Source organism: Carex rostrata, chromosome 8, assembly GCF_964058835.1.
Source record: "Carex rostrata chromosome 8, lpCarRost1.2, whole genome shotgun sequence".
NCBI lineage: Eukaryota > Viridiplantae > Streptophyta > Magnoliopsida > Poales > Cyperaceae > Carex > Carex rostrata.
In genome coordinates, this window is record NC_135925.1 from 5,309,876 (window position 1) to 5,381,964 (window position 72,089).

General features: G+C 33.7%; 2 protein-coding genes across 5 annotated transcripts; one reads left to right on the top strand and one right to left on the bottom strand.

Moving 5' to 3' along the window:
* Window positions 1-35,851: 35,851 nt before the first annotated feature.
* Window positions 35,852-41,068, bottom strand: LOC144558168 (protein SAWADEE HOMEODOMAIN HOMOLOG 2-like). 4 transcript variants are annotated; one of them, XM_078306933.1, is made up of 9 exons: window positions 40,904-41,068; window positions 38,602-38,687; window positions 38,473-38,518; window positions 38,216-38,390; window positions 37,328-37,391; window positions 37,198-37,249; window positions 36,822-37,085; window positions 36,003-36,313; window positions 35,852-35,893 (listed from the first exon to the last, which is right to left on the bottom strand). In XM_078306933.1, the coding sequence occupies exons 1-8, from the start codon at window positions 40,955-40,957 to the stop codon at window positions 36,032-36,034; spliced, it is 1,023 nt and encodes a 340-aa protein (XP_078163059.1). In that variant the 5' UTR covers window positions 40,958-41,068; the 3' UTR covers window positions 35,852-35,893; window positions 36,003-36,031. The 4 variants fall into 4 exon arrangements, with proteins under 4 accessions (XP_078163059.1, XP_078163057.1, XP_078163058.1 ...); XM_078306931.1 differs by having other exon boundaries at window positions 36,822-37,103; XM_078306932.1 differs by having other exon boundaries at window positions 35,852-36,313.
* Window positions 41,069-48,257: 7,189 nt separating this feature from the next.
* On the top strand, window positions 48,258-53,449 carry LOC144558041 (uncharacterized). The gene is made up of 3 exons (XM_078306749.1): window positions 48,258-51,009; window positions 52,338-52,635; window positions 53,299-53,449. Exons 1-3 carry the CDS (start codon window positions 48,258-48,260, stop codon window positions 53,447-53,449), a joined length of 3,201 nt encoding a protein of 1,066 aa, XP_078162875.1.
* Window positions 53,450-72,089: the final 18,640 nt, after the last annotated feature.

Genomic DNA, 72,089 nt, shown 5'->3' on the forward strand with positions numbered 1-72,089 from the left:
AATGATAGTGAGTGAAATAGTGTGAAATAGTATACAACTACTTTTTTTTTTGACAAAATAAGAGACAACTACTGAAACACGTATGACTACTATTATTTAATGCAACCAGACATTTTAATTACTTCCCAACAAAAATAATTTTTTTAAATCCAATCTTCAAAATGAGAAACTTAAATGCTTATGATGAGAAATTTTAATGGTTATGTTGAACCCCTTTTTGACCATGTATTATGCATTAACTTCTAAATTGTAATTCTGAATATATATATATAGAGATGGGCTACGGTGAGTTGCGAAGTAAAGCGACTATTTTACTTCACGCTCATATTTTACGATTTTAAAGTTCAAAACGTCAATCCAAACCGTTCATCTTGTTCTCTATATTGAAATGTGCTTGGAGACCAAATTTTACATTTTTTGAAATTTTTTACTATTTATTAAGCAATTTTGAAAGTCGCTGATCTGATGGTCCAGAAAATTTTACTGTTTTGTACTGTTCACAGCAAAACAGCAATTTTCAAAAATGCTTAATAAATAGTAAAAAAATTCAAAAAAAATGTAAAATTTGGTCTCCAAGCACATTTCAATATGGATTAAACATCTAATGGTTTGGATCGGTTGTTTGGACTTTCAAAATAAAAATACGGCGTGAAGTAGAAACGCGTTTTACTTCACAACTCACCGTAGCCCATCTCTCTCTCTCTCTCTATATATATATATATAGGCTGTGGCTAATTTGTTGCCGGCTTTTTTTTTTTATTTTGTGATGTCCAAACAACAAATCCAAACCGTTAGATGTTTAATCTATACTATAATCTACTTGGAGACCAAATTTTACATTTTTTGGAATTTTTTTACTATTTATTAAGCTGGTTTGAAAACCGCTGATTTCAATGCTGCAGAAATTTACTGAAATCAGCAGTTTTCAAACAAGCTTAATAAATAGTAAAAAAATTCCAAAAAATGTGAAATTTGGTCTCCAAGTTGATTATAATATAGATTAAACATCTAACGGTTTAGATTTGTTGTTTGGACATCACAAAATAAAAAAAATACAGCAGCACCTCTGGCTAAAATGCCGCCGGCAGCAAATTAGCTGGACCCTATATATATATATATATATATATATATGAGGAGGGTTCAAATGCACCCAAATTTTTGTGCACCCAAATGCACCCTATCTTTCAAATCCTTTTTCTCCATTTTCAAAATCCGAATAGTCAATCCGAACCGTTAGATGCGATCTATATATTAAGATGTGCTTGGAAACCAAATTTTACATTTTTTAAATTTTTTTTACTATTTATTAAACCACTTTGAAAATCGCTGATTTTACATTTTCTGGACCATTGAATCAACGATTTTCAAAGTGGCTTAATAAATAGGAAAAAAATTCCAAAAAATGTAAAATTTGGTCTCCAAGCACATCTTAATATATAGATCGCATCTAACGGTTCGGATTGACTATTCGGACTTTGAAAACGAAGAAAAATGATAGGTTGCATTTGAGTGCACAAAAAATTGGGTGCATTTGAACCCTCCTCTATATATATATATATATATGAGGAGGGTTCAAATGCACCCAAATTTTTGTGCACCCTATATTTTAAATTATTTTTCTTCGTTTTCAAAGTGCAAATAGTCAATCCGAACCGTTAGATACGATATATATATTAAGATGTGCTTGGAGATCAAATTTTACATTTTTTGGAATTTTTTTTAATATTTATTAAGCAACTTTGAAAATCGCTGATTTTGCATTTGCTGGACCATTGAATTAGTTATTTTTAAAGTGGCTTAATAAATAGTAAAAAAATTCCAAAAAATGTAAAATTTGGTCTCCAAGCACATCTTAATATAGATCGCATCTAACAGTTCGGATTGACTATTCGGACTTTGAAAACAGAGAAAAATGATAGGGTGCATTTGAACCCTCCTCTATATATATATATATATATAACTCTATATAGAGTTAGGCTGGGGTGCTATGGATAGCATAGTGGCCTCTATGCTACGGCTCAATATTCGAGTTTTCAAAATCCAAACGGTCGATCCGAACCGTTCATCTTATTCTCCATATTAATATCTGCTTGGAGACCAAATTTTACATTTTTCTGAATGTTTTTACTATTTATTAAGTATTTTACAAAATTGTTGATCCAACGGTGGCTGCACAAAACAGTAAAACCGTTGGATTAGCGATTTTCAAAGTGGCTTAATAAATAGTAAAAAAATTCAGAAAATTATAAAATTTGGTCTCCAAGCAGATATTAATATGGAGAATAAGATGAACGGTTCGGATCGACCGTTTGGATTTTGAAAACTCGAATATTGAGCCGTAGCATAGAGGCCACTATGCTATCCATAGCACCCCAGCCTAACTCTATATATATATATATATAGGAATATGCTAGCATGCTATGCATAGCATAGAGCTCCTCCGTGCAATGCCTTGAATTTTGACTTTTCAAAATCCTAACGGTCGATCCGAACCGTTCATCCTGTTCTCCATATTAATATGTATTTTGGGACCAAATTTTATATTTTTTGGAATATTTTTACTATTTCTTTAGATTTATTGAAAATCGCTGTTTTCAGCAAATCTGGACCATAAAAAAACAGCGATTTTCAATAAATCTAAAGAAATAGTAAAAAAATTCCAAAAAATGTAAAATTTGGTCTCCAAACACATATTAATATGGAGAACAAGATGAACGGTTCGGATCGACCGTTAGGATTTTGAAAAGTCAAAATCCAAGGCGTTGCATGGAGGGGCTCTATGCTATGCATAGCATGCTAGCATATTCCATATATATATATATATATAGAGTTAGGCTGGGGTGCTATGGATAACATAGTGGCCTCTATGCTACGACTCAATATTCGAGTTTTCAAAATTCAAACAGTCGATTCGAACCGTTCATCTTATTCTCCATATTAATATCTACTTGGAGACCAAATTTTACATTTTTCTGAATTTTTTTACTATTTATTAAGTATTTTACAAAATTGTTGATCCAACGGTGGCTGCACAAAACAGTAAAACCGTTGGATTAGTGATTTTCAAAGTGGCTTAATAAATAGTAAAAAAATTCAGAAAATTATAAAATTTGGTCTCCAAGCAGATATTAATATGGAGAATAAGATGAACGGTTCGGATCGACCGTTTGAATTTTGAAAACTCAAATATTGAGCCGTAGCATAGAGGCCACTATGCTATCCATAGCACCCCAGCCTAACTATATATATATATATATATATATATATATATATATAGGATTTGGCTAATATGCTATGGGTAGCTAAGAGGCCTCCCGTGCTACGGCTCAATATTTGATTGGTGCCTACAAATGAAGTAATTTTGTATTCTGAAATGGCCCATTCTTATCCAAGTCAAATACTCTGTTTCGTTCATTTATTCTAAAGCAAAACATTTCTTTCTCACAAATGTAGCATTGAAATTAGGATATATAGCAACAGATAGATATACTAAAACAATAAACAATATAAGTTATTACTATTAGGATTTGTTTATGGTTGCATAAATTGGCTGGCAAATTTCATGTCTCTCTCCGCCTCTTAGCTGACATGTCCATTTAAAATTAGAGTATATATTGGTCAATTTAATTTTTGAAATAATTAAATAAAATGTTAAATAATTAAAAGGGGATAAAAGAAATAATTATAAATTTGTATGGACATCTTGAATATTATGATCTTTTGATGGAGAAATTCACTATTTCAAAGATTTAGATGGGTACACTAGAAATTTTCTCTTTAATATATATATTATGAACAAATTATATTATTCATCATTCTAATTAGATGAATATTATAAAGTTAGTATTTTTTAATAATATTTTTTATATTCTTTTTAATAAATAATCAATTATATCCGTATATATATTCGTCTAATGTCCGACTCATATACAAAAAATTAAAAAGAGATATGGATATGGTTTTACCACTATCCGCTTCACCCCTACCCAATAATCCATACCAGCAGATGGGTGATAAACTTCTCATTATAATATTTTAGAACAGCAACTTCCGACCAGAACTAACCATTCTTTTAGAAACAATAGCTCACAATCATCACATGTTACATGGACCGGTGGGCACATAAGACCTAGAAAGTAAAAGCTATGCAATAGCCAATAGCTAAAGTTTTGCACGCTTCCCCTTTCTCTGAGTTATCTCTAAGTTTGAGTGTTTTTTGAAAAATACTACTAATATCTCAAACTTCCGTTTCTGGGAATTTCTTTTTAAGAGACTATGATTTTATATAATCAGCTGTAATGCAACCTTCGGTGTAACCTGACACTACAATCGGCTAATTACCACAAGTAACATTGTCAGTCGTACCTTTATATATAAATTATTTTCTGATGTCAGTACTGATAAAAGAATCCAAAATTAATTGGTAATATACGTACCAGCTGCCTATCGACCGGCCATTTTTATTAATAACCAAAAAAAAAAACGTTTTTATCAAAATAACCTCAAATGTTGAGTTTTTTCAAATCTAACCAGACCGCCAGGATCACTGGCGGTCCACTTCCATAGCAGACCGCCAGGGACCTGGGCGGTCCACTATGGACCAAACCGCCAGTATCCCTGGCGGTCCACTATACATTAATCCCCCCCCTGGCCCCCCCCCCCCCCCCCCCGAACCGGCCCCCCCTCTGTCCTCTGTCTTATACCTGTAGCAATCACCTCAAAATCGTCCAAAATTATCCAAAATTGAAACAGTCTGCTATTTTTTTTTTTGACAAATCAAATCAAATTAAATCAAAGTTATAAAGAGTTATGACATCACTTATAAATATAGTCTAACATAGTCTAACAAGTGAAGTTCACGAATACAAAATCAGCTGCTAGGGATCAGATTGCTGGTATCCCTGGCGGTCCACTAGCTGTCCTACAAAATCAACATTTTCTCTCTCCAGCACACACTGCAACATTTTCTCTCTCCAGCACACACTGCAAAGAAGGAGAAAGAGAGAGCGCAGGCGATTGTTTGGGCGATTTCAGACAATTTTCTAGGCTACTAAATCTACAGGTAATTTTTTTTTTCATTCCTTTGTAATTATTTTATAATTAGTCTATGTTTACTGTACAATTGCCAAGGTTTGTGGTTCTGTTGAACATGATGGACAATAGCGAAAGAGGTACTCATGCTGCCAAATGTCATTGTAATGCATTCAGCGATTACAACTGCAGCCACAGGCAACATCCGGCTCTCCTTGAATACTGCATTCAGCGATTCAGAACCGTTGGTGGTCATAATTCCCCAACGGTAACCTCCATCACGTGCTTGAAATATTTTCTCGTATGCTGGTGGCTCTTGGACATCTCTGGCATTATTTTTGCCCACCTTCATTAAGTAGAGATTTGCTTTTGGCATATACTACATATAAATAAGGAAATAAAATAATATAAGTAAACAATTAAAATAAAAATATGTTCACAAAGTACAATAAGACATGTAAACAATTAACAAACACATACCTTTGCAAATTCTCTACTCATCTCTTCCACCCTTCTCGGCTTCTTCTTTTTGCAATTACGTCTGAATGTTTCTAGGACCCATGTATCGTGTCCGGTTGCCTTGCTAAGGTTCTCCGCAACGTGTTGCATGCACAACCTGTGCACACACTCGCCAGTATGTGTTGACCAACCGTATTCTTCACGATCAAAAACATATTTTATTCCTTTGTGCTGATCTGATATTACAGAGAAAAACTTTGTTGGCCCAATTACCCGTCTTCTTAAAAATTGCATAAAGAATCCCCAGTTCTCACCATCCTCTTTCTGAACAATTGCAAACGCCAAAGGCAACAGCTGGTTCTCAGCATCATATGCACATGCTATCATTAGCCTCCCCTCGTAACGGCCAGACATGAAGCATGCATCAATGCTCATAACGGGTCTGATGAATGGCACAGCTTGGATACAAGGACCAAAAGCCCATGCTATGCCCTTGAATTGTTGAACTCCCTCTATTAGTACTCCATTCTTGTCATAAATGGGGCCATGCCACCGCTGAAATACAGTGCCGGGATTTGTACTTGCCATAGCCTGGAGCAATGGTGCCAGATAGTTGTATGAATCATTCCAACTACCGAATATTATGCAAATCGCAAGTTCCCGACCTCTCCACAACCTGTTATATTTTGGGATTACATGTATGTATTTGTGTCTGACGGCCATAGCCACCGCCTTGATGCTCATCGATAGGTCCAACTTAATGTCTGCCTCAATTGCATCGGCAATTAGTGATGCTGTCAGATTTGAATGGTCTGTCCTTGTGGACGCATACTTGCATGTATGAGGTGGTTCACACTTTTTAATTATCCATGCTTCCCCCGAACTCGCAGGGGTTGCATAAAGGCGAAACTGTTGGTATAGACTTGCCCTGGGGCAAGTTCACGATTGTATACAACAGGAGAACCAAAGAAACTAATGTCAGCCTCTTCAAAAGCTGTGGTATCGTTGAATGTAGCGACCGGATGCCTATTCACCCGATCTCTAATTAGGAATTTTTCTTCCCTGGACAAACCTGGTACATTTGCATCACCATCTGATAAGTTATCAGATTCCCAAATTCCTTGGTATTCATCTCCAGTTTTCATTTCTCTTTCCGGTATGGCATCAATAGCATCAACATCAATATTAGTATCATTTCGATTAACGGATAACTGTATCGGTACTGACTCTGGTATAGATGGAAATGTAGGGATTATGGGTGCCTGTCTGGGTGGTGGTGGTGGTACAACTTCAGTAAACTCACGGGAGTTATGGTACCCCGGGTTGTCATAACAGGGACTGTGGTACCCCTGGTTGTCATGAGGGGAGTGGTGGTACCCCTGGCTGTCATGAGGGGAGTGGTGGTACCCCTGGCTGTCATAAGCCGAATTGTCATAACCTGAAGGTCCAGCAGGGGGAGCCCTAGAAGGTCCAGCCCCAGCCGCACTAAAAGGTCTAACCCCGGCCTGGGGAACCCTCCTGGAATATAACTCTATCATTGCGACCCCCCTAGACTCAAATTGTTGGTACACAGCCTTCCACAACTCCTCATCTGTTATAGGAAAACTCACAAAGTAAGGCCTACCCACCCCAGCCCATTGTGTGTCAATTCGGGTAGCCAATTCTAAGTCATACCGGTTGGGATTTACACGAGTCTTTTCATATACTAGTTGCTTAAGTTCAATAAATGTGGTTCTTTCATTAACCTGCAAGCCGAATGAGGCATCTTTCGAGTAATACACGCCCTCTACACCCTTAATTAGCTTACCGCCCACGTATAGTGCAACCAGCATTTTTTTCTTAACAAACTACATTAAAAAAAAAATTCATAAGAATTACAGTATAATAGATTCATTATTTTTTGCAATTTAAAAGTTAATTATAATATTAATTAAAGACTAATTTATAGTATTTACAGACTGCGGGTATAATAATTATTAATTAAAAATTAAACAGAAAATAATTAAATAAAATCGCCAAAATCACCTAAAATCGCCTAAAATCGCTCTCTCTTTCTTCTCTGTGGTTTAACAAATGAAATGATACTGTGTGCTGGAGAGAGAGAGACAGAATACTGGACCGCCAGGGATACTGGCGATCTGGTCCCTACTGGACCGCCCAGGTTGCTGGCGGTCTGGTATGGAACTGGACCGCCAGTGATCCTGGCGGTCTGGTTAGATTTGAGATTATTTTGGTAAAAACGTTTTTTTTTTGGGTTATTAATAAAAATGGCCGCCTATCGACATATTAGGTTGAACGTTCATATTTGTGGTATTTTGTTGCATTATTATTTAGCAAGAGAGATGCCGTGTGAGAAAGAACGATACATTTTCCATTTGGAACTCCAACCTATCAATAACTCATCCGATCTAACCTATATCCAAATCTGACACGATTCGAGCTTTATTGAAAATCAAACTAATTCTAACTCGATTAGACTTGATCGATATTATCCAATATCCAAAACAGCAGGCTACTCAAAACCTTACAATTAATAATTTGAAGTCTAACAGAACAGAACTAAAACCCCATACCAGACCTGTTTCCTGTTTGATTGCAAAACATATCATACCAAAGAATCGGCTCAACCCAATCCGACCCATTTTTAAAGAAATCAAACTGACCTAATTAAAATCCAAGACAACTGCAAAACAAATGACATGAAATTCGACTCGATCCCCTCCCGATGACCAAGGACTAATAAAGTGTTGAAAACGATTAGTACGGTTAAAATTGAATTAAAGTAATAAAATTAAAATTTTATTCAATTTTGTAACTGGACCCGTCCAATGGAGTTATTTTATTTATTCAATATCTGACAGCCGCTGTTAGGTTTAAAGAAAAAACATATATCTTGAACTGTATTAAAAAATTTAAAATTTTATCGGTTAATCTGCCCCATAAAAAATAAGCGTAATCGATGGCGGGACCCTCACTGAATTCATTTGTATAGAAAGGGAGAATTGCTAATTTATAAGTTTGTATTTTCTCGTTTGGCGTGCTTTAAATAATTGGAAACTGATATGTATCCGTATTTCAGTATTCGCTGATCCTGTAATTATGATTTTATTTTAATGGAATGAATTTTTACCTTTTTAAAAAAAAAAATATATATATATATGCCATAACTACTTGGAGAGATTGCAAAAGCTACAATCCTTTTTTTTTTTTTTTCTAAAGTATTTATACCTATGTATAAGTATTTATATATATAAAGTGAATAATTTTTAATTAAATAATTGTCATCTCAATCAAATCTTTCAAAACGTACATGCACTATAAAAACATATGGGGGACCACTCAAACTACATGGAGAACTATTGACGCGGAGACGAGTACAACAAATAAGAATTAAAGAAGACCATATAATTAATGATGATCATATTACAACATTCTTCTATTGTTGTTGCATATATAATGTGAGTACTGAAGTGGAGAGATTGAAATAATTATTTTAAATAATTTAGTGTTGAACGCAAAGGTACTTAGAGGAGGTGAATAGGGCATTTTTAAACTTTTAATCTAAGTTATAAGTTCCTATGGTGTCTTATAGTTATTCTTGACGGAAACTATAATAACTTAGTTCTAAACTAAATTAATAAACAATAAAATAAATAGTAGAGTTTAGAGACACTTGACACGACTACACGAGAGTTGTTTACGAAGTTTGGCACTAACGTCTACATCTCCGAGACCCGCGACCTTTGAGATGTCACGTCTTTCTTTACCAAATGAGAAAATAATACAAGGTGAAACCAATGAGCCCTTACAATCTTTTGAGAAGTCACACGGCCCTTACAATCGGCTCACGAGCACTAAAGGCTCAAAGAAAACAATCCGAGCAACAAATGGCTCAAGGATTACAAGGTGAGCAACGAGGCTCAAGGTAATAGTTGATTTGATATCGCAGGATCACTCTAGGAGTTGTTGTATTGATTGAATAGACTGAAATTGATTGTGAGTATTGAAGTTTGAGTGCACAAGCAACAACGGCTTTCTTTAGATTTGAAAATTTGAAATATTATAGTTGGAGGCGGCTAGAGTTGTTTTCCAAGCCTTGGTATAGCTTCTATTTATAAAGAGCTGATAAAAATGAATTAAATGGCTCTAACCGTTGCAATGATACAGGGACCGTTACAACGGTAGGTTAATTTGAACTGGTTTGGATTAAGGGAACCATAACGGTGGATTAAAGTGGATAACGGTGGATTCCATTGGCAACGGTAGATTGACCGTTTCAACGGTTTCCTCAATGGTAATCCTTTGGAATGCCTACCGTCAGGTGACAGTTTTGATCGATTTAAACCGTCACAGACTCAGCTGAGGATTTATTTATTCCGTCCTGGACAGTTGCAACGGTAGGCCTCACTTAGGTCATTCTCAAGCTTATTTTACCAAATTTATATATTAAATATCTTTAATCTTGAGATGATGCTTATACTGTCCAATGTTTTGTGCTTCATGACTACATCATTGATATTATATTACAATTTATTAATTTATCATTGATGTGTATTTATTGAATCTTCAATTATTATGAACTTGCACAATGTTTTAAGAAAAAAAAACTACAAAATACAATTTATATATATTTTATAAATCTAGTCAAACAGACAAATAAATAATAAAATAATAGCACACCAACATTTAGGACTACATGCAATAATACAAATAAATAAATAATATAATTAAATATGGGATCCTTCAAAACGTTTGTCCTGCGCGGCGCCGGTCAAACTGGGCCCACTCTTCTTCTGATCTAATTTATGTGATTCTTCCCCCATCCACATGATAAACAGATCATTTAAATTAGGGAGAAATATATATGCGAAAAACAGGAACAGTACCGTTGATTTTTGTTAAGATTCGTGCATGAAAAAACTTCTTCATTGAGATTCGCACATGAAAACAATTTAACCATTGGAATAACAGCAGATTTATTTCCGAATTAGGGTTTCCTCGTGAGTCGTGACTTCCTCAAGATTAGCTCGAATTTCTTTTATAATTAACTCATTGGATTCTGCATCGGCTTGTTAGAAAAGATTTAAACTTAAAAGAGGTATTTCGGTTCCTGCTCGATTTGTTCTCAACTCTCAAGTTTGCCGTAAGAGAGTAAATATTTTTTCTCTCTCTTCGTGTTCATCATAACATAATGAAGTTCATTGTAAGAAAGAAAAATAAAAATTCTATCACTGCTGATGATCTATGTGCGGCTCGTAATATCAAATAAACGAAAAGGTTTAGTCTGCTATGAACGGCTCACAACACGAACGAAATGGCTCGAATCAGTTTGTGGTTGGATTGGTTAAAATTAAACTCAGCTCGACTCGGCACTTTTAGATATGAGTCGAGTTCAAACTTTACCTTAATCATATCAACTCGGTTCATTTAAAATCCTAATTCAAATATGATTCGAGTTTGTACTTGATTCAAAAATAACAAAGTCATTACTCAAAGAGATCTTACTAGAACTAAAAAATCACACTGAGAAATCATATAAATTTGGAGAAAAATCGGAAAAAAAATACGGTACCTATTCAAAATAGAGAACACAGATAAAAAAATAAAGCAGTGAGGGATTGATCGGAGACGAAATCAGATTTATAAATTATAAAGGTCAAACACATATTAAAAATCAATCAATTAATGTTAGTATAGAATGAAATCAATTTATACTATTTATAACATTTTACTCTAAAATATATAGAAATTTATACATAAATAAAGAGTATAAAAAAATATAAACCAATTGACCTCTATTCATTACACTTAATTCCCGAAAATTTTAAATATACCATACCAAAAAAAAAAAAAAATAACCACGTTTTCTGAATTTTTTGACAGGGCCTCATCCCCTAGATGTGGATTCCTTTTCTAGAGGCCGCATCCCCTAGTTGCGCCCCCCCCCCCCCCCCCCCCCCCTTTTTTTGTTCTCTTCTCCTGCCACCAAAATATTTGACCAATTGAAATGACCTTTCAAACCATGTTTGGCCGAAATATTTGACCAACAGAGAGATGGAAAAGGAAAAAAAAAAGCCTTATCTTGGGGATGCAGACCTCATTTATGGTCCACATCCCCTAGATGTGATCTCCAGAAAGGGGGTCCGCATCTAGAGGATGCGGTCAGGATATTTTTTTGAATTTTTAGGATTTCGTGGTTATTTGAATTTTTTTTTAATTATGATATTTTTAAAAATTTCGGACTTAATTATGTCCCTGACCTTTTACCTAATTATGCTGAAATTTTTACAAATACCATAATTAAAAAAAAAAAAAAATCAAACAACCACTTTTTATGAAAAATTGAAAATTTGACATGGCCGCATTCCTGAAATACGAACCCTTTTATTGGAGGCCGCATCTAGGAGATGCGGACTATTAATGTGGTCCGCATTCCCTAGATGCGGCCCATTTTTTTTTTTTCAAACTTTGAAGTTTGAGAATTGGATACGAATTCTTTTTTTTTGTGGTAAATATCAGAAGATACAAACATTTGAATATATTATAAAATTAAATTGATTATTTTATTTTATAGTTATTATTCACTCTAGAAGTTTATTTGCCAATAATTCTAAATTAATTTTTATTATAAAAAAATCTAATTAGATATATATTATTTCATTTTGTGATTGTTTTTCACCGAACACCCTAAAAGTGTTACGTTACGAAATTTTAACAATTAAAATTCTAAAGCTTTTAAAGGCAAGAATCAAAAATCGTGCTAACGAAATAAAAATTTAAACCTTAAATTATGCTTCTCTAAATAAGTAAGTCAAGTGTGAATCAAAACCGCGTCGAAATTTTGAGATTTTGACACTTTATAGGCCCAGTGTGTCCACACTGGTGGTGAGTGTGGGTGGCTGACCCCCACTGGCTTCTGTTTTCCTTAAGTTGTTTTCTGAATTTCTTCTCAGTGCGTCCGCACTGGTGGTGAGTGCGGATGGGTGATCTGCACTAACTCCAATTTCTCTTTTTTTCTCCAATTCTGACTAAGTCCTGAGTGTGGGTGTCTTGACCCGCACTGAAATTCAATGCAGACGCATTAGGCTCAGAATTTTCCTTGTTCAGTGCCGTTTTGATGAAAATTTGACTAAGTATTGAGTGCGTCCGCACTGGAGTATTTCTCTGTTTTCTGGGCTGCCGAAATCTGCCCAAGTACTGAGTGCGGGTGACTGACCCGCACTAGATTTGAATGCGGGCGCATTACGCTCAGATTCTTCTGTGGTTGAGTTGCTGAAAACCAGCTAAGTGCTGAGTGCAGGTGGCTGACCCGCACTGAACTTGAGTGCGTCCGCACTCAAAGGGTCTTTTAATAAAAGCCCAAAATTTCCCTTTTCTTTCTCTCTTTCCCCTTCACCCCTTTCCCCATTTCCTGTGGTTTTCGCCCAAGAGAGAAGAAAAAGAGAGAGAGAGTTCCCTTTCCCTCTCAAATCATCAATTGTTGTGAGAAATCAAAGTTGGAACCTAGCAAGTGGCTGTAAATCTCTCCTAGCCATCCTATTTGGTATTCATTTCTCTTCCCATTTCTCTCTAAAATTTCAGATTTCTTGATTGCTCGGGTTTTCATTTTAAACCAGAGATTTGTGTTTGAATTGCTTGTAGACTAGCTCCTTTAGCTTCTTTGATTGTTTATTTGCCGATTTTTTCCCGATTTCATCTCGATTTTGGATTTTGATTTTTCGGGTTTTTGTACCAAATTCAAAATTGGGAATAATTGTGCATTGTTCAGTTTAATCCAACCGATTAGACTTGTAATCGATAGGGTTACCTCTTAATCTTGAGATTTTTGAAAGTGTGTCGGTTAATTCGAATTTCGACCAAATTAGGGTTTAAATAATTGGTAAATTGAATTGTTGCGGGAACCAAATTAGTGAACCGGTAAATGAATTATTACCAAATTGAGATCGTGTATGGTTTAGAAGACCCAAATGGAAATTGTGTGAAGTTAGAGATTCTTAAGCAAGAAAGAGGAATAGGAAAGATAGGTACCAAAATATACGGAATTGATTAAGGAAAGTATAAGCCTAATATAACTCGAGTAAACATCTCGATCGTGAACCAATGTTAAACCAAGTATACATGTAATATAGGTGTAGGCTCGGTCAAGCAGGAATTCGCGGGACATTTCGAGACGTCTGATCCGTAATTAAGCAATACGCTCGTCGTAAACAGGTGCGGGATTCTTGGACTTGTTTGATACTTTATTTTCAAGCATTAAATTCTTTATTCGGTTGTCATGTTGAATGCTTAATTGTTGCATATTTTAAAATTCATGTTGTATGTGGATTTGTGCATAAATGGGGATGGTTTGAATCTCAGTTCATAAACCAATCAGATTAGAATTGAATTGTTAGGATAAGATTATATGACATGTTGGTATGGTGGTCATTTGGATTGTTCTCTTATGTGTGACTGAATTGGCAAGCTGACCTGTATAGGTGGCTTTGAGCCTATGTGAATGAATTAAGGTGACGTTGACCTGTATAGCTGACCTGTATAGGTGGCTTGATTGATCTCACGTGAACGAATTAAGGTGACGTTGACCTGTTTAGCTGACCTATATAGGTGGGTTTGATCCTATGTGACAACATTTCGTCAAGTTGACCTGTATAGGTGACTTGGAACCAGACTTTAGGAATTGGTTAAGCCAAACAACTACAGATGGGTGTCAGATAAAGGGTCCAGCTCGGTGGAACGTCTGTAGGTGTCAGTAACCCTACAGACGAGGGTCAGATAAAGGGTCCAGCTCGATTGAACGTCTGTAGTTGTTACAAGCCCAAATAATAATAGTCGAGTTAAGCCAATATGCATTGTGTTTGAAATTCGTTTTGGAAATTCCGTTATTTGTGATTCATTGGATAAATTGTTGTCGAGCATATGCATCTCTTTAATTATGAATATGTATCTATTTGTATTGCTATTGTGTGGGTTTCATTTTTGAATATGGAGTTTGATTGCAAGTCCAGTAATCTAACTGTGGCAAATTCGCACTAAGAATTTATTTCTCACCCCCACTCTTCGGGTTATTTTACAGGTTCTGGTGCAATTGATTCCGGAGAGGCACGTGAGTAGTAGTCCTTGGGTAGTACACCCTTATATGACCCTGGAAATATATATGTATATATATATATAGAGAGAGAGAGAGAGAGAGAGATGGGCTATGGTGCATTGCAATGCATGGAGGGGTTTGTGCATTGGACCATAAATCTAAAATTCAAAATCCAAATGGCCGATCCAAACCGTTCATCTTGTTCTCCATATTAATATGTGCTTGGAGACCAAATTTTACATTTTTCTGAATTTTTTTACTATTTATTAAGTATTTTACAAAATTATTGATCCAACGGTGGCTTAACAAAACAGTAAAATCAGCAGCCACCGTTGGATCAACAATTTTGTAAAATACTTAATAAATAGTAAAAAAATTCAGAAAAATGTAAAATTTGGTCTCCAAGCACATATTAATATGGAGAACAAGATGAACGGTTTGGATCGGTCATTTGAATTTTGAATTTTAGATTTATGATCCAATGCACAAATCCCTCCATGCATTGCAATGCACCATAGTCCATCTCTCTCTCTCTCTCTCTCTCTCTCTCTATATATATATATATATATATATATATATAGATGGGCTATGGTGCATTGCAATGCATAGGCCATGGTGTGCATTGGATCATAAATCACCGATTCAAAGTCCAAATGACCGATCCAAACCGTTCATCTTGTTCTCCATATTAATATGTGCTTGGAGACCAAATTTTACATTTTTTGGAATTTTTTTACTATTTATTAAGCAACTTTGAAAATCGCTGATCCAACGGTGGCTGTTTGGAACAGTAAAATCAGAAGCCACCGTTGGATCAGCGATTTTCAAAGTGGCTTAATAAATAGTAAAAAAATTCCAAAAAATGTAAAATTTGGTCTCCAAGCACATATTAATATGGAGAACAAGATGAACGGTTTGGATCGGTCATTTGGACTTTGAATCGGTGATTTATGGTCCAATGCACACCATGGCCTATGCATTGCAATGCACCATAGCCCATCTATATATATATATATATATATTTTGTTGTATAGTTCTAGGTTAGACCCTATGTTTGGTGTCCAGATGAGATACTTTTGATGTATTAAACTCTGACCAGGCTGTGTATTCTGATTTATATTTAGAAACCCGTGTTATATTATTATTTGGTGGTTTATTTCTGTGCGAATTGTTAATTGCCTTGTAAGCATACACAGTGTTGTATGCTTATGGCGGGGCACTGTCGTGACCCATGGCCGCGGGGTGTGACAAAAAGTTTATTTGCCGATAGCTCTAAATTAATTTTTATTATAAAGAAGTCCGTCAAATTATATATATATAGAGAGAGAGAGCGAGAAAGAGATGGGCTATGGTGCATTGCAATGCATAGGCCCCTTGTGCATTGGACCATAAATCATCGATTCAAAGTCCAAATGACCGATCCAAGCCATTCATCTTATTCTCCATATTAATATGTGCTTGGCGACCAAATTTTACATTTTTTGGAATTTTTTTACTATTCTTTTAGATTTATTGAAAATCTGAAAATCCTGATGAACAGTAAAACAGTAAAAATTTATGGACCATCAGATCAGCGATTTTCAAAGTGGCTTAATAAATAGTAAAAAAATTCCAAAAAATGTAAAATTTGATCTCCAAGCACATATTACTATGGAGAACAAGATGAACGGTTTGGATCGGTCATTTGAACTTTGAATCGATGATTTATGGTCCAATGCACAAGAGGGGCCTATGCATTGCAACGCACCATAGCCCATCTCTCTCTCTCTCTCTCTCTATATATATATATATAGAGAGAGAGAGAGAGAGAGAGATGGGCTATAGTAAGTTGCGAAGTAAAGCGATTATTTTACTTCACACTCATATTTTGTAATTTGAAAATCCAAACAACTGATCCTAACTGCTCAACATGATCTCCATATTGAAATATGCTTGGAGACCAAATTTTATATTTTTTGGAATATTTTTACTATTTATTAAGCAATTTTGAAAATCATTGATCTGATGGTCCAGAAATTTTTACTGTTCATAGCAAAATAGCAGTTTTCAAAATTACTTAATAAATAGTAAAAAAATTTCAAAAAAAATGTAAAATTTGGTCTTTAAGCACATTTCAATATGGAGATCACATCTAACGGTTCGGATCGGTCGTTTTGACTTTCAAAATAAAAATACGGCGTGAAGTAAAAATGCGTTTTATTTCGCAACTCACCGTAGCTCATCTCTCTCTCTCTCTCTATATATATATAGAGAGAGAGAGAGAGAGAGTGACTAATGTGCATTCGAATGTATATGGGCCGAAATACATACGGTCCAAATTTGACTTTTCAAAATCCAAATGGTCGATCCGAACCGTTTATCTTGTTCTCCATATTAATATGTGCTTGGAGACCAAATTTTACATTTTTTTGAATTTTTTTACTATTTATTAAGTATTTTACAAAATTGTTAATAAATAGTAAAAAAATTCAGAAAAATGTAAAATTTGTTATCCAAGCACATATTAATATGGAGAACAGGATGAACGGTTCGGATCGACCGTTTGAATTTTGAAAAGTCAAATTTGGACCGTATGTATTTTGGCCCATATACATCCGAATGCACATTAGTCTCTCTATATATATATATATATATATATATTATTTTATTTTGTAGTTGTTTTTCACCAAACACTCTAGACCTTTATTTGCCGATAGCCCTAGAAGTTTAATTTAAGGTTATCTAATTAGACTTCTTTGTAATAAAAATTAATTTAGGATTATCGGTGAATAAATTTTCAGAGTATTCGGTGAATAATAACTATAAAACAAAATAATCAATTTAATTTTATAATATATTCAAATTCCTAACGTTTGTATCTTTGTATCTTCAGGTATTTACCACAAAAAAAAAATCAAAATCAATTCGTAACCATTCTCAAACTTCAAAGTTTGAAAAAAAAAATTGTGACCGCATCTAGCGGATGCGGATTTCATTAATGGTCCGCATCTTCTAGATGCAGTCTCCAGAAAAGGGGTCTGGATCTAGCGGATGTGGCCGTGTCAAAATTCGAATTTCTCAGAATCAATAATTTTTTGGTTTATTTTTTTTGGAGTATAATATTTTTAAAAATTTCGGCTAATTATGTCCCTGACCTTGTACCTCGGAAATAAAACTAATAGAGGCATATTCACTTTATATATATTTAAAATTTATCATGAAAAACATGCACCAGAAAACATAATCATTCTTTATAACAGAAATAAAAAATATTGTCTTTAATTATAAAAAAAAATAACATACCATCAGGGTCATTGGAATCAAAGACGTATTTTTTTTTTTTTTAATTTCATCTAAATGCTGAATTCCTGCTTAATTTATGGCCATAAGGAAGGACCACTAATAATTATTCCTAAAAGAAAGCAGAGATAGCATGGAACGTGCTATCATATAGATATATATATCCATCAACTTGAAGTAAGGAAAAAATCAGTTCTTGTAAATTTTTATTAATATGTATTTTTATTTAAAGTGGTTAAATTAAGAAATAGAAATATTAATTAAATAAGTGAGCTTAGATGAAACTAATTTTGTAGTTTCGTTGCAGAATTATCTAATGATAAAGTTCTAAGGATATATATATGTTCTCTTAATTTAACAAATTCAGATTGGCCATTTATTCCTAAATAGTGAACTATTTTTTTTTTCAACTACTTGTAGTACAATGAAAAGAAAAATAATAATGTCTTCTTCTAAAAAAAAATGTAAGTATTTTTAATATTAAAGTATCATATAGAGTATAGAGCGTACATTGTTTTTATATATACAACTTAAATGATAATATTTGTATTATTAATGGCATGAAAGAATAATTACCCATTAAGCCAGCGAAGGATATATATATATATATATAGATATTTGTCTTATTTAAGAATGAGGAGGGTTCAAATGCCTCCATGTTTTTGTGCCTCCATCATGCCTCCATCTCTTTCCATCATTTTCAAAGTTCAAACAGTTGATCCGAACCGTTCAACCTAATCTCCATACTAAAATATGTTTGGAAACCAAATTTTATATTTTTAGGAATTTTTTTACTATTTTTTTAGATAGGTACAAAAATACTGTTTTTAGATGGTTCAGATTTACTGATTTTGTACCTATCTAAAAAAATAGTAAAAAAATTCCTAAAAATATAAAATTTGGTCTCCAAACATATTTTAGTATGGAGATTAGGTTGAACGGTTCGGATCGATTGTTTGAACTTTGAAAATGATGAAGAGAGATGGAGGCATGATAGAGGCACAAAAACATGGAGGCATTTGAACCCTCCTCTTTAAGAATTTAGCCCCATGATACAAGGCAGTCCTTATCCTGTTTCAATCACCCTATATCAGCCGATTTTTTTATTTATATCTAAAAAAAATATAAATTAAAAAAAAACTAACCAAACCTCTTGTTTATTTCGAAAACTACCCAAACCGGAAATTTTTTTTCCAGTTTCAACACCAATTTCCAGAAAATTTTTTTCCGGTAAATGGATATTAAAACCGGAATAATTTTTTCCGGTTTTAGGATTTTTTATTTTTAGGAAATTTTTTTTTTCGGATTCTTTTTTTTCCATTTTTTATAATTTATTTATTTTTTTATTGAAGTATTACAAATGTTTAATATATATTTTTTAAAATAGATGGAATACTATATAATATTTATTCGAAAGACTACTACAAATAATACGGATCAATATTTTTCATGCCGGATTTTTTACGGCCGTAAGAAAAATTAATATAATATAATATATGTATATGTATATATAATATAATATATGTATATATAATATAATATAATATATGTATATATAATATAATATATATGTTAAAATGTGCTTGCATATCAAATTTTATATCCATCATCTTGAACGGTTTGGATCGACTGTTTGGATTTTGAAAACTTTAAAAATACCGATCGTTGAATGCCTACCGTTGAACGAAAACTTAAACTGAATTTTTGAGACACTAAACGAGGGTTCCAATGTCTCATTTTATAATTTTTGAAATTTTTTTACTATTTTTTAAGATGGGTAGAAAATCACTGTTTTTTGAACGGTTCAAAAACAGTGATTTTGTACCTATCTTAAAAAATAGCAAAAAAATTCCAAAAAATATAAAATTTCATCTCCATGCATATTTTAGTATAAATATTTTGTTGAACGGTTTGGATCGACAATTTAGACTTTGAAAACGAAAATATAAAATATGAGGTATGATGAGGTATGAAAAAAATGAGGCATTGGAACCCTCCTCTATGTATATATAATATAATATATGTATATATATGTATATATAATATAAAATATGTATATATATCAAATTTGACATCTGCTGGTAAATCAGCAAATCTGGATTGATATAAGGATCAAACTGCAAAAGTGATTATACCAGCATGTAGAACATTCAAAAAAACGTCGCTTAGTGCCTCAAAAATTCAGTTTAAGTTTTCGTTCAACGGTAGACATTCAACGATCGGTATTTTCAAATTATTTTCAAATCCGGCATGAAAAATGTTGAGAATAAATCAACGATTGGATTATTTGTAGTAGTTTTTCGAATAAATCAAATTATATAGTATTCCATCTATTTTAAAAAAATATATATTAAATATTTGTAATACTTCAATTAAAAAAATAAATAAATTATAAAAACTGAAAAATGAAAAAAAATCCGAAAAAAAAAATTTCGGAAAAAAAAAATCCTAAAACCGGAAAAAATTATTCCGGTTTTAATATCCATTTACCGGAAAATTTTTTTCCGGAAATTAGTGTTGAAACCGGAAATATTTTTTCCAGTTTGGGTAGTTTTCGAAATAAACAAGAGGTTTGGTTAGTTTTTTTAATTTATATATATTTTTTTGGATATAAATAAAAAATCGGCTATATCAGAGTAAAGCGAAAAAGGCGGAAAACAAAGAAAACGACTATTTAACAAAAAAAATCTTGCTACCTTGGACTCTTGGAGGCTTCAATGATAGATTCAGTTAATGATGTCACGCTAAAAGAAGGCACAGATTCATGTACACTTCTCTGTGTTTTAATATGTTAACGATTTTGAATTGGCGGTAATGGCTTTTGTGGGCCCAACATGCAGTACCAAATTGGTCAAATCAATCCTGAGTGAGTGTCGTTATCTTCGTCCTTTTATAATTAAGTCTACTAATCAACTGCACTGAAAGTTTTTTTGCAATAGCACAATAGCATGTGAGCAATTTATTTAGTGGACCACTATGATAATTAATTTATTAGGTGCATACCAATATCAAGCTCAAGAAACACACACACACACACACACACACACACATGTAGGGGTGGCAACGAACCGAACCGAACCGAACTTATCTTAGGTTTGAGTTTGGTTTGAATTAATTTCGAACCGAACCCATTTCGAATCGAATTAATTGCGAACTACACATTTTTCGAATCGAACCCGAATCGAATCACGAACTAAATTATGTTTTAGCAGTCCTAGTTATACTGGTAGTTTATACATTAATTTTTTCTCGCAGGACAATTCACATGGTTTCCTTTTACCGGTATGAACTATGAAATGAGTGTTTTTAAGTTGAAAATTTGTTCATGAAAAAATACATCAGAGACGGCTTTCCTGGTATGAACTATGAGAGACGACCGAAGAGAGAGTAGAGACAATCATCTAGGCCGGAGAGAGGAGTGACAGCCAGAGAGACAGTCAGTCGCCGAGAGCGTCGGCTAGATTTTAGAGCTAGAGGGAGAGTGAGTTAGGGAGAGATGGAGAGAGAACTAGGTTATTGAGATTTGAGAGCGAGGGAGTGTCGGCTAAATTAAATTATGACTCTCTATCTTGAATTTTAATTTCATCAGGTAAATGGACGGCCGATGTTATTATGAGATTCGAACCATAAAAATGATCGAATCCATTTCGATCGAACCAGGCTAGGTTTGGGTTTGGTTTGAATTAATTCTGAACCGAACTTGGTTTGGTTCGTTTCAATTCGAACTCATTTCGAATCAAATTAAACTCGAATCAAACCCGAATCAAACCCGAATCGAATCACGAACCTCGAATTTTTTTGCCAGCCCTACACACATGATAACATTATCATGATCAGAATTTAAAGTTTTATTTTCCATCAAAATAAATAAAATCTTACTTCAAGTTGGATTCATTCGGCATGATCTAACTTGATTATTTTAAAACTATTATTCGTGAATTATAGATTGTCTTGGAATAATAGTTTTAAAATAATCAAGTTTCATGGGATTAAAGCGTAGATTGGACCAGCAAAGTTCTTTAGGTTTCATCATTATAGAAGTGACAATTGGACGGATCAGACCAAGTCTGAGTCAGTTTTGGATTATTTTGATTTTAAATTATTATCGAACTTCATATTGTTTCGCAGGAAGTCCACTCAGGTTTTAGATAATTTAGTTTGGAATCATATTCGAATTCGAGTTTGAATTATCTATGATCAGGTTAGATTTTAGATCGAATAGAATCAAGTCCGAATTACTTTTGAGATCGTTTCGAACATTTAAATGTTTTACATAGGATAGAATCAAATCCAAATTATTTTGGCTTTTCAAAATTTTTTTTTTTTTTATAAAGTCCCTGGCAGTGGCTGCCATTAGACTTTTGCTAAACCCGGAACGGGTAGCACCCGTTTTGCCCGGCCCGTATCCGTTACCCGTGGTACCCGTACCCGTTGCCCGGGTACAAACGGGTAGACGGGTAGACGGGTACGGGTAATAAACGGACCGGAGAACGTGATTTAAAAAATAACCCGTTGTACCCGTACCCGTCTACCCGCCAACCCGTACCCGCCTACCCGTACCCCTATACCCGCCTACCCGTACCCGTACCCGTTACCCGTACCCTTTACCCGGTTGCCCGTACCCGTTACCCGTACCCGTTACCCGTTACCCGTACCCGCCAACTTTACCCGTACCCACTTTTGAAATTCAAATTTTGAATTGTACCGCCGGTTCAAGAGGGGCCCGGTCCGGGTCAAATCAAACCCGGCCGGACCCACCCGGGTCACGTCGGTTTTTTTTTTTTTTTTTTTTTTTCTTCAAATTTTATTCCCTCTCCAATTTTTTCTTTAAATACACCCCTCTAATCCTCTTCCTCTCCACATTCTAACTCAAATTCTCAAATTCTCAAATTCTCAATCCCTCAAACTCAATCTCAAATTCTCATTTTTCATTATTCTCAATTTTTAAATTTATTTTTAAAAAAATATATAGTTGTAATTTAATTCATTTTACCAATACGCAAACGGAATTAGAGGTTCGCTAAACCCGTTACGGAATTACGAAGGTATCAAAATTACAAAGTTCGGCACCTCCCGCAAGATTTTTCCGCGAAATTTAAAGGTTAGATTTATTTTATGTTAGATTAATTTATTTTTGTAGAGTAATTTAAAATTTGATATTAGATTTATTGTTGTAGATAAATGTATAATTTAAATTGAATGTTAGATTTAGTTTATGATAGATTTGTTAGATTTATTTAATTTATGTTAGATTTGTTAGATTTATTGAATGTTACAATTATTTAATTTATGTTAGATTTGTTAGATGTGATTATGTGAACTTGTGAAATAATTAGATTTATTTTGAATATGTTAGATTTTATTTTTGAAATTCGGATTTATTTTTAATAGGTTAAAAAAATATGTTAGATTCATTTTTGTTAGATTCATTTATTTTTGTAGAGTAATTTAAAATTTGATATTAGATTTATTGTTGTAGATAAATGTATAATTTAAATTGAATGTTAGATTTAGTTTATGATAGATTTGTTAGATTTATTTAATTTATGTTAGATTTGTATGTCTGTACCGAACAATTTTTTTAATATATTCACCTATGGCAGCTAGACATTTGCTAACGGGTAACCCGTGACCCGTTCCGGGTTACCCGTTACGGGTAACGGGTAGGACGGGTAAAGGGGTAGGTCGGGTACGGGTAAAACCCGTAACGGGTAGACGGGTAAATTTCCAAAAATGTATATCCGGTCCGTTTATTACCCGTACCCGTTGCGGGTTGACGGGTACGGGTACCGCGGGTACGGGTCCGGGTATCCGGGTACGGGTCCGGTCCGCCCATTTTTTTTGTTTTTTTTTTTTCTGTTTTTTCCTTGTTTTTTTTTCTGTTTTTCTTTCCGTTTTTTTTTCTGTTTTTTTTTTCTGTTTTTCTTTCTGTTTTTTTTCAGTTTTTTTTTTTCTGTTTTTTTTTTCAGTTTTGTATTTCCGTTTTTTTATTTTTTCTGTCTTTGTTTCTGTTTTTTTTTCCTGTTTTGTTTAATATTTTTTTTCTGTTTTTTTTACAGTGTCGTATAAATATTATTACGTGTTTATAATTCGATTTTTATAATATGAATAGTTCGATATCAAATAGAGTATATATATACATGAAATTATCAAGTCGCGTCTTTATAATTTATAAATGAATAAAATTTGTACCTTATATATAAAAATTATTCGTACGAAAATTTGTATATTTATACGGCTAAGTACAAATCTATTTATTTATTTCTTTCAGCAAGTCATTTTATTTTATTTTCAAATTCTCATTATAATTAAAACAATAAATTATAAATAATAATATCTTAAATTAATTTATTACATTAAAAATAATTATGAATAATTTGAAAACAATAGATTAAAAAATAAAAGTTACCCTCCTCCTTTATTCCGGGCTTGGGACCGGCTATGTAAAATAACATAGGCGGAGTTCTAACTTTTTTTTTGTTAGTAATTGTTCTTTAAAATGAATAATTTAAAAACTAATTGAAATGTTTAGAAATTATAATTTTTAAAATAACCATAAATATTAAAAGAGGTTAGAAAATTATACCGACACTACCTATCTAGTAGTTTGGATTCATATACCATTGTTCGTTTTCTTCCGCACCGTCTGAATCTGAATTAGGTTGAGGCTGCGGCTCGGTAACGCTTTCTTCAGTATCAGCTGCAGAAGATGATTCTTGAGCTTGATGTTGGTTGCGCTCGTCAGCATTAATCCAATCTTTCAAGCACACAAGTCTTTCAAAAACATGTGGACCCAATTTACTGCGTTTGTCGGAGAGGATCCTGTTCGCCGAACTAAAACAACTTTCTGAAGGGACGGTTGACACGGGTACGGCAAAGACGTCGCGGGCCATCATCGCCAGTGTTGGATAAGACCTTTGATTCCTCTTCCACCACGTCATGATGTCAACGTTTTCATTTTCGTTGCGCATATTCAAATAGCTCACTAACTCGTTTGTGGATGCGTGCGGTTCGCTATCTGATTGAAAATCTGCTAACAATCCACTACTGCTAGTGCTCCTGAAAGTGGAACTATTAAAAAAAAAAAATTAGTGGACAAATAATGTAGATATTATAAATAATAAAGATTAAAAGCATAATGTATATTTATTCATACCTAGGACCAGCCCGGGACGAAGAGGGGTTCTGGTTGCCACTAATTCTTGAGTTGTATATGTTAAACATCTCAGCGAACTTCGCATCCACGTATGCCTCGACCCCGGTTGCGACTAAATGTAGATTATCTTTGTACGCTTCAACCATTTTGATCGTGTAATATTTCTTGTATGCCGGGTTGAGGCAGCTTGCAATAATGGCCAAGAGGGGTACATCTTCCCAATATTTTAGAAATTTTAGTTTCATGGCCTCTACAATCGGTGTGAGAGATTTATCGTGGGTTTCTGCTTGTTCCAAAATACGATAAACCTTGGAAATTTGATAGATTTGCCCCAACAACTCAAATGCCGTCGGTGAATACGAGCAGGATAGTTTGACGGTTGCTTCAAAAAAGGTTCCTAGAAATGTTGAAAGCCTTTCTAGTTGGTCCCATTCCCCGACGGTGAGTTCCAATTGCATTGCCTGAGGGGTGGATCCCCTCAAAAACTCCCCTATGACAGCTTTATAAGGAAGGCATCGGTTCAACATCCTATAGGTTGAGTTCCAACGGGTATCTATATCCCAAGGTACTTTCAACTTGCTTACTCGATAGGTTACGCACAACTTCGCAAACTCTTGTCTTCTTTCATGGTTTGAAACAATGTGGTTGAGGGCATCCTTAAATTTAACTATCAATAATTTTATGGCTTCTGTTTTAAGTCCCGCCTTCACGACGAGGTTAAGTATATGACAAGCACACTTTTGGTGAAACATTTCACCATTCATAATCGGGTTTAGTGACCGTTTAAAAATTTCAATGGAAGCAATGTTGTTGCTAGCATTATCGAAAGATATTGAAAAAACCTTGTTAGCCATATCCCTCTTAAGGTTATACTCTTGTAAAACCTCAATAATAGATTTAAAAATTACATTTGCGGTGTGCGGGGAATCTAACACTCGAAAACTTAATATCCTCTTTTGTAATACCCACTGATCATCGATCCAATGCCCAGTAATACAAGAGTACCCAAGGCCATGTTTACCAGCAGTCCATATATCGGAGGTAATTGAGACCTTGTTGGATTGATATGCAAATGTACCTTTGAGGTCATCTTTTATGGTTGTAAACTGTTTTTTTATTTCACCAACCAACTTTCTATGATGCATCCTCTTGTACATTGGTTGAGCACACCCCCGAATGACCAACCGGGCAAAGGCTGTGCAACCACCCATACTGATTGGTTGGGCTTTGTGGGTTATGTACCGGGCCAATTCACTAAGCATTCTTTTTTCATCAAATTTTGGGTTGGTTAAAGTACCATCCGGGGTGATTTGAGTTTGAATTTGCGGGGTATTATTCGGGTTATAGTTTTCACCCTTTCTAATATGCACATCAACATGTCTTTTAAAGCTACTCATACCACTAGCTTGTTTATAAACAAAATAAGGTTTCTTGCAATGGTCTACCTTACAATAAAGAGTTTTCAAGTAACCGTCGTCATCTTTGGTCACATCATACCATTCAAACCAATATTGGTTGTATTCGGGAGGTCTTCTAGCCTTCTTTGCTGCTGGTTGTTGTGGGGGGCGGGGGACAATTGGCGGAGGAGGAGCGAGACCTTCTTCTTGAATTTCAGTGACACTTGTCGAAGGAGTACCTGAAATAGGGGGGGTTGAGTTGACTCGACGATGCAACGGAAGAAGTGCCTCCATATGCATACGGTGGTGGTAGTTGATGTGATTCTTGTGGAATGAATGTGTTTGGATCATTTGAAGTATAATACGGTGCACCCGTTTGGGGGTTTTGTTGATAATTTGTTTGTAGCATTTGGTCTCTTCTTTGATAATTTTGGGGAGGTTGTGGATAATTAGGTGGCGGCATTTGAGAGGAACTATCAAAATAATTTTGTGAATAATCTTGTGGATAATTTGTAGTTGGTATTTCGGGGCCAAAAATATCGGCCGACATTCTCGCGATATCTTCTTGCACCGAATCACGATGAGATGACATTTTTAATAAATCTAACATATTCAAAAATAAATACAATTACTTAACATATTCAACAAATATATCTAACCTAATTATATAATGAATTTCAAATACAACTTTATTTAAAAAAAAACAGAAAAAAATAAAATTAAAAAAATCTGGAAAAAAACAGAAAAAATAGGAAAAACAGAAAAAAAAAGAATTTGAAAAAACAAAGATAAAATCTAACCCATTGAAAAATAAATCTAACATATTAAAAAATAAATACAATTACTTACCATATTCAACAAATAAATCTAACCTAGTTATATAATGAATTTCAAATACAACTTTATTTAAAAAAAACAGAAAAAAATAAAATTAAAAAAATCTGGAAAAAACAGAAAAAATAGGAAAAACAGAAAAAAAAAAGAATTTGAAAAAACAATGATAAAATCTAACCTATTGAAAAATAAATCTAACATATTCAAAAATAAATACAATTACTTAACATATTCAACAAATATATCTAACCTAATTATATAATGAATTTCAAATACAACTTTATTTAAAAAAAACAGAAAAAAATAAAATTAAAAAAATCTGGAAAAAAACAGAAAAAATAGGAAAAACAGAAAAAAAAAAAAGAATTTGAAAAAACAAAGATAAAATCTAACCTATTCAAAAATAAATCTAACATATTCAAAAATAAATAGAATTACTTAACATATTCAACAAATATATCTAACCTAATTATATAATGAATTTCAAATACAACTTTATTTAAAAAAAAACAGAAAAAAATAAAATTAAAAAAATCTGGAAAAAAACAGAAAAAATAGGAAAAACAGAAAAAAAAAAGAATTTGAAAAAACAAAGATAAAATCTAACCTATTGAAAAATAAATCTAACATATTAAAAAATAAATACAATTACTTACCATATTCAACAAATAAATCTAACATAGTTATATAATGAATTTCAAATACAACTTTATTTAAAAAAACCAGAAAAAAATAAAATTAAAAAAATCTGGAAAAAACAGAAAAAATAGAAAAAACAGAAAAAAAAAAGAATTTGAAAAAACAAAGATAAAATCTAACCTATTGAAAAATAAATCTAACATATTAAAAAATAAATACAATTACTTACCATATTCAACAAATAAATCTAACCTAGTTATATAATGAATTTCAAATACAACTTTATTTAAAAAAAACAGAAAAAAATAAAATTAAAAAAATCTGGAAAAAAACAGAAAAAATAGGAAAAACAGAAAAAAAAAGAATTTGAAAAAACAATGATAAAATCTAACCTATTGAAAAATAAATCTAACATATTCAAAAATAAATACAATTACTTAACATATTCAACAAATATATCTAACCTAATTATATAATGAATTTCAAATACAACTTTATTTAAAAAAAACAGAAAAAAATAAAATTAAAAAAATCTGGAAAAAAACAGAAAAAATAGGAAAAACAGAAAAAAAAAAGAATTTGAAAAAACAAAGATAAAATCTAACCTATTCAAAAATAAATCTAACATATTCAAAATAAATCTAATTATTTCACAAGTTCACATAATAAATCTATCATATTCGAAATAAATATAACTTATTCAAAATAAATTTATCATTTTCAAAAATAAATCTAACATATTCAAAATATTTCACATATTCACAAAAATGAATCTAACATATTTTTTTAACCTATTAAAAATAAATCCGAATTTCAAAAATAAAATCTAACATATTCAAAATAAATCTAATTATTTCACAAGTTCACATAATCACATCTAACAAATCTAACATAAATTAAATAAATGTAACATTCAATAAATCTAACAAATCTAACATAAATTAAATAAATCTAACAAATCTATCATAAACTAAATCTAACATTCAATTTAAATTATACATTTATCTACAACAATAAATCTAATATCAAATTTTAAATTACTCTACAAAAATAAATGAATCTAACAAAAATGAATCTAACATATTTTTTTAACCTATTAAAAATAAATCCGAATTTCAAAAATAAAATCTAACATATTCAAAATAAATCTAATTATTTCACAAGTTCACATAATCACATCTAACAAATCTAACATAAATTAAATAATTGTAACATTCAATAAATCTAACAAATCTAACATAAATTAAATAAATCTAACAAATCTATCATAAACTAAATCTAACATTCAATTTAAATTATACATTTATCTACAACAATAAATCTAATATCAAATTTTAAATTACTCTACAAAAATAAATTAATCTAACATAAAATAAATCTAACCTTTAAATTTCGCGGAAAAATCTTGCGGGAGGTGCCGAACTTTGTAATTTTGATACCTTCGTAATTCCGTAACGGGTTTAGCGAACCTCTAATTCCGTTTGCGTATTGGTAAAATGAATTAAATTACAACTATATATTTTTTTAAAAATAAATTTAAAAATTGAGAATAATGAAAAATGAGAATTTGAGATTGAGTTTGAGGGATTGAGAATTTGAGAATTTGAGTTAGAATGTGGAGACGAAGAGGATTAGAGGGGTGTATTTAAAGAAAAAATTGGAGAGGGAATAAAATTTGAAAAAAAAAAAAAAAAAAAAAAAAAACCGACGTGACCCGGGTGGGTCCGGCCGGGTTTGATTTGACCCGGACCGGGCCCCTCTTGAACCGGCGGTACAATTCAAAATTTGAATTTCAAAAGTGGGTACGGGTAAAGTTGGCGGGTACGGGTAACGGGTAACGGGTACGGGTAACGGGTACGGGCAACCGGGTAAAGGGTACGGGTAACGGGTACGGGTACGGGTACGGGTAGGCGGGTATAGGGGTACGGGTAGGCGGGTACGGGTTGGCGGGTAGACGGGTACGGGTACAACGGGTTATTTTTTAAATCACGTTCTCCGGTCCGTTTATTACCCGTACCCGTCTACCCGTCTACCCGTTTGTACCCGGGCAACGGGTACGGGTACCACGGGTAACGGGTACGGGCCGGGCAAAACGGGTGCTACCCGTTCCGGGTTTAGCAAAAGTCTAATACCAGCAACTACAATAGCATATAAAGAATTATTACATCAAGATTGACATCCAGTTAGCAAGGAACTTTTACTGACTAAACCTAGGGGTGTCAATGGTACCTTTTTAGCCGTTTACCCGACCCGTATCGTATTCGATAAGGCGGGTATGGGTAAGATTTTTTTTTCGTTAGCTTATTGGGTATGGGTATGGGTAAGAATTTTTTTTCGTTAAATAAATGGGTAAGGGTATGGATAATGACTATTTCGTACCCGTTACCCTATAAGGTAATTATAAAATTCAAATATATATTCAATTCAATTTCCAACCCACTTAAATGTATATTTAATTCAATTTCTAACCCACTTAAATGTATATTCGTGTTTTTGAATTTTTATTCTTTATAAAAAATAATTTAGTTGGAATTGATTGCACATTTATTTTATTTTTTATTAGAAATGCAATTATATATGTGTTAAAATGAATGAGTTTTTGATGTTTAATTTGTAAAATATAATAAAACTAATTATTATACTAGTATTATCCGTTATTCACCCGCTACCGTTTCGTTACCCGATAATATTAACGGGTAAGGGTAGGGTAGGGTAAGATCAATTTTTAATGGGTATGGGTAGGGTATGGGTAAGGTCAATTTTAATGGGTATGGGTATGAAAATGTCTCCACCCGACCCGTACCGTACCCATTGACACCCCTAACTAAACCTGATCAACAGAACTTTATCCACAACTTAGCATCTTGCAAAATGTGTTGTACCAGTATATGCACCGGTACCCTTGCATCTTTAAAAATTCGCGGATTGCGCTGTTTCCACTGGTGCCAACATGCATGTATTCTCCTTCATAATACCCCCCGACTACTCTCAATCGAGATGCATACCACACTCGTTGAAGGGTCCGGATTCTCTAAAGTAACCCAATCTTTGGATTTTGGATCGGGACCGTTCAATTCGAATCCATTGCTCGAGATTGCTCCGCTATTCGAATTCATCTCTCGGGATGTGTGTGCTCCACTTCAGATAGATTATCACGATTCGAATCGGACGGTCCCGATTCAAAATCCAAAGATTATTTATTGGATCTGAACTCCTCGTTGAACTGATCATACATCCAGCATAAAAATACTGTTCCCAACAGAAAGCATCGATCAGATTGATAAAATATATAGATCGATGGAGAGAAGTTTCAAGGAGACAATTCTCGCACATATCGAGTCAATCGAATTCGATCTAATCAAATACGATTTTGCAACAATCGGTTAAAGGTGATATCACGGTGGCTTGTGTGCCATTTTGTTCATCGACTGTATTTCAATCTTGCGCAATTTCTCCGTTGGCTTCCGTACACAGTGCTACTATATATCTTCTTCTTCTTTTTTATTCTTCGGTTATATTTATTTTTGCCTTGCTTTCGTCTTATTCCTGCTAAAATGCAAGTTCCATTTGGTAAGTTAATAGTTATTTTAGTTAAATAAAATCACGATGGCCTATACAGCCCTATGTAAATCGGTGGATTAGGGTAAACGAACCGAGACGAATCATGTCATGTCAGGCAAAATTTAAATTCGATTCATGTCAGAACCAGCAGAGCCAGCTTGTTGCGGTGAATCGTGCATAGACAATTTTTTTTGTCAATTTCGTACCGTGAGCCACAAATATATATATTTTTTTGTTAATTTGATATTGTGATTTGCACATAAAACACCAGTTAATTATATAAAATTTTCATCTTCTTGCAATGAGTTTCATCATCTTATAATAATCACAGATAAAAATAACAAAAGAGTAAAAAAAAATAGCGTATCTTCCTCATATAGCTGTGAATTGAGAAACAAATCGATCCAGCATGAGCTAAGCTAGATCAAGCTTAAACTCATTAATAACGAGTAGAATTAGAACAGATAGGTTATGAGATTTTTCGGAACCAATCTTGAACAAGCCACAACTACAAGTTTTTAGCCGGCCTTACGGTGGACTTCATATTTGCTTGGATACCCGAGTTCAGATCTTCCCCGGTACCGTAATAGAGAATCTTATAGAATTATTGGATCTGGACCGTTCTTTTTAACTTGGCACGAATCACAAAGCCCAATAATACTGCCCGAATCTCAAAGCGACTAAGAGTTAATGTCAAACCGTAAAATGAAAGAAATATTTTACAATTTAGAGAGAATACTTGTCATCCAAACAGAATATAAATTATTCACTCAAATCTCAAAAGCGACTAACTCCCGAAAAAGTTCATTCGTACACCAACAGCCAGCGGTAACGAAAAAACGCACCAAGTCAATGAATGATTATAATATTAAAGTAGATTTTAAACGATTCTAAGTAACTACAAGCCTACAAGGTAAATCCATGACTACTACCCAGCGAATCCAATACTAATAAGCATCCATTTAAATTTACAAAAAAAGAATAATTAGTCTAATAAAGCATATATAATACGTTACTTATGGGCTAAGAGTCCACATAATGCGGTTACTCGCTAGAAACAACCCAACCAGTATATAGTATAATAATGAGCATGAATAATTCAAAATTAGCATATCCGAAAAATATATATATATATATATATATATATATATATATAATTTAATATACAATTAGCATATACAAAAAAAATATTAATAATGAGCATGAATAATACAATAACAAGCCAATCATCTGCAAATTTAATTTGAAAGAACGTTTTTAGATTCTGAAATGACGAGGTTACAAACCCTTCAAGTCCGTATGATTTCCAAGCAATATGGTTAAAATACATGAATGTTAAATGCAAACTTGGAACCTTACCGGTCAGGTTAATGTATCCATGGAATCTTTGCTTGGTTCGACGCACCGACAAGAACAATCGAAAAATAATAAATAGATTATTACTAATTAACATGATTTAAAAACTTGGAAAGGAAAGATAAAAAAAAACAAGAAAACCAAAACGAAAACGAAAACGAAAGAGAGATTGCGTATTGGAATTGCAATTTTCATATCTTGACACTAAAATGACTAAATTGATTAGTATTCATTCTGGTAATATTTTTGATTGACTTAAATGAAAAATAAGAAGCTTATTTCTTATTTAAAGTTATAAAACAAATATAATTTAAGAAGAAATAATATAAATTGAGTAAAAGGAGATTTGAATAAAACGTATTTAAAATGCTTTAAAATACATGTTAACAAATTTGAATGTTTGATTCAGGATGGAAGATTTTATGTCATAATATTTATGGGAGCCAATTTTATAGTACCATAGTATTTTATTTTAAATTATATAATAAAATTATGTAGAAGTACTATATTTTTAATATAAATGAGAATCAGTCTACTTCTATCATCCGAGATGAATTCACTACCGGTTTGATTAATTCACACCCTATTCTGCCAAAAGTAAGTACGAAAGTCACATTTTATTTTATTTTCCGTTTTTGTTATTTTGCAACTTCATGAGACATCTTTTTTTTTTTTATAGAAAAATGAGATCTAATATTTTAAATTTAATATATTTCATTTCTATTTTAAATTTGCGATTTCTGACACAGAGGACGTTATCTTTTTGCAACTCCTTGAATTAACATTTGATTGGCATTTTATTTTATTTTTTTGTAATAGAGAACATTGTCAATTACAACTCGATGAGGTATTTGATTAGCATTCTATATATTTTTGTAGGAGTTGGCTTCTTGGCAACTCTATGAGATCTTTATTGCAGACAGTTAGATGGTTAAATTGGTTCGTTCTGTACGTACTTACAAAAAAATTAGGTTTATTTCTTCTAAACAAATTTTAGTACTTTTGCAGTAAGATGATTCATTTTAAATGTGTACTGGTTAGGTGTGTAAATGGTACGGATCAGATAGTGGTCTTACTGTATCCGTATCGTTATAATTTTTCAGATACGGATACAATACGGATAGTCTCGGATACGGATACGGATAGGATATTAAACGTGACGGATACGGATCGGATATCGGACGAATATGAATATTTTTCATAATTACTTTGTTGGTTACAAAACATCTATTATATTATTAAAATATTAGTCACTAATTACGTTATGATGTTATATTATTCATCAAAATATATATCTATATACAATTTAATTAATTATTGGTACAATATGCAATTTAATAATATATAACACATTTGTTATGGTTTAAAAGTGTAAACAGTCGGATATAGATAGTTAAAAGTCTTACTATATTTTTATCCGTTATAATTTTTCAGATACGGATACGGATCAGCTAATTTAAATAATTTTTCAGATTCGGATCCGGATAAAATCGGATAATATCCAATCCGTTTACACCCCTAGTACGGGTCCAAAAACACTACGAACTTGGCGGTGGTGCATTAATGCTTTTCTTTCGTATAAAGCAAAAAATCATTAAGAAGTTTTCATTAATTAGGGCAAGAAAGCAGTACAAGGTTCTTCTCTTATTGCCAAATTTGTTTAGTTAAGACTTAAACCTCATCCATAGCGACGATATCCGCACCAGCAGCCAAGGAGGCGACACGCCCTTGAATGACATCTCTTGTACCATCAAAGAGAGATCCGGGAGAAGATTCTCGCTGACGTCAACCAGATAATCATAAGCTACGATCGTACGGACTAATTTAAAAGGAGAAACTAAGATAATAAATTACCCTAATAAATTAGATAATATTTTACAAATTAATTAAATTCATATGTTTATTGTTAATTGTTAAAAATATAAATAGCCCTACAATTCTTATACAATTTAAATATCACTTGATAAATTATAAAAAAAAATCGTTATCTTTAATCCTTTAAAAATACAAATCATTTAATGATTGATTAATTTATTTTTGATAGACATATACATCACGTCTTAGAATTTCAAACTTCAATGTCAATTTGAAAAATGTTTAGCTATTTCAAATTATAATATTCAGATATAGCTACAGATATCATTTCCGATGTTACTTTCGGTTGGCGACTGCCAAAATTCATCGTAAGGTATGCTCCCCAAAATTATTTGAGACGAAGCAGAGGGAGTGGGATGGTTGAAAAGATGTTCATTCGTCTTTGCATCGCGGTTCAGGTTACAGATCTTTAATTTTTTAAAAATATTACTGTCCGAAATTTATTGAATTTAAGGTTTTTTATATTAATATATTATCTTATTTTAAAAGTCTATTCGTTCTTCAATAATTTTGTTTTCAATGTGAAATACAGAAAAAAAAAATACTTGATAATAATGGTTACCAAAAAGCCGTGCATTTAAATCAGAAAGATGCCCAGCGCCTTCCTCAAACTACCGAGTTTAAATGCTGTCAATTTGTACGTTGTACAGCAACTTGTCCACCACTAAAAATTATCAATTTTTAAAATATTAATCAGAAAGGGATATTACATAATAAATTAAACCATATTTACCTAAGAAATAAACAGCTCCGACAGGGAACGGTCAACTACCATGATGTTCCAAGGTACAATAAACCATAAAAACTCCAGGAAAAAAGACTATTAATACCACTCAAATTTAAACAGATACAATCCACTAACTCCTGCAGACCAGTCCACTTTGCTGGACCACAATCCTACCAGTCACGATTTGAACAGAAGTGAACCTCATCAACCAATTGCTACAATTCTATGCATTAGCTGGAATGCATCGCAGTCTCTGCTAGGTATTCAAAAAAAAAAGCTGGAATGCATCACTACAATCCTACCATCCCCAATTTACCAGATGTCAACCTCATCAACCAATAACCAATTGTCGCAGTCATGTACATTTGCTGGACCGCGGTCCTACTGCCCTCATTTTAAACAGGAAAAACCTGACCTACCAATTTAGCCTCACAAATACAAAATCTTCGAAAAACTTCTCATCTTCTTTCAAGTTAACAAACTAACAATCGCTGCATAAAAAAGAAGTTAAATATAAACAACATAAGAACTCTTCAATTACTTCAACTATAAAGTAGATAAGACCACAAAAAATTAGAGAAACTATCTTTCAGTTTTTACAGGATTAGCATGATCAAGAAGGATGTACTTTAAGAGCTAGCACCGGCATCCTCTGACATAGCATCAAGTGTGGTGCTGTTGCTCTTCTCCGGTGTAGTGACCTCGGTACTGGCATTGACCTTCGGCATAGCAGTAGCTGATGCGCCAGTTCCAGCTTTGGTCTCTTCTATGTTGCGGGCTGTCGTCATTTTGTGCAAAGGATCTTGAGTTTGCACATGATCCCTAGGTCTCCCTGATCTCATGGCTTGTAGAATCTGAAGCCGATAATCAGTTTCTGGTCGCCGACAGACTTTTCTAAGTGGCACTATTTCCTGTAGAGTTTAACAACTGTCGCTTAATAAATTTGCTAGCAAAATAAGTGACGCGAGTGTCAGTAACAAAACTCCAAATCCTCAAAATAATATGTATTGCATATAAAATATACAAAATACCTATCTGTTCACAGAAACAATTCAAGATAAATCACTTGATTCCCTATTTGGTAGCTAATATATATATACTTTTGGTCCCAAGCTTTCAAAAAATGTGCCTTTTTGTCCTGACATATATATTTCTGAAGAGACATTCAAATGGTTGTAGGACAATTTACAGACAAACCTTAACCCACTAAAACCAGTATTACACATCAAGGTAGATCAGAATTTTTTATAAATTTTACTAAAAGGAATGGTGCACAGTGGAACAAATAACGGTACCTATCATTATAGTTTTCCATGTACAAGATAAAACAATTTTTCAAGTACAAACAACGGAATGTTGAAACTCACTCATGCAATTTACTCAACAAAAGAGAACCAGAAAGAAAATGAAAGAAATAACCTCTGAGTTATCATGGTCATAACGGACGAGGAACCTACATCGACACCCACGAACATCATGTCTGCGCCTCTGCGCATCAAGCACATGGGCATCAAAATACAGAGCCTGTTCCTTGCCCTCCTGGAAACAGAGGATGAGATCACCAGGAAGCACTGCCACACACTCGGCTGACTCACATGGAAGAGACCGCTGCCGCACACACTTTGACACAATTACCCATTCATCCTCTTCCATCCCGAATCCTGAGAACCTGACTCTCACTTCCTGCACAACATTCACATTCTAGCTTGTCTCGCATTCAAAAATGAACAGACACTGGTAAAAGTAGGCTATATTTTATATTTGAGACTTGAAAAGAATATTAAAGAAAACTTACTGGATCACCTGTGTCAAATGACCTATGTGAAAGAAATGCTGACACATCATACCTGAAGCATATTAAAAAGATTTCTTAATAGTCAAATAAAAGACGAGATATTATGAACCAAAGAAAGACTATGGACTACCAAGCACCGTCTCGAGCTGACTTGGCTTCAAATTCCATCTGACTGCCCCCGGTTGCAGCTAAACCTGCAAATCAGTCAGAGGAAAATTATACATAATCCTTTTTTAGCTATGTTACTCAAGTACACATAATAAGCTAACGTAACCACACCACTTGCACCTATGATAAGCATCACACACGACTACACAAGCAACAAAAAATTAGTCAAAATGAGATGTGAGATAGGAGAGTGGAACAACCCCAAGTTCATATAAGGAAGATTCCACACCGATGCGAGATCAGAATGAGGTTCTTCTGAAGAGAAAGAGGAAGACCCAGAAATACGTACACTATAGCCGGAGCCACCATTAAATTCTAATTTAAAATCTAGACAGATACCAGATGCAGTCGACACGGACACTGGGATACACTTCTCCTGTCATTTCCGTAGCAGCAGATAACATAAAAAGGCAACTCCTTGATGAGCGCTTCTCGTATTACAGCTTTAAGAGGTCTAGGGTCTTAATAGCACTAGGAGGATTGTTCCGATTTTCATCAATTGTGGGACTAAGCAACCGACTGCTCTATTAGAAACCGGACTTGCATATTTTTCCTTCAATTGTTCTCTTCATGCCTTGTATTAATTTGCATTTAATACATTTCCAAAAGACAACATTGTTTTATTATATTAATTTTACATTTTTATTATTTCGAGATGAAATTTTCATTTTGTCAAAAATAAAATTTATACATAAAAAGAAAATTGTAATAAATATAATATATTTTACAAAGAAAAAGTTCCCAAATCCCATGATTTTAAAAACTTCCAATTGCTATATCCGTATTGCATTAAACATTATGTGTGTATTTGTATCAATTGCACATAGGGGAAAGTGAAGAAGGAAAAAACCTGAGGTTGGGGCAGCAACAATGGGGGAACTGCTTGCAAAGGAGATAGATTCCTCCGGTTGAAATTGTACAGCCATTGGAATGGGGATAGGGGATGCACTCGGCCTACTTGCTGGCTTTCCTCCTGATGCCTTTGCTCTGTGTGCATGCCTTCGATTCTGAAACCAGTTCCAAACCTACACCGCAAAAACCCATCATAATTTCATAATATTACTGGATCAATACTCACATCACCATCGGTCAGGTTTGAATTGTTACCTGCTTGGGCTGCACAGCAACCTTTCCAGATCTTTCTGCAGATGAACTTCAAGGCAGACAAATCTCTGGTTATTTCAAGTAGAAGATAATGAAAAAAAAGGATTTGGTAAAATGGTATCAGGCATGTACCTAAACTTCTCGGCAAGGGCACTCATGACATCGCGCGGAGGTATTGCATTGTTGGCTTCCTGTAAGCATGATTCCATCTCCAGGACCTTAACAAGCATGTAAAAATAATTAGTAATTTCATCACTTTCTTGAACATAATTCATGAAAGATGACAAGATGTAGAATATTTCCAAAAGTAACTGATCTCTCACTATAACAAGGATCTTTCAAGTCAGTGAAAATCTTTCTTTTTGCACTCTTCCAATAATTATTCAAGCTTAATTTTAAACAAAGAAAATAATTTGCATAAATGAGCAAAACCCACTATTATATATTATCTAAAATACTATCATTTTGGGAAGTACAAAAATGTTGGTATAATTAAAGGGCTAAAAATGGAATGGATATTGCCACTCAAATTGGCATATCTATAACTGCATGATTATCCATAATAAATTATGAAAACAGATACAAATAAGCATATAAATAATTGATAGTCCCTTAAAAACATGCAGGGACATCCAAATTTCTTTCAAAATATCTTAAATCCTATTTTTTTTCTCTTCATTTTTGTTGGAAGACTCTCATCTTTGTACACTTATTATATATTTTGAAGATTAAATAGTCTCAAGTTTATTATCCATTTTGTAATTCAAAAATTATATGTTATTAATTTAAAGTACTAATTTTTGCTGTATTTGCATGTTGTTAGTAATGTTATCCATAAAATATCCTATAGTGAGGCTACAGTACTATGCCTAGCCTGCATCGGTCTTTACTATGGATCCAAATTTTCATTTTCAAAGCTCAAATAGTCAAATAGTCAATCCTAACCGCTCAACATTATCTCCAAATGAATATGTACTTGGAGGCCAAATTTTACATTTTTTTAGAACCTTTTTACTTTTTTTTTTAATAAGTAGAAAATCACTACTTGTACGATGGTCCAGAATTTTCATATCAAGCAATTACCTATCTAAAAGAATAGTAAAAAAAATTCTAAAAAATGTAAAATTTGACATCCAAGTACATTTTCATATGGAGATCATATTGAGCGGTTCGGGTCAATTGTTTGGACTTTGAAAATGGAGATGTGGATCCATAGTACGGACCGTTTTGCGCTATGCATAGTACTGTAGCATCACTCAATATCCTATCAATTATCTGATTCATACATACTAGCATTTACAACTGTATTTTACATTTTGACATCAGTGTCAATATCCTTTAACAAATCCAATCAAAGAAATGCCGACAACGATATGGTTTAGCATTATCCACTCTTAGTTTTATTATCCTTCATAATGATGACTCTAATAGTAACATGTAGTGCAGTAGATGAGCCGAGCCAAGTAGGGAAAGCTTGAACTCGACTCAGAGAATGAGCCGAGCCAGCTCGTTCATGCTGTGAGCCGCGCATAGATCAAAAAATTTCATTAATTTGGTGATGTGAGCAGCACACAGACCACGAGCTGGAAAATAATTTATTCTTCTTGCAACGAGCTTCATCTTATTATGGTGAACACAGAGAGATAGTAAAACAGTTGGAAAAAAGCTACATATTCTTCTGCAACAAGCTGAGCAACCAGCCGAGCAGCTTGAACTCGCTCATGATAAGTTGAACCAGAATTGAGCGAGCGAATTATGAGCTTTTCCAAGTTGATCTCGAACGAGTCACGAGCTACGAGTTTTTTTGCCAGTCGTAGCAACATGGCCGCTTAATAATTGTTTTATTACTAGAGTCACACTCCATCTGAGGTTGCAATCATGTTATAAACACTATATGGCAGGGCCCATGCTTTACTTTCTGCACGGGTCAGGTGCAATTTTCCATATAAAATATTACCCAAATGTCAAAAACACACAGCCAATGCAAATTCTATTTCTTAGTAGATTACGGGTTTATAGTTTGGGAGATATTAGAAATAAGAGGTTGAGTAATAATTCGTAGGATATAGTAATGCATACTGCGAAGTGACAGGCTAAAATGCAAAATGCTGTTCAAAGAAGCTTTATTTACCTCCATTATTCTTATTTCCAATTATTTATTCATAAAAATCCAAGTATGAGAGCATTACAAGTTCCATTATACAACAAAAAGAAAAAAAAAATTGCAAGAACGCTACTCCAAAATCAGCAACCCTAAGTAGCCTACAAGGTAGGATCAACCTTAATTAACGAAATTAGTGCGTAAGTCTTGATCGAATTATTGAACTGTGAAGTATAGGAAGGATAAAAACCACGACTGAAATCATAGACAAAATACAGGACCTAAAAAAGAAAAAAAGATGCGGTCGGAGCATTAGAAAGATTAAATTAAAACCTCATTTTGAGTGAAGCGAAACGCTGGACCGCCGCTCTGCGGAGGCCGACCCATTATCTCCCCACCTCTCGCTCTCGCTCTCGCTCGATGAGGATTAAGCTTCCGACCAGGGAAAAGCTGAATTGAAAGGGGCAAAGAGGGAATCCGGGGAGAAGCTGTTATGGGAAGGCCTGAAAGAAAGAAGAGAAAATTGGGCCGGGCTAATCCTCTCTATTATTGGGCCACTGTGTCTCTTTGTAATTTAGTTCTGATCCAAACTAGAATTTGGGCCTTTAGGCCTTTGGGCCTTCTTTCTCTTGTAAAACTAATGGCTAGTAGCTACGACTACAAGTACCGCCGAAATTCCGAATGTATGTACTACTGTTCTAGGTTATAGAAGGCACTATGAATTACGATGTGTTGTTTAATATGTTGATAAGGGGAGAGGATCTGTAAAAAGTAGTAATTAGAGATCTTCGATATCTAAAGAAGTACTTGGAGAGTTTTTTCTTTTTTTTTTTAAATCATTCGCAGAAATTGCAAGTCATAAAAAGAAATCGAACTCTCGACTTTTAAATAACTGCAACAGTTTTAGAACTTTTTTTCTAACCAACCGGGCTACCGCCCCTTTCTCGGGTGGCCACCACTTGTCGTTGGCTTCATTTCAGAATACATTTTTTTACCATTTTTTTTTTCCTTTTGCTTGAACTATGTCGTACTATTAAATTGGATGGTCAATTGTTTTTTATGGCCAATATAAATATTGTTATATAAGTGTGAGTGAGGCTACGGTACTATATATCTATATGTATAGCATATAAAGGTTGGTACTTACGTCCATATATTTATTTTTCCGAAATTTTTACTAATACTTAAAAAAATTATAAAATTACAAAATCTACTCAATTTTTCGGAATAATTCGAAATCTGCCCTTTTGGAGACTAATTAACCGGACAAAGTCCCTCTTTCCGGTTATTTAGCCACCGGATCCGGAAATTAGTCCGGTAACTCTAAATAACCGGTTTCAAGAAGTACAACCGTTCAACATAATTGTCATATGAAAATGTAATTGGTGACCAAAGTTAACATTATTTTTAGAATATTTTATTATTTTTAGATGCGTACGTAAAAAATTACATATTTTGAATGGTCTAACCTTTAAATCAAGTGATTTTTATTTATTTAAAAAGTTAATAAAAAATGTTCGAAGAATTTAAATTTGGTCTCGTTCCACATGATTAATTGTCATTTTATTTTAAAAATACTCACTACTACAAAAATGGTCATTGTACACTGCACATTGTACACGGATTTGACAATTTTATATAAAAACCGTGTAGAAATTGTAATTATTTGGAAGCCCGAAATATCTATGGGATCTCTACACGGATATTTATTAAATAATCAGTGTAGAAAGCCTTGAGAGAGCTACATGGATATTTATTAAAGTACCGTGTAGAAAGATAAGAATTGTACACGGATGTTTTTTAAAATAACAGTATAGAAAGCTTGATAGAGCAACACGGACCTTTATATAAAGAGCCGTATAGAAATGTAGAAATTGTACAGGGTTTTATGTTTAAATAATAGTGTAGAAAACCTTGAGAGAGCTACACGGACATTTAATAAAGAGCCATGTAGAAATGTTATTTTAGAGTTTTGGTTATATAAAAGGTCTTCTCCTTCCAGCGTCGTTTTGATCAATTAACACTCTCTCTCTTTGTTTTGAATGTTGGTCTGATTTCTGCGCATAAGGAGGCCGTATCTGAGATCTTTGAAAGTGAGAAGTAAAGAAAACGCCTAAGGTCTCCATCATCAGATCTGAGGAAAACCGTTGAAGATCAGTACTAATGCTTCTGCCTAAAGATGTTTGCACTTCAGAACTGTAAGATTTAAATTACTTTGTTATTTTATTTTGGATTTACGGATTCTGGATTGCTTGTATTTTTTAATTGCAAAACATGTCATGAATTATTACGACTATCATTTGATATCAGAGCAATCATAAATTCATATAATATGCAATAATTTTTTTTTTACGAAATTGATTTTCAGTGGTTCGTATAAAAGTTATACAAATTCAATTAATTTTATGTATAAATATTTTCTTATAATTTAGAACGAAAATTTTAACTGAGAATTTTTATTCTCTATTATGTATGCACATATATGTTGATGAATGTCATTTGGAGATGCAATATGTTGGAGATCTTTAACCAAGAGACATCATGTCATAGATCACATGCATACTCTTTTTTGATATGTTAGATCTAATACGCCTTAGTTTGTATGAAATTTCGGTCCAAACTAGATCATAACCAAGCATTTTGGCAATTTGGGCCAAAGCTTGATCATGTGGTTACTAAGTGGTAAGGATATAACTTTTATATAAACATTGTATTGGATCCTGAGGAGTATATGTTATGTTTTATCACATGAGATTGCATGTACAAAAGACTTTGTATATATATATGTTGCATGAATTGTAATCTTCTACCTTTTCTTGTTACTAACTAACACCAAATTATAATTGTAGTATGGACCAAAGCAAAAGTGTTACACCAAGGAGCAGATCGACAATGTCAGATGTATGTGGGCAAGGTGGTTTCAATTTAAATTTTGTAATGCTCAATATGGATTTGTATAATTTTGTATAATTTAGTGTACATAAATTATTTATAATGTTGTATAGTTTTGGAATTATGAGTTTAAAAGGCCTATGTTTAATGTTTCTCTGTTTTGGAATTACAATTTTAAATGACTAGCAAAATTGGAGGCTAACCAGCCAAAAAAAAGAAAAAAAAGGGAAAAAAAGACAATTCTACACAGACATTTAACTAAAGTCCGTGTAGAAATGTATTTAAACATTAAAAAAAAATTGGAAAAAAAAAAATTCTACACGGACATTTAACTAAAGTCCGTGTAGAAAGATATTTAAACATAAAAAAAAATAAGAGAGCTACACGGACATTTAGCTAAATATCCGTGTAGAAAGAGTAATCGTACACGGACATTTAGCTAAATGTCCGTGTAGAAAGAGTAATCGTACACGGCTGTTTATGTAATAATCCGTGTAGCTTAGTAATTTTGAGAGCGACCCTGGCAAGCGTTTGTACACAGTTGTTTATGTAATAATCCGTGTAGCTTTCGATAATCGCACACGGGTAAATATCCGTGTGTAAATATTCAGGGATTTCTACACCCTCGCATTCAACACGGTAGGAAATCCGTATAGCTCTTCTGTTTATGTCCGTGTACAATCACTTATTCTGTAGTAGTGACTGTAATGCAAGTAACTTCTCATAGTATAATTATATCTAGTTTTAATTTAAAAAGAAAAGAAATGTAAAACAATTTTGAAAAGTGCATGCTACTTCAGAAAAAAAAATCTAGTTTGTAAAAGATAAAGACAATCAGTTTAGTGGCATGCATGTAGTCATCTTTTGTCCACATGTTTTGCTTCTTTGTGAAGATACCAAATTTTCTCCATTTAAAAAGCTCAAAGCTTCAAGGCTGCAAATAGCAACCTGTTAGTAATTGCTGTAGCGAGACGTAGTACCCAGATATCATTCATCGTGGTCTATGCAATTTATAAAATGTTTTCTTATGAAAAAAATAAATGACAATATAAAAAAAAAAGTTTCCTTTTTTTTTTTACCGTTAACGTTGTAATTGTATGTTTTCGCGTGTATAAGAAAATGAGGATCTAAACTTGACACCTGGTGTTGTGAAAATTGTATTCTTATATAAATAAATTACTGCCAACATATATTTGACTCAACAGAGAAAAGAAGAGATTATAAATTAAAAAATTATTCCTTCTCTCTCTACTTTTCTTTTATCAAAACCTCTTGTTCTATGATCTACGTACATCTCTGACCTAAAATTCATATTGTTAAAAAAAATACTACATGTGGAGCCACCTCCATTCGAGTTAACAAGATCAAACTAATTCAAACTTGGATATATAGAGCGCGAGTTCTACACGAACTCAATTATTAACTTCTTATATTTATTTTTCATATCATATCATATCATATATATATAAAAAAAGTGATGGGCTATGGTACATTGCAATATATAGCCTTCTTGTACATTAAACTATAAATTACATGATTCAAAGTCCAAATAACCGATCCAAACCGTTCATCTTGTTGTCCATATTAATATGTATTTGGAGGCCAAATTTTCCATTTTTTGAAATTTTTTTAGATTTATTGAAAATCGCTATTTTCAGACAAATCTGGAACATAAAAAAAAGTGATTTTCAATAAATCTAAAAAAATAGTAAAAAAATTCAAAAAAAATGTAAAATTTGGTCTCCAAACACATATTAATATGGACAACAAGATGAATGGTTTGGATCGGTTATTTGGACTTTGAATCACATGATTTATAGTGTAATGTACAAAGAAGGATATACCACTACTACAAAAATGGTCATTGTACACTGCACATTGTACACGGATTTGACAATTTTACGTAAAAACCGTGGAGAAATTGTAATTTTTTGGGTGCCCGGAATATCTGCGAAATCTCTACACGGTTTTTTATTAAAGAATCGGTGTAGAAAGCCTTGAGAGAGCTACACGGACGTTTATTAGGGAATGTACACGGCTTATTGTCTAAATAACAGTGTAGAAAGCCTTGATAGAGCTACACGGATATTTAATTAAAGAACCGTGAAGAAATGACCAACTTGTACACGGATGTCTGTTTAAATAACAGTGTACAAAGCTTGAGAGAGCTACACGGATATTTAATTAAAGAACCGTGAAGAAATGTCCAACTTGTACACGGATGTTTGTTTAAATAACAGTGTAGAAAGCTTGAGAGAGCTGCACGGACGTTTAATAAAAAGCCGTGTAGAAAGGTTATTTTAGGGTTTTGGTAAGGGCGCGCCTTTTCGAGCACCAAGTTGGTTATATAAAAGGCCTTCTCCTTCCAGCGCCGTTTTGATCAATTCTCTCTCTCTCTGTAATCTGATTATTTACAGAGGGGGTAATATGAAGATCATGTTTTAATAAAGAAAGAGCTGATCGAATAAAGAGTTGGGATGAAGACCTTCAAAAAAAATGGAAGAGGAGGGATGAATGACCTTCAGAGCCAGACGAAGTGTCAGATGAAGAGTCCAATGAAGAGTCGGACGACTCTTCATTCGACTCTTCATCCGACTCTGAAGGTTGTTCATCCACCTCTTCTCTTTTTTTTGAAGGTCCTTCATCCAACTTTTTATTTTCAGCTAGCTCTTTCTTTATTAAAATATGTATCTTCATATTACCCTCTGTAAACCCTACTGGCACCAAAAGGAAAGAATCACCCACTTGTAAACTAAAAATATCCATTAACGACTGGAAGAGGGGATCCCCTCTTCCAGTCCTTAATGGAAATTTTAGTTTACATATGAATCTTTATTGAACTCTTTCTTTATTAGAACATATTGATCAATCTGTACTCTCCCTCTCGCAGTTAACAATTGGGCGGAAATTTAGGTTTATCAATTATTTCGGATCGCAAATCTATAAAGATGAGCTACTGTTTTTGGAGCTCATAAGATGACCAGTCCGATATAATTGATAACCTACATCTCGAATTCCCATGCGAATTGCTTCATTTCCCCAATTAATTGGTCTGATTTGTGCGCTAAAGTTTTTTTGGAGGATAATTTCAGAGCCGGATAGTCGGATGAAGGACCAGAGCCAGGTGGGGAGTCGGACGAGATCGTCTTCATCTGACTCTCCATCCGATTCTGAGGGTCCTTCATATATCCACCTCTTCCAGTCCTTGATAGAATTTTTTAGTTTATATGGATTTAACTTTTGTAATTAATGCTCAATAAGAATTTGTAATTTTTGTATAAATTAATGTACATGAATTTTTTGTTCAAATTGCTATATATGTTTTGGAATTCAGGATTTTAAATGTCTTCCTCTTTTTTGGAAATTGTTTGTTTTGCTATCTGAAAAACATAAAAAAAAAACCAAAAAAAAATACAATGCTAAACGGACATTTAATAAAGAGCCGTGTAGAAAGGTAGAATTAAAAAAGGTTGTTTCTTTTAATTAAAAAGAGTTAAAAAATAATTATACACGGCTGTTTATATAAAAGTCCGTGTAGCTCTCTCGACTTTCTACACGGCTTTATAGATAAATGTCCGTGTAGAAAGGTTTAGGGTTACAAAAAGGCCTTCTTCCAGCGCCGTTTTGATCAATTACTCTCTCTCTCTCTCTGTTGGTCTGATTTCTGCGCAGAAGGATCGAGACCGAAGCTGAGATCTTTGAAGTTAATTTGCATTTCTCCTCTCTATCTTGCTAGGGTTAGTCTTCCTCTTTTCTCTCGCTAATTTTCTGGTACTTATTATTGCTTAATTATTTAGGTCAATTATTTATTAATGCATGCATGCTTGATCTGTTAAGGTAATGTAAATAATTAGTGTATTGTGGTCCAATAACCGACCTATTGATGCTTTTGGGTCCATGCCCGTTCAAAATTAATCTAATAGGGATTAATTTTGGATAGTCCCCCGTTTGGGACTGCTCTTTGAATATTGTGTCTCATTTAGGATGTGAACACATTAATTAGCGGGATTTAATTAGTGTTTGAGAAAAATTCGTCAGCATTTCTCCTTATTGCTCCTACGAGTATGTGGTTTACGCATACTTGGGGAGTTAAGGGGAAATGCTGTCGAATTTTTCTTAAACACTAATTAAATCCCGCTAATTAATGTGTTCACATATGAGGCATAATATTCAAGGAGTGGGTTACGATTGTAAACCGGCCCGTTTGTAAGCCAAGAATTTGTAACAATGTATGTTGCTCGACCACCATGACTAATTGGAATCATTATTTTAATTTAATTTACAGATGGATCGAAGTTGGATGTACGAATTGCGACGTGATACTGCAGAATATTTGGCTCGCGTTGATGAGTTCATAAAATGTGCCGAGAGTTATAGAGCGAAGACAAAGGATAACGACATCTTGTGTCCTTGTAGAGATTGTAGCAATTTTAAAAGATTTGGGGACTTGGAAGAAATTAGAGCTCATTTGATTTGTCGGGGATTTCAGAAGAGATATACGTGTTGGTTTATGCATGGTGAGAAAATTGGGGAATGTAGTGCTACCAATAGAAATTTTGTTTTGGAAGACAATGTTGATATTAATGTAGAAGTTGATGATAATTTTGAGCTTCATTCCAACGATGATTTTGAGAATGTCGAAAATTTTGATAATCTACTTGAACTTAATTACAACGAGGATGATTGTGTGAATATTGATGAAAATGCAGAATACGATTTTATTGAAAAACTAGAAGACATGTTACGTGATGTGGAAGATGAAATTAGTGATAAAAATTATAAAAAATTTCAGTATATGTCTAATGAATCCAAAAGGCCGTTATATCCCGGGTGTACCAAATTTTCAAAACTGTCAGCTGTGTTGAAATTGTTGAACTTAAAAGCAGACAATGGTTGGAGCGACAAGAGTTTCACGTCCTTATTAGAGCTCTTACGAGAAATGCTCCCAGATAACAACGAGTTACCCTGTACAATATATCAGGCGAAGAAGTTGATCTGTCCAATGGGCTTGAAGGTCGAAAAAATACATGCCTGTCCGAATGACTGTGTATTGTACCGTGGAGAGTACGAGGCCATGCATGTTTGTCCTAAATGCGGTGTTTCACGGTACAGACGTAAGAACCAGGACACTGACGATGGTAACGATGAAGGAAACAAGGGTCGGGCTCCGGCTAAGTCGGTGTGGTATTTTCCGATAATACCGAGATTCAAACGGTTATTTGCAAATCCCAAAGATGCGAAATTATTGCGTTGGCATGAAGACGAGCGCAAAAGGGACGGTAAACTAAGACACCCAGCTGATTCTCCTCAGTGGAGAAACATTGATAGAGATTTCACAGAATTTGGTGGCGAATCAAGAAACCTTAGGCTAGGGTTGAGCACAGACGGAATGAGTCCGTTTGGAAGCATGAGCAGTCGGCACAGTACTTGGCCAGTTCTTATATGCATTTACAATCTTCCTCCTTGGTTGTGCATGAAACGCAGGTATATAATGATGTCATTACTAATCCAAGGACCCAGACAACCCGGAAATGACATAGATGTATATCTCGCACCATTAATTGAGGACCTCCAAAAATTGTGGAGGGATGGCGTCCGGGTGTGGGATGCGTACGGTAAAGAGCAATTTGAGCTGCGGGCCATGGTATTTTGCACCATAAATGATTTTCCCGCGTACGGAAATTTATCGGGCTATAGTACTAAAGGAGCAAAAGCGTGCCCTATCTGTGAAGATGACACGCAGGTGCTGAAGAAAGAATTCAACGGGAACACTGAGCTTGGAGTGGCACGTCGTCCGTTAGACGGGAATGGTGTCTTCCTGCTGGTTAAAAATCTTAAAGTTGTTTTCGGAAAATGTGCCAAAGCACCACCGAAAAATATTTGGAAAAAGAAGTCCATATTTTGGGAGCTACCGTACTGGGAATATTTAGAAGTGAGACACTGCCTAGATGTCATGCATATTGAGAAAAATGTCTGCGACAGTTTGATCGGCACATTGTTGAATATTCCGGGGAAGACTAAAGACGGTATCAATGCTCGAAAAGACATGGTGGAAATGAAAATAAGACCCAAGCTTGCACCGCAGGATAAAGGGAAGCAAAAGGCATACCTACCTCCCGCAATGTGCACAATGTCGAAGACCGAGAAAACAAGCTTCTGTAAATGCCTTCATAGTATTAAAGTCCCATTAGGGTATTCTTCGAATATTAAGAAGCTTGTGTCCATGAAGGACATGAAATTGATTGGTCCGAAATCCCACGACTGTCATGTTTTAATGACACATATGATTCCTGTTGCAATCCGAGGAATTTTACCAAAGCCCGTTCGGCAAGCCATCACGAAGCTTTGTTTTTTCTTCAATGCAATTAATTCCAAAGTGATAGACCCGCTAAAATTGGACTCTCTGCAAAAGGAGGTCGTCGTTACTCTTTGCCATCTTGAGATGTATTTTCCGCCATCTTTTTTCGATGTTATGGTTCACCTTGTTGTTCACCTTGTGAGGGAAATTAAGATTTGTGGTCCCGTGTTCCTGCGGTATATGTATCCATTCGAGAGATTCATGGGTATTTTGAAAAGTTACGTAAGGAACCGACATCGGCCCGAAGGTAGCATCGTAGAAGGATATTCCACGGAAGAGGTGATTGAGTTTTGCACCAACTACATGACCGGTGTTGGTCCTATTGGCGTTCCAACATCTCGATACGAGGGAAGGCTCCAAGGAGTAGGGACTATTGGGTTGAAAGCCATACTTGCTGATAGAGATGAACTGTTAAAGGCACATTTTATTGTACTACAGCACATGGCAGATGTCACTCCCTATATAGATGAGCACATGGCAATCCTTCGACAACAGAACTACACGAGAAGTCAGAAGTGGATTACTGACGAGCATAACCGTTGTTTCATAGGATGGCTGAAAGAAAGAGTGAAGTCACACTCCGAAATGTCGCCCGTAAGTGAAACGGTTAGATGGCTGGGCCAAGGACCCCAAATGGTTGTTAGAACATTCCAAGGATACGAGATTAATGGATATACATTTTACACTAAATTACAAAGTGATAAGAGCACCATGCAAAATAGTGGGGTGACGTTGGTGGCGACGTCTCAAGAATTCAGTAGATCAGGGGATGCTCGGCCTGTAATGGCATCAAAGTCATATTACGGTGTTATTGAAGAAATTTGGGAGCTCGTTTACAATGCTCACCTCAGCATTCCCTTGTTTCGGTGTCAATGGGTCGAAGACCGTGGCGTTAAAGTTGATAACGACGGGTTCACAATGGTAGATTTTAACAGAGTCGGGTATGTTGATGATCCGTTCATACTCGCCAAGCAAGCAACCCAAGTCTTTTATGTCACTGACCCGAGTGATGCTAGGTGGAGCATCGTCTTACCCGGAAAAAGAAGGATTGTTGGGATAGAAAACGTAATCGACGAAGAAGAGTACGACCAGTTCGATGAGATACCTCCATTTTGTGCCGATGTGCAAGCTGAGATAGCAACAACTACTGAAGAACAAGACGAAGCAAATTACATGAGATTTGACCACAGTGAAGGACTATGGGAAAATGTTCAAACAGTGGAAAAAAAGAAAAAAAGGAAAAAAAAAACCAATGTATAATATTTATTTCGTTTAACCGTGAACAATTTCATATTTATATTCCAGAAAAAAACAATTTATAATATTTATTTCTTTTATAATATTTCAGAGATGAATAGCCGAATAGATAAGCATAGTTTATTTGCATTACTGATGAGATCTTTGGATGACTGTAAACCGATCGATAATATTTTACTGTGTTTTTGTATTTTACATTTTATTTGTTTATTTATTCCTTTTAAATATAAATTTTATGAATATAGATATCTGATAAGCAGAACCGATGGTGAGAGAATCCATCGAACAGCCCCCTTTTCCCTTAAGAAGAGTTTTAATGACAAATTGCTTTTCTACACGGACATGTAGTTAAATGTCCGTGTAGCTCTCTTTTAGCTATGTATTTCTTTTTTTGAATATTTTAAAATGTTTAAAAACCTTTCTAAATGTTCGCAGCCATTTTGCATTTATCCTTAAGTTTTTACATTTATTATTTAAACTGGAAAAGGAAACTACGCTCCATATTATGAAATTTTGCATTTATTCTTACTATTTAATATGGTTTTGTATGATCTGTTGTTCAATATTATGATTTCGTATCATTGTTTATATGTAGTGTTTTTTTTCTAGTTGACATATTAAGTGCATCATTTAAGAATAAAAAAATAAAGGCAACTTATTATTTATGTAAGTACCAACAAAAATCCGTTTAGAAAGGTTTTCCACACGGACCTTTAATCCGTTTGGAAAACCTTTCTAAACGGATTTTTAATTAAAACTCCGTGTAGAAAGGTTTTTCACACGGACTTTTAACTACAAATCCGTGTAGAAAGGTATTCCACACGGACTTTTAGCCCTACTCTTTATTAATTAGTTTTTACTCTTTTACATGTATTAATTATGAGCAGGCTTTTGCATCGTTGGAACTTATGACTATTAAATAAAAGAAAATTGAAAGGGCACCATATTCATTCCCTAACCCTTTAGTAATTAGAGCCATATTTATTGACCAAAACTATTAGAAAGAATCGTACACGGACGTTTAATCAAACGTCCGTGTAGAAATAGTTATTTTAATTAAGACGTCCGTTATGCATGAATCTTGTAAAATGTTGCATTTATTTTGAAGCGCGGAATTCGAATAGTTGCCTTTCTATGTAATTATCTGAGAAGACGATCAAAACAACTTCATAATTCTATATAATCCGAGAAACTCCATTACAAAACAATCTGAATTGTACATTTCTTTTGAACTTAATTACTTCTTTAATTTGTTCCCAGGAAAAATGGATCCCTACTCATCCGATGACTCACAAAATAACAGTGACTACTCAAACTCTAACGATTCAAATAGTTCTGAGAGTGAGTTCTTCCAGCAAACTGAAGGTTCAGACTCAGACGACTCACAAAACGACTTACCCACTGGAGGCATACAGTGCACAGTGTGCCAAGAGGTCGGAAAATATGAGTGGTTGTTCCATTGCAACCACTGTCAAGACTCATACCACCCGTTATGCGTCTGCTCAAATACTTACCAAGGCAGCAGAGATTCGAGATACAATTCATGGATCTGCCCTAGGTGCGAGAACGATGACCAAGAAGAAGAAGATGATGACGAAGACGACGATGAAGAAGAAGAGGAGGGAGAGGAAGAGGAGGAAGAGGAAGAGGCTGCTGAAGAAGATGATGAGGAGGAAGGAGAAGAGGAAGACGAGGAGAAGAGAAGGGCGAGGAAGAAGCAGAAAAAAAATGAAGAAGATCAAGAAAGCAATAAAGACAAAAAAGATGAATCTTCAAATAAAACCAAGAAATAGATTATTTTTATTTTTAATATTAAATAATTTATATTTCATTTGTCTATATTTTAATTGTTTATATTTTGTCTGTTTATATTTTATGAATCTTTACTTAAATATTAATATAAATATGAGATTATTAATATAAAGGTATTTTAACACTTCAATTGAATATCCATGTAGAAAGGTATTTTAACACTTTAATTTAACACGTTAATTTATATCTATAACATATTAACATTATTAATTATTTAGATAGCATCATTTATTTAACAAAAAAGAAAAATTTATAGAAAACAAAATGTTGATTAAATTAAACAAAATATATTACATCAAAAAGGATCCTGGCTAATACATCATATAACACAAAAAAAACTGATTAAACAAAATACAGAAGAAGAAAACAAAAAAAGATAGCTAAATTAATGAAACATGCCTTCATAAAGGCCCTGGCGCGACCCCGGCCTCCTCCTAATCCAGGGGCTCTTTGGCCTGATCCAGCGATCGCCCCTCCTTATGTACGGCTTTGGTGGTGGATGCCCCCTTGGACTTCGGCGTGGCACATTTGAAGGCGGCCACGGCCATGTCCTCCTGTAGTTGGGAGGAGGCCTGAGATAGCCAGGAGGGACTTCGAAACCGGGGGGGAGTTCGAAATTAACATCAACCTCTTCGGGCGGGACGTAGCCGGAGGGCAATGGCCACGGCACATTTGAGGGGTGAGCACTGCCGGCCGGAGGGACTTCGGCCATTTCTACTTGCAAATAAAATTTATATAAATATCTTGATCGAACTAGTTTCATATAGAATTTTGAAGAGCCGTTTCGTCTTCTAAGAATTTTAAATTAATAAATATTTGCACACGGATGTTTAATGAAATATCCGTGGAGACATTCTCTATCATTTCTAAACGGTTTTTTACTTAAACATCCGTGTAGAAAGTTAAAAGATTTGCTATTTAAACTGAAAATGTGCTTTTTAAATAATTATCTAATGGAAGTCGGAACGACGTCGCTTCAAACTCTGAAATTTTATTATTTATAAATATTTGAGTTTAGATGCAAATTAAGTTTAAAAATTTAAAATAAAAATAAAAATATGTCTTTACATTTCGAACTTCCCAAGGCGCGAATTTGTTTCCGCGAACGCATAGAATTTATACACGGATTATTAATGAAATAACCGTCTAGAAATGTCTTCCTTCACGGATGTTTAATTAAATATCCGTGTATAAATGGTTTGCGCGAAATAAAATGCGCGCTGGGTCGGCCTGGTCACTTTCTTTTCAAAATCCCTTCGTCTCCTCTTAACCCTAAACCCACGCGTCTCCTCCTCTCTCTTTCCGTGGTTCCTCTCTCTTGGTGCTGCCACTGTTGGTGTTTCGCTCTGTCCTCCTGTAGTTGGTGAACCTCTAAGCTCCTCTCGCTCGCTCGGTAGATTGTAGAAAGAACGATGACACATTCAGGTGAGGATAATGTAGAGAATGTAGCTGTGATGGATAATGTAGAAGGAGAGAATGTAGCTGTCATGGAAGAAGAGGTCTCGCAGGCTCGGCCTGAAAAAAGGAAAAGAGGTCCGACAATGTGCAAGAAGATCACTGAGCAGAAGGAAATATTGCCAATCGAATTCCACAAGAACGGCTGTGCGACGGGTGATAATCGGGCAAAGTACTCAAATTTTTGCGCCTCCACGGTGAAGAAACATGCATCTATCCTGGTCGAGCGCTGGGATCAGTTTGATCAAAAGAAGGACAAGGACCAATGGTGGAACATTGTGAAGGTAAAGTACCTAACAATTCTAATTTTTTTTTTGGAGTAGATGAACTTACATGCAGTAGTTTCGTTGTCAATCAGGACCAGTGGAACATCGTGGACGACCCAAAAGACAAGATAAAGGGAGTGTCTTTGAAGATAATGAATGAAGCTTGGAAGCAATTCAAGAGCAGGTTGAAAACACTTTACATGGATCAAGGGAAAGATCCGTTGCCAGTGTATCCTTGGCTGACACAAGAGGTGTGGGAGGAGTTCCAAGCTTTGAAGAAAACAGAAGAATTCAAGGTATGTAAATTTAGGTAACTCATTAGAGCATCTCCAACAGTGATTGCTTATGGATTGCTTATGCTGATGCGTCAATTGTTTCTGTAATTGCTGGGTTGTACGGCTATTGCTTATTTAGCAATTGTTGGAATTAATTTCATAACCGCACAAATTAGCAATTAATTTCAATTGCTGGATTGGAGATGCTCTTAGTTTTTGTTCTTTCTCAATCTGTACCCATCTTCCTTAAGTAATGGATTTACTTTGATGTTCGAAGGAAAAAAGTGAGAAGGGCAGGAAGATCGCCAAAATGAACAAGTACCCGCACAAATTAGGGTCAGGTGGTTACGAGGGTAAGTCGAAAGAATGGGCAAAAGTTATTTTGAAAAACCAACAGTCTGACTCACCCGTGGTTAAGATAAAAAATCCTAGGGGCCAAGATTGGCTCATGGGAAGATCTGAGGTAACCCTTGAGGGGCGGATAGTACTCCCAAAAGACGTGGAGCCCGTTGCTCATAAAATGGTAAGAGCCTTTTGTTATAACTGTGTCATTCAAACAAAATCATAACTCTGTGTACATTACTTAGTGTTTTGTTATAACCAATTTTTTAATTAACAGTTGGAGGTGGAGGAGGTCAATTCTGGTGCCCGGACTGTCGCAAGTCAAGAAGATTCCTTGTCCTTGGCGCTCCCGAATCCAGAACACACCGGTCGAGTTAGGGGCAGAGGGGTCTACACGGGCTGGAAGGAGGAATTCAATGGAGCAAAACCCCGGAGAAGACCTCGTGCCAAGGTCAACAAAGACGAGATGGAATCAAGGTTGGCACAGGTGCGCCAGGAGGTACGCGAGGAGCTTTCAATGGAGTACAACCAGAAGCTGGCTGAGCTGGAATCAAGGATGGTGAACCAAATGCACCAAATTAGGCAGCCATCCGAGGACCGACCTCCCGTTTCTCCGGGAATTCGGCGAAGCAGTCAGGCATCCGGGACCGAAGTGATAGGCGGCTTGGACAATCTAAAGGTAACCACTACTTGTTCATAATCGAAAGGTATTGTTGATTCTCGCGGTTAATTCGCTAGACAATATTATTTCATTCTAAAGACAACTAATTGCTGATAATTATTGCAGGAGGCCACAGCATGCAACCTTGTCATGTATTTCGGTACTACTCCTCTGACCATTGCTAAGGGCACTGTATATCCTCCTGCAGCCGGTGATCAGTTGAGGCCCAACTATCTCCGCGTAGCGATTGAGAAGATCACGCAGGATTGGGCTGTGAGAATACCTTTTCCTGTCCCTGTCGATGAAATGGTGGTGCTTGATGATGCCCGCTATTCGACAGTCCAATGGCCGAAAAATCAAATTATTTTGGACAATGTACGTAAACTCCAAATTAATGGGATATCTTATTCAAATCATTCTTTTCAAATACTTGAAAAAGACATATACAACATTTGATACAGATACGAAGAGGTGAGACAATCAATGAGGATGAAGCGTTGTCACCGGTACGGGACATGGAATTATACTTGGTGTCTGTTGCGCCAGAAGTGCCTGATGCGCCAGTGGATGCGCCAGTAGATGCGCCAGTGGATGCGCCAGTAGATGCGCCAGTGGATGCGCCACTAGACCGTACGGGGCTCACAGCAGAAGAGGTTAGCCGTTTGCCTGGTCAGTTGCAGACTCTCCACGCCCACTTGATCAAGGCACCCAAGGACATGACGGCTGTTACCTTCAGTGTCCCCCCCGGTATGTTTCTACACGATGGCAGGGAGGTCGTGCTGCCTTTCACAGAATTCAACGACTTTCTACAGGGCGCCTCGTCAAGCGATAAATGGCTCGATGTGGGAGTCATCACCGTTTTCCTCATGTTAGTGACCAATCAATTATTTATATCATGTGTATAGCACTCAAATATATATACTCTAATGTAAAATGATGATTTTTCAGGTTCCTAGTCCATAAATGCCGTGAGACCGCATCGAAAGGTAAGGTGAACTTGTGTGCACTTTTGGACCCCGGCAGAATTAATGGAAACATGTTGGAATGGTATGAGGATGATTGTGTCGACTACTTGCGTAAAGCGATGCATCATGCTCGTGGGGATCAAAAGAAATTTCTTCTCCTACCATACCACCAAAAGTAGGTTACTTGTAACCCTTAATTGTTTATATTTTCAGTTAAACAATTACACAATGAACCATAGCAAACAGTTGTGTCACCATTACATGCTGAAATATATATGTCACTAATTTTATGCTAAAGTACTACAATTCTTCTCCCCCCACAGCTCCCACTGGTGTTTGTTGGTGATTGTGCCACTTGAAAATACGATTTATGTCATGGATTCAAGGCGGCCCGACAAATCCATCACCACTCAGCAGTCTAAAAGAGTCATGACTGTTATAATTAAGTAAGTTATCTAAATATCACTTGGTTTGATTTTTTTTTTTTATAATTGTGGAATTGCTAATTACAGTCACTCAATTTTGTAAGGGTTTTTCGGCAATATCTTAAAGAGGGTGGAGTGCAGAGCACGGGTAAGAGCAGAAATAAAATGAATGGGCTCTGGAAGGAGGTGAGCACACTATAATTTTATAATTTCATATTTTTGGGTTCAAAAATTTATTGTCATTCTGACATAGGCTGCTGAATGTAAATATCAGTGCCCGCAACAGATTGGCGGTTGGGAGTGCGGTTATTACACGATGATTTTTATGTTTCACTTTGTTGAGAGCATACAATTCAAATGGCCAGCATATCCGGTATGTAATTCATATGTTTTGCCTTGACTTGTCCATACAATTAATATTGATTTCCTCTAAACTTGTTTTATTAGTTGCATTGTTATAATTGCAATAATTTATTTCTATAAAGCAAAACAGAGATGTAGTTGCCGTATTTTTGTAACTTGCATGTTTCGAATTTTTTGTAGTATTCACCAGATTCAAAGAGTTACTCCAAGGAGCAGTTAGATCACTTTAGATGTATGTGGGCAGATTTTTTTATAAAAGAATTTTGTAAACCAGAATATGGATTTGTATGATCTTTGTATAATTCAGTGTACATGAATTTTGTATTAATTTTTTATATAATTTGGAAATTTCGAAAATTTACCGGTTTTGGTATTCTTATTTTGGAAATTCTCTGTTCTGGAATTGATCTGATTTTAAATGGCTGGCAAAACTGGAGGCTAGCCAAAAAAAAGCAAAATTTAAAAAAAAAAAAGTAGTTCAATTATACACGGACATTTTAAAATTTATCCGTGTACAAAGGTTTTTCCAAATTAAAAAAATAAAGAAGAAAATTAATACATAAAATTATATATTAAAAAAATATTAAAAAATAAGAGAGCTACACGGATATTTAATTATACATCCGTGTACAAAGATCATTCAATATAAAAAAATATTAAAAAATAAGAGGGGTACACGGATTTTAATTATACATCCGTGTAGAAAGGTGTTTCCACATTAAAAAAATAAAGAAGAAAATTAATACATAAAATAATATATTTAAAAAATATTAAAAAATAAGAGAGCTACACGGATATTTAATTATACATCCGTGTAGAAAGGTGTTTCCACATTAAAAAAAAAGAAGAAAATTAATACATAAAATAATATATTTAAAAAATATTAAAAAATAAGAGAGCTACACGGATATTTAATTATACATCCGTGTAGAAAGGTCATTCAATATTAAAAAATATTAAAAAATAAGAGAGGTACACTGATATTTAATTATACATCCGTGTAGAAAGGTGTTTCCACATTAAAAAAATAAAGAAGAAAATTAATACATAAAATTATATATTAAAAAAATATTAAAAAATAAGAGAGCTACACGGATATTTAATTATACATCCGTGTAGAAAGGTCATTCAATATTAAAAAATATTAAAAAATAAGAGAGGTACACGGATATTGAATTATACATCCGTGTAGAAAGGTGTTTCCACATTAAAAAAATAAAGAAGAAAATTAATACATAAAATTATATATTAAAAAAATATTAAAAAATAAGAGAGCTACACGGATATTTAATTATACATCCGTGTAGAAAGGTCATTCAATATTAAAAAATATTAAAAAATAAGAGAGGTACACGGATATTTAATTATACATCCGTGTAGAAAGGTGTTTCCACATTAAAAAAATAAAGAAGAAAATTAATACATAAAATTATATATTAAAAAAATATTAAAAAATAAGAGAGCTACACGGATATTTATTTATATATCCGTGTAGAAAGATATTTCAATATTAAACAAAATTAAAAAATAAGAGAGCTACACGGATATTTAGATAAATAACCGTGTAGAAATCTAATTGTACACGGTTTTTTATGTAATAATCCGTGAAGCTCGGTTATGGAGAGCGCCAGTGTCAAGTATTTGTAAACGGCTGTGTATGTAATAATCCGTGTAGCTATTCGGTAATTGTACGCGGTAAATATCCGTGTGTATATATACAAGGATTTCTAAACCGTGACAGCCTACGCGGCGGGAAATCCGTGTAGCTCGCTTGTTTATGTCCGTGTATAATCACTTATTCTGTAGTAGTGTACATTGCAATGTACCGTAGCTCATCTCTACATACACACATACACACACACACACACACACATATGAGGAGGGTTCAAATGCCTCCATTATTTGTGCCTCCATCATGCCTCTATTTTTAAAAACTTAAATAACTCAAAGTTTAAAACTTAAACGTCAAAATAAAACTGTTAGATATGATCTATGCTATTTTCTCTATATGTCAATAAAAATTATCACATTTTGATTTTGCTTTTATGTAAATCAATAAGTTAAAAAATCAACTTCTAGAAATTATCCACATTAGTATACATTTTTGCAAGCTCAAGATGACAGCCAAAACGAAGTTGAAATGCTATAATTTTACACATGCATAGATAAAATGATGTAGTTCACATCCAACTGTTTTATTATAAATTTTAAGATTTAAATTTTGAGTTATTAAAGTTTTTAAAAATGGAGGTATGATAGATGCACAAAAAATAGAGGCATTTAAACTCTCCTCTCTCTATATATATCAGGGTTCTAAATAGCTAGCTATAGCGGCACTATAGCTACGCTATAGCTTTTTCGGACCATAAACGCTAAGCTATGAGATAAAATTACGCTAACTCAGCTACGACCGCTATAGCTATAATAGCTGACCACTATTACCGCTATATGAGACCCACTATAGCTACCGCTATGCTATATGGTTTTTTTTTTGCAATTTATATGGACTTCTGTACTTCTATTCTTATTTCTAATGTTACATGGTCTTCTACGATAAGTATATTAAACCAAACTATATGCTTCTATTTTTATTTGTGATTTATTCTATCATTCTATATCGAGAAATATTCAAATACTAATTCTTCATTTTGATTACTCTTTTTATAGTATTCATTTGTAAAATTATTATTGTTTGTTTCAATTGAAAGCTGATTTTGATTATTATTATAATTATAAAATGTTTAAATATGTATATTGACTTCATTTACCTTATAAAATTAATTGCTCTTTGTCTATTATAATATGTAATACTATGAAGTATAAACTATTAAATAATGTTACTTTTTAGATTTTTTCCCTTCTTATTTGCGTAATTAATAAAAAGCATAGACTTAGATTAGTAGTCATTTAGTTGTTACGTCAATTCTCTAATATTGATTATGTTGATAATTAGTAGAAATATAGAATATAAAGTTTGAAAAGGGAAAATCGCTATGTGTGATAGCTTCTGCTATAGCTACGCTATTCGCAATAGCTTTTTTTTTATCTCCCCGCTATGCCGCTATAATCGCTATTTAGAACCTTGATATATATATATATATATATATATATATCTGATGAAAAACTAAAGTGTAAATCAAGTATAAGTAATGGTCGTTATTTAGTTTCTACATAATTTTTTTTAATTATCAACATTTTATGTAAAAAAATATATATTTAGATCCAAGTATCTTCTGGGTTAGATACTATGAATTTAGGGCTGCTCATGAGCCGAGTTGAGTCCAAGTTGAGGACAATTTGGATTCAACTCGCGAACTCATGAGTCGAGTTGAGTCCGAGTTGCTAATCCAGTTCCGAGTCAGAAACTCTGATTTGGAATCAACTCGCGAGCAACTCGAGCTGAGACGAGTCGACTCATGACTCATAATATAGTATGTAGTGAGACAATCTAATTTAATTCTAACAAAATAAATATTACATAGTTTATCAAAATAATACACAATTAAATGCAGTACATAATGAGATAATGACCAATACATAATTAAAAATTACGAAAAATATCAAAATAGTACATAATTAAAAATTACCAAACAGATAAGATTTAGTTGTTTGAGAGGCGATGATTTTTTTTTTTAGTTTCAAGTGGTAATACAGTAGATTATGGGAAACAAGTATAAGGTTTGGGGACATAAAAATTAGGAATATATGAATTAGGGTTTGGTGCGAGTTTAATCGAGTTGATTCCGAACTGAGTTGGAGGTAACTTGGATTCAACTCATAAATTAACCGAATAAGTAAACTCGAGTCAGTTTCAACTTGAGTTATCAACGAGTTGAATCCGAATTAATTTCGAACTGAGTTTCGAGTCGTGAGCGTTTAATTTTGTGCACCTCTAACTATGATCAATTAAATAGTATCTTTTTGCGCGCTCATGCATAACATGTCTTTGCATGTGATTCATTTTATGATACAATTGTATTTAGTAACCCTATATTAGCAATGTAAATTTTTATAGTGAGATTGTTCTAGGAAAAAATCTGATAAGAAATATCGAGCTCGAACTTAATTCGGTTTGAACACAAGCGAAGCATACAAGTAGTGTAACAATACATTATATATAGTACGTAGATAATGCCACAATATATAATAAAAAGTCATACATATATAATTCTCGTCTTATGAATTGAAAAGTATACTATTAGTTATAATTAATCATTCTTAATGTATCGGTTGGTGCCACAAATCGATCGAGTAAGCCAGCGGAGAGGCAAAGCCCTGAGAATTCAGATCCTCCCCCCGATACTATAATAGAGAATCTTTTAGAATTATTGGATCTGGACTGTTCTTTTTAACTTGGAACAAATCACAAAGCCCAATAATATTGCCCCTGTGCTAGCTCAAATCTCAAAGCAGCTGAGAGTTAATCTCAAATAATGAAGTAAAAGAAATCTTTTACAATATTAGAGAGAATACTTGTCCAAACCTCTATGGGTCTATATTCATCCCTGAATTGTTTTTAAATGTGGTCTAAATATTGTTTATTTATGACACATATATATAGGCTGTGGCTAATTTGCTGCCGGCAGCATTTCTGCCGGCAGTGCTGCCGCTGTTTTTTTTATTTTGTGATGTCCAAACAATAAATCCAAATCATTAGATGTTTAATCTATATTATAATCTACTTGGAGACCAAATTTTACATTTTTTGGAATTTTTTTTACTATATATTAAGCTGGTTTGAAAACCACTGATTTCAATGCTACAGAAATTTACTGAAATCAACGGTTTTCAAACCAGCTTAATATATAGTAAAAAAATTCCAAAAAATGTAAAATTTGGTCTCCAAGTAAATTATAATATAGATTAAACATCTAACGGTTTGGATTTGTTGTTTGGACATCACACGGCTAAATATAGCTCCGGCAGCACCTCTGCTGAAATGCTGCCAGCAGCAATTTAGACAGACCCCATATATATATATATATATATATATATATATATATATATATATATATATATATATATATATATATAGTAGGGTTAAAATGCATCATTGATTTTGTGCTCCAATCATACCCCACGTCTATATCTATTAAAATGTGCTTAGAGACCAAATTTTATATTTTTTGGAACTTTTATACTATTTTTTTAGATAGGTACAAAATCACTGTTTTTGGATGGTCCAGATATAGTGATTTTGTACCTATCCAGAAAAATAGTAAAAAAATTTCAAAAAAATATAAAATTTGGTCTCTAATCACATTTTAATATGAAGATCACGTTGAGTGGTTCGAATCGACTGTTTGAACTTTGTAAACGGAGATATAGATGTGGGGTATGGTTGGAGCACAAAACCAATGGTACATTTTAATTAACCCTACTCATATATATATGCAGATTCTAAATTTTCATATGAGTAAGGATATAAACTTGAAATTTCAACTCAATCATTTAATAATTAAATCTTAAAATATAGTAATAATGTAATGCATTTTCTAGTTTTCAATTAAAATTCTGTAAACATATTTTATTTAGTTTGTAAGTTCTTAAACTTACATTAAAACATGCATCCGTATATTCTACTGCATGTACTAGAAAACACAATCATATGCGATCTGAAAAGCTAATGACACACGATTTTTTACAACCATGTCAGCAAGCAACATGTATGAATAGGGGGTACGTTATACACGGTTATCGAACTGTGTCTATATAGCACTAACATATACAGTTAAGAAAATATAACCGTGTCAGATATCAAAAGAAAAGGTGCTGAATTTTTTTGATTTCTAGACAGTCAAAGTAACTGTGTGCAATAACAAGGATTATATACACGATTTCTACAAGGCATCTGTGTATTATTTTGGACACTATACATGAATTGTTATTTAAAACCATATATGATTTCTTTCTTTCTTTATTTGATTAATAATTTATTAGCATTCATAAAAGCTAGCCATTAAACATACAATAATCAATTATACATTAATTCAACAAATAATCAACATACAACATACAGAAAGCAATAATCAATTATACATTACAAATCAACATCTATAAAGTCACATCCACTACTTCAAATGAAACAACAACACAACAATTAATAAATAAATCACAAGAATCATGGCACAAAGTACAATCAATACTATTAATTGTTGGTTGAGAATCGATAGGAAACATGCTTCAATTTTATATCTTGCAACTTATTGGTGATGTTTGCGTCTGATAATTGACACTTGCGTTATTGAAATTGGTGGTGTTGTCGCACCAACCTATCCATTGATTACATTATGAACAGTTATAAAATATTCTTCTCAAATTCTTTTTGGTCCCCGAAAGAAGCACGATACATGGCTTATGACATCTCTTGCAGGAAAGATTTGATGAGTAATGACTATTTTGGCTACTTATTTCGTCTACACAAAAAAAAAAAAACATTACTAAACTAAACATTATACAAATGTTGGCTAGTTTAATGGCTACTCACTTCAAACCAGGCCCTAAGGTCAAACCTAGATCTATTATGTCATTTTTATATTATAGACCTTTAACTTATGTATTTTTGCAAACTTATTCAAAAGCTTATTTAATTAAGAAAAACAATACTCTAAAAAGTAAACTAAGCTTATCGTAATTTCTAATTTCACAAGTTTACAAACCATAGTTTAGAAAACTAGAGAGAGCAAACTCTAATTTTAATTCTAATTTAAGCAACCCATACTAAATAACTATTAAAAGAAACAAAAAATAAAAGAGAGGAGATAGATCTAGCATACAAATTTAAGCTATTAAACCTGAAAAAAGTCTTGATGATGAGGCAATGAGTTATATTTATTTGATTAGATGTGGATGTGCTGAGAATTAAAGACAAGACAAAATTTGAAGAGGCATAAAAAAAGTGAAAACCATAAGTACTAATCATACACATTTCCAAAACAAAAACCGTGTAGACTTTGAAAAAATAAGCGTGAAAAAAACAGAAACCCTAATTCAATGGGTTTATATACGGTTATTCTGAACTGTGTATGGTAATTATTGTTATTTTCTTAAAATTTATTTTTGCACACCATTAAAATTAATAAAATAAATTTCATACAGATTAAATTGATGGGTTATTAATAAATCAAAAGTGTAAATATGAAACATACCAAAGGACCTTGCTACGTACTTCTAATTTTATCAATATTGTGAAGGTTATTCACACATTTTCTCAATCAAGGAACTCCTCCATAGATGTAGGTTGTCCCACATCCATGCAGGGTTACTTTGTTAAGTTAAGCTGTATAGCCTTCATATTCTGATTATTGAAAGCAGAATTGCTAGTTATTGAATAATATTGATTTCCCCTCATCTCCGTTTGATGGTGGTAGTCGATATTTATAGCTCATCATAGTTCCACTTCCACACTAGAGGGAAATGAAGATGAGGGAAACATTGACCTACCACCAGAGAATAAAAGGACAATTAATGAAGAGGAAAATGGAGAGACAAATTAAGGGAGGGATTGGACTTTAATGGTGTAAGTGTGTGAAGACTGAAGAGCCGGTTGAGACGTACAAGATATTAATTACTAACAAGGGTTTTGGTTGAGAGGCATGAACTAATCGTACACAGCTTCTACTAAAAACAGTGTTTGGAAACTGAGCAAAAGCAAGCTTCATTTTTTGAGAAAAGACCGTGCATGAAGTAGTACAAACCGTACAAGGTTTAATATTATTAAACCTTGTACATATAAATGTGACTTCCGGATACGGTTTAAAACATTCAGACCGTATGTGTATATTGGAACTTTTTTTTTCACGAGCGCCTCCTTCCGTTACACATTGTTAATTTGAAATTTTTTTGCATCCGTATTTAATATGTCGTGTATGGTCGCGTTTTCTGTACTAGTGGATCAAAACCGTAAGCATATTTATATACTGCATTATAGAATATTAAGAACGCGCGATCAAGTCCATTGCAACAAATAGCAGCACTATAGCTTCGTTAGAAATAATGGTTTTGTGACTACAGATTATGATATGATGACACCAAAAATGCAAAAAAGGTACGTGTGATACAAGAAACTCCAAGACAAATGGTGTAGCAAAAACCTTCCACTTCCCCTTCTATGTATCTTATGGTGCAGCAAAGACGACCTTCTACACTTTGTCTCCTCAACCAATCACAATCAAATTTGAACGAAATAAAATTAAACTTGTTCTAAATGCAACCATTTTACTATTTCATTGTGTTTTCACCGACGGCATCTGGACTCTGGAGAGAGTGCACAAACGTTCAATGCTGCCTTCCATCTTAATTTCCATGTTGATCCAGCGTTAGACGTGCTATCCTGACTCCTGAGCACTAAACATTCTGACTAAATTCGATCTGTTTAGACTTTAGTTGACACATATATATACGAGATAGCGAAAGCCATTTATTTTTCTTCTTCTTCAATGCATGTACTTGTAGTTATCCGGCCGTAAAACCAAATTTGAATTAATAAAAAGGCTAATTTGTAGAGTAGAAGTAGGATACTCTCTTAAGCTCACCAAGTACGTATATTAATGAGTTTAACTCTAAAATCTATAAAGATGATTTCAAACACGATGAAACCAGACTGTAAAAACCAATCTACTTCATGAGTTATATATTTACATATCAAATTTATAAATTTTGAACTTAATTTAGTATAAAATCAAGCGGTCAAATTAAATTAAGGTTTATGAATTAGTTTTGATGCGTTTATTTTTCATTATTTTTTTATCGTTTGACTTTATACTAAATTAATTCTAAAATTTATAATTTGATATCTAAATGTATAATTCATGAAGTACATAGATTTCAACAGTTTAGATTTATTTTGAAGTCAATATGATCATTTTGAAAACACCCTCAACTACAGATATTTGAAAACTGCACCTAGAATCATTTTGACACCTCGGCTAAAGAATTAGTGCCAAAATCAGCTATCCAACATGTAATTACAAAATTTAGATCAATAAGTAAAAATGAAAATGTAAAGATAAGTGCCAGAAGGTTAAATCAAGAGAAAATTATTGGCGCATGAAATCTTCAAATTTTCAAGTGGATCAACTTAATTGATATCTTCTTTGTTAATGTATCTTTGGATACAATATGCATAAAATTAATAGTATTAACTTGAAAATTACGTTTCTATTTTATTTAGATGCAATTTAAATGTAGTTCTTTCTTTGAAATAGTATTCGGTTAGTGATATCTCAGATCTTAATGCAACCAAAGAGTTTGAGTGAGTGCAATCCAATCTTTTCAAGTATATATATATTGAAACTGTATGGATTTTTTTTCTTTTAAGTTTTTGTATAATTCCGCCCCAGCCTCTTATTAAATATCAAATATGTGCTTATAATTTAGTGCATGCATGGTTAGAATTCTACAATTTGGTTGTAGATATTTTGGTTCAAATTCCAACTACCTCCACATTAAATGTTTTTGTATTTTACTTTTAAGCATCCTCAATCTAAAAAAAATTAGTTCCGCCCAAGACCTCAATAACATTGGGAGCTATTTTAAGTCGGCCATTTTTTTTAATACCAAAAAAAAAAATATATATAAAAATAACCTCTTTTTAATTTTTTTTTATATATGCCCTAACCGCCTGGAAAGCGGGCAGGCTGAAATTTTAGCAAACTGCCCCGGCCGGCATGGGGCGCTTCATGCCATTACCAAACCGCCCCCTCCTTGGGCGGTTTGCTTTTTTTTTTTTTTTTTTAGAAATCTTAGTATTTTGATTTAAATAATTTTGTGAAAAAAAAATTGTTTAGAGTGTATGCCAAAAAATAAAACATTTGACATATTTATGAAGTGATGTCGTAATTCTTTATAACTTTGATTTTTTTTTTGGTGAACTTTGATTTTATTTGTCAATTGGATGTCACAAGTCTAAATATAACACTAAAAATATCAAATTTGACCTTTGTTGGTAAATCAGCAAGTCTGGACTGATACAAGGACCAAACTACAAAAGTGATTGCACCAGCATGTAGAGCATTCAAAAATACACATAATTGATATAAATTTCAACTTATTTGGATTTTTCTACAGTCAGTTGTAAATTTTCAAAGTTTAATTTTCGAAAAAACTTTAAACAGCCATAACTTTGGCTAGGAAACTCGGATTTACGCGTATGAGCACTTTTCGGAAAGGGAAGGACGAGACGGATCCGTTTTGCCCAGGTGGTACACTAGGCATCGTTGTATCGGAAGCATCAGAATTTCAAAAAAATATCGTTGGGAGCCTCAAAAATTCAATTTAAGTTTTCGTCCGACGGTAGGCATTAAAAAACAGCAATTTTCAAACCATCTTAATAAATAATAAAAAAATTCAAAAAAAATGTAAAATTTGGTTTCCATGCACATTTTAATATAGATTAAACATCTAATAGTTTGGATTAGCTATTTGGACTTCAAAACTAGAGATATGAGCGCGAATTAAAACGCCCTGTTTAATTCACGAAGTAGCGTAGCCTTACTCTACATGTATACATATACATATACATATATATACATGTACATATACATATACATATACATATATGTACATGTACATATACATATATCTACATGTACATATACATATATATACATAGAGAATGGCTAAGCTCAAATCGTTTGTTCCTGGGCTCAGGAACAAACGATTGGGTTCTCCAATTTCCGAAGTTCAAACGGCCGATCCAAACCGTTAGATGTTTAATCTATATTAAAATGTGCTTGGAGACAAAATTTCATAGTTTTTGGAATTTTTTTACTATTTATTAAGAGGGTTTGAAAGTTGCTGTTTTTATTAAAATTCTGCACCATAAAAAAACAGCGACTTTCAAACCCTCTTAATAAATAGTAAAAAAATTCCAAAAAATATAAAATTTTGTCTCCAAGCACATTTTAATATAGATTAAACATCTAATGGTTTGGATCGGCCGTTTGAACTTCGAAAATTGGAGAACCCAATCGTTTGTTCCTGAGCCCAGGAACAAACGATTTGAGCTTAGCCACTCTCTATATACATATACATATACATATACATATACATATACATATACATATACATATACATATACATATATATACATATAAATATATATACATATATATACATATACATATACATATATATACATATAGGCTCTGTCTAAATTGCTGCTGGCAGCATTTCAGCAGAGGTGCTGCCGGGGCTATATTTAGCCGTGTGATGTCCAAACAACAAATCCAAACCGTTAGATGTTTAATCTATATTATAATATACTTGGAGACCAAATTTTACATTTTTTTGATTTTTTTTTACTATATATTAAGCTGGTTTGAAAACTGCTGATTTTAGTAAATTTCTGCAGCATTGAAATCAGCGGTTTTCAAACCAGCTTAATATATAGTAAAAAAATTCCAAAAAATATAAAATTTGGTCTCCAAGTAGATTATAATATATATTAAACATCTAACGATTTGGATTTATTGTTTGGACATCACAAAATAAAAAAAACAGCGGCAGCACTGCCGGCAAAAATGCTACCGGCAGCAAATTAGCCACAGCCTATACATATACATATATATACATGTACATACACATATATATACATATATATACATATATATACATGTATATACATGTAGAGTAAGGCTACGCTACTTCGTGAATTAAACGGGGCGTTTTAATTCGCGCTCATATCTCTAGTTTTGAAGTCCAAATAGCTAATCCAAACTATTAGATGTTTAATCTATATTAAAATGTGCTTGGAAACCAAATTTTACATTTTTTTTATTTTTTTACTATTTATTAAGATACTTTGAAAATTGCTGTTTTTAAGTGCCTACCGTCGGACGAAAACTTAAATTGAATTTTTGAGGCTCCCAATGACATTTTTTTGAAATTCTGATGCTTCCGATACAACGATGACCTGGGCAAAACAGATTCGTCTCGTCCTTCCCTTTCCGAAAAATGCTCATACGCGTAAATCCGAGTTTCCTAGCCAAAGTTATGGCTGTTTAAACTTTTTTCAAACATTAAACTTTGAAAATTCACAACTGACTGTAGAAAAATCCAAATAAGTTGAAATTTATATCAATTATGTGTATTTTTGAATGCTCTACATGCTGGTGCAATCACTTTTATAGTTTGGTCCTTGTATCAGTCCAGACTTGCTGATTTACCAACTAAGGTCAAATTTGATATTTTTAGTGTTATATTTAGACTTGTGACATCCAATTGACAAATAAAATCAAAGTTCACCAAAAAAAATCAAAGTTATAAAGAATTACGACATCACTTCATAAATATGTCAAATGTTTTATTTTTTGGCATACATTCTAAACAATTTTTTCTTCACAAAATTATTTAAATCAAAATACTAAGATTTCTAAAAAAAAAAAAAAAAAAAAATCAAACCGCCCAATAGTGGGGCGTTTAAAAAATAAAAATAAAAAAGCAAAAAAAAACAAACCGCCCAAGGAGGGTGCGGTTTGGTAATGGCATGAAGCGCCCCATGCCGGGGCGGTTTGCTAAAATTTCAGCCCGCCCGCTTTCCAAGCAGTTAGGGCATATATAAAAAAAAATTAAAAAGAGGTTATTTTTATATATATTTTTTTTTGGGTATTAAAAAAAATGGCCGATTTTAAGTGCAGTCTCACCTTTCTAAACTGGTTAAGACACAATCACAAATTGATATACTATTATTATGCTTTTAACAAGAGTACTGTTTCTGGTTAGATAGAAAAATAGACAATGGCAAAGATACTAGTTTCTGGTTAGATAGATGGTGTGATCCATGCCTTTTATATTACAAATATCCAAATTTATTTCCTATTTCCATAAACCCATCAATCTCAGTCTCTTAGGGATTTAGCAACTCTATCCTATATATTCAACTCAATAGACAGCTAACTGGTACTCTAGTTTCAGAATGGCAAGAGCCTCAACAATTGTCTGATCTACCAGCACCTTACCTCAACAATCCAATTCCCCTGACTTAGTTCACTATTGTTGGTCTTCAACTGGTATATTCACTATCCACTCACTATATTCTTGGTTATCCAATGGAGGTTATCCAAATAAAACCTTTGACCATACCTGAAAATAAAAAATTAATACCCTTTAAAATTAAGGTTTTCATTTGGCTTTTTAGACGGGACAAGATTTTAAGAAAAGCAAATTTGGTCACAAAAGGTTGGAATGGTGACCTAAGCTATCCATTATGTGGCCAACATGAAACAACATACCACCTTTTTGTTACATGCCCCTTGGCCTTTACGATATGGTTTTGGATAGCCAATCACAATGGATTTACCTTTAATTGTACCACTGTACCAGACATATGGTCTTTAGACTTCTGTATACCACTTAAGGAATTACTCCTAATCAGTGTTTTAAAATGCGGTTTTGTTCATGCATGCGGAAGACCACTGCATACTCCATATGCGGTATGCGGACGCATATGCGGATTTTCATGCGGATTTTCATGCGGATTTATATATGTGGATTTTAAAATAAAAATTCACGTATATATATATTCATATTCATATATTTGAATTTATTTTTACATAATAACATAATCAACAATAATTTTTTTGATTTTTTTAATATAAATTTTAATTAAAATACAATCAAATTATCAAAACCGCATGGGAAGACTGCATGGCCGCATATTTCAGTCCGCATGGCCGCATATTCAGACCACATGGACGCATATTCGGAACGCATGGCCGCATGGAAAAACCGCATGAAAAAACCGCATGGGTATTCTGAGCACGGCTGCCGACCGCATACGCATATGCGGCCGCATTTTAAAACACTGCTCCTAATTGAACTAATAAAAGCTGCTACTCTATGGATCATAACACAAACAATCCCTACAACTCAGAATATTGGTAAGATTAGATGATTATTACTTCAAATTAACTTTAATTTTGTCAATGATGTATCTCTTTTAACTCAGGCAAGCTCTATTATAATCTCCTCGGAGACAGATACGTCATCGGAGGACACCAATATCTAGGATTCCGAGGAAGATCCTTGTTATGGACTAGAGGGATCAGACCTCTCTGACTATCTCTAAGACAGCTGAATTTGTTGCCCTGGATGCAACCATTACATTGTCTCTTCTAATCTCCTATTAGGATCTAATATGGCATTTACTAATATTTGATGATGTTTTGTATTAGGCAAACTTTACTGTCCCTTCTAATCTTCTATTGTTTAGATATCACTTAGTTGCTTCACAACTAATTAAAGTGATCCTTTTGCGTATTAGCTACAACAGTCAAACATTGCCTTAGGGCACATTTTGTAATATTTCATAGTTTCTAATGAAGCTGGTGGCTAATGCCACTTTTATTAAAAAAAAAACAAGAATACTCGTTGGAGATCAGACCCATTCCATTCTGCTCGTTAATTTGGAGTTGTTTGACAGAGAAAAATAGTACAAAATTGTAAAAT

What these genes read in the sequence shown, in the direction of transcription:
- LOC144558041 (XM_078306749.1), top strand. Translation starts at nt 48,258, where the DNA reads ATGTCTAATGAATCCAAAAGGCCGTTATATCCCGGGTGTACCAAATTT. An exon ending in TTACATGAGATTTGACCACA is followed by an intron (nt 51,010 to 52,337) that starts GTGAAGGACTAT and finishes ATTTGTTCCCAG; the next exon opens with GAAAAATGGATCCCTACTCA. An exon ending in AATTCATGGATCTGCCCTAG is followed by an intron (nt 52,636 to 53,298) that starts GTGCGAGAACGA and finishes GCCTTCATAAAG; the next exon opens with GCCCTGGCGCGACCCCGGCC.
- LOC144558168 (XM_078306931.1), bottom strand. Translation starts at nt 40,957, where the DNA reads ATGGGTCGGCCTCCGCAGAGCGGCGGTCCAGCGTTTCGCTTCACTCAA. An exon ending in TCAGCTCGAGACGGTGCTTG is followed by an intron (nt 37,250 to 37,327) that starts GTAGTCCATAGT and finishes AATATGCTTCAG; the next exon opens with GTATGATGTGTCAGCATTTC. An exon ending in ATGACCATGATAACTCAGAG is followed by an intron (nt 36,314 to 36,821) that starts GTTATTTCTTTC and finishes TAAACTCTACAG; the next exon opens with GAAATAGTGCCACTTAGAAA.